Source organism: Zingiber officinale, chromosome 4A (assembly GCF_018446385.1).
Source record: "Zingiber officinale cultivar Zhangliang chromosome 4A, Zo_v1.1, whole genome shotgun sequence".
In the NCBI taxonomy this organism is placed as follows: domain Eukaryota; kingdom Viridiplantae; phylum Streptophyta; class Magnoliopsida; order Zingiberales; family Zingiberaceae; genus Zingiber; species Zingiber officinale.
Genome location: NC_055992.1, coordinates 2,299,652 through 2,371,740, shown reverse-complemented (window position 1 = coordinate 2,371,740; position 72,089 = coordinate 2,299,652). Strand labels below are relative to the sequence as shown.

Here is a 72,089-nt window from a genome sequence, read left to right as displayed (position 1 = left end):
TATTTCTGGGCAGAAGCTGTCAATACATCTTACTATGTATAAAATAGGATAATAATAAACAAGAAACATAATAAAACCTCATTTAAAGTTTACTATAATAAATTGCCTAATATTAAATATTTTAATGTATTTGGATGTCCTGTGTACATATTAAATACAAAATAATACTTAGAAATTTTACCTCAAAAGTAAAAAAAATAGAGTCTTTGTAGGTTACTCCCTAAACAGTAGAGGATATAAAGTTTACAATAAAACCACTCTAAGAATTGAGAAAATAACCAATGTAAAGTTCGATGAAATTCCCAAAGAATCTGATTCAACTCAACCTCAATATTAACCAATTGATTTTGCTAGAGCTAGCACTAATCTAGGGGGAGCAAGTGAAACCCCAATAAATGAATATGAAGTTAAACAAAATCAACCACAAGAAAATGAACAAACACAAAATAAGCCTAAAACAATAAGAGTAAGTTCAGATCACCCAATTGACCAAATAATAGGTGATCCAGAACTAAGAGTTCAAACTAGATCCTCATTTAGAAACTTAAGCCAAATATCCTTAATTTCTAAGGTTGAACCTAAAACAGTAGAAGAATCCTTGGTTGATCCAGACTAAATTATTGCCATGTAGGAAGAACTAGACCAATTTGAAAGAAACCGATCTAGGGCTTAGTTTCTGTAACGACCCAATTTTCCCTATTTCAAGTTCTAAAAGTCCTTATTAATACTTAGAAATGCTATAAAAATATTCTAGAGATTTTTAGAAATTTTTACGTAATTTTTGAAAGTCGTTTGATATTTTTACAAAACGAAGGAAATTTTGACAAAAATAATGTTCAAGCCGAGATTCGAATCGGAAACCTCGGACCGAACCAAACCTTAACCGAATCTAGTTAGCCAATTGTTCCGCAAGTGTTTCGTGAACAATTAGAGAGCGGAATAAATTTAAGTAGTAATAGATGATAGAAATACCGAGAGTTATAAAAGGGATAAGTTAGGGGAATTTGGAGAGATTATTTTCCCTAAACCTAATTCCCCTCCCCTTCTCCCTTGCGGCGGCAGTCTCCTCTCTCGGGCGAAAATGGGCGACGGCGCTAGGGCTTCACTTCGACGGCCGGCGAGAGGCTCTTTCCGATGGGCTTCCACAAATCCGCGACCACCTAGTCAAGGAGAACACGCGGATAGGAAGGGATCGTCGAGATCTTCACCTCCTCCGAACCCTAGAACCATTCCGGCGGTTGTAAGTGCAAGAACAAGTGGTAAGTACTACTCACCTGTGGTAGGAGTAGCTTCGAGCTTTAGGTTTTCGTTTCCTTGCTCACGGAATTTGCGGTGCCGAATAGATGATGCTAGGGTTTGCTTTTCATTCTTTCTTTCAGTTGCTGCTTAGATATTTTGCCATGTATTCTAAGTTTTCGGTTAGACCTTGTAGCTAATTTCCCAAGTGGCAGAGATAACTTGTACTTAAGCAGGAAGTTTCGGTTGCCTTTGAGTATTCGGGTTTTCCTTTCCTTGCTTACAGAACCTGTCGAATAGAGATTTCATTGCTAGGGATTTAGTTGGTTTTGGGTTCCTTCCTTGCTCTGTTTGTCAAGCCGAACAACCATACCTAATTTCATGAGAATTTTGAGTTTTGTGATTGATATGCTTCAATTGTGATAATCCGAACAGTCCTCTAATTCTAGCACGTAGTTCATGTTTTAAGCATGCTTTAGCACTTCAGTGTTATATCCTTGTGCATTTACCTACTACCCATAAATTCCAACAAGTTTAGTTTTCTGTTGGGCCATGTAAACGGGTATAAACAACCCTTGATCTTTAGCATTTCAATCTTAGGTAATCCTAGTTAATTAGTAGGCATGATCAGCAGGTTATCTAAGTGGCAATATTAGTTTTTGGTGCTATTCTTGAATACGAATAGCCCTATTTCTTTCCAGCATTACCATTCTGAATTCTTTTCTTATTTTGGTTAGCATGAACAGCCATATTACAAGGATTTGGGATTTGTTTGTCTTGCTACCTTATCTAGCATCCCAGTATTTAGTTCCTTGCAGTTTTGTAATCTTCCTGTACTACCATAAGCATGAATAGCATTTTCCTTGCTACTCAAAGAGCAGGAACAACCCTTTATTTAGTTAGAATGAGTTTAGCATTTTCCTTGCTACTCAAAAAGGCAAGAACAACCTTAACTTAAAGTATGTAGTGTTAGTTTCTTGGTTTCTTGAACATGAACAACTATTAAGCTTATCTTGTAGTTTGATTAGCTTTGCTTTATTTTTATAGCATGCTCAGTTAGTTGCAATTTTCTATTTGTTAGATATACTTACAGTGTTCTAGTAAGCTCTATTAGGGGATTATGAGAAGTTATGAGTAGAGAAAAGACCAAGGTCTAGTTAGAAAAGATAACAAGTAATTTAAAGTAAGAGGCTAGTACCCGACTTCCAAGGTTGTCGTTAAACAAATCCAAGTGACCAATTCTAAGGTCTTGGCCCTGGTAAGACCAAGGTCTTTACCCTCATAGGACTGAAGGCTCGATACCTCAGTCTCTATTAAGGAGCGCGCATTTGGTACTAAGCATGGGCCCAAGAAAGAGAAGAAGAAAGTTAAATATTAATTTCAAGTATAAGGCTATAAGTAAATGAAACAAGTATCACCTATGTTTAGAACCAGCAAAGTTTAGCTCTTATAATTCTAAGCATACAGTATTAGTTTTCATTTGTTTTCCTTATGAGTTTATTGAGTATGATTAGCTTTATTTCCAGCATGCAGATTTATTCTTGTATATCATGAGTATGCAGATTATTTTAGTGTTTTGCTAATAGATGAGCATGAGTAGGTTTTTTTTTTAGCATTCCAGTTTTAGCATCCTTTGTATCTTATGCACTTTCGAGTTTTTGTGAGATAGTTTAGTACTTACTAAGCAATTCGCTTATAGATTTATTTTCCTCCTACTGTAGATAAAGGAAAAGCTAAAGTATAAAGAGGAAGGCGACAAGGAGGATGCGTGATGGATGTGTGTGATGTTTGGATCTATGGAAGCTTGGGACCTTGCTAAAGGATTTAAATAGGATTCTTGCTAAGAATTTGTTGAGAGTTTATTAGGAGTCTTTCTTTAAATTGCTAGAGAAATTAGAGGTTGCACATGCTATTTTGTATTGCTGGATTTGATTTAGTTTTGTTTCTAATAGCATTGCAAATTTAGTTTGCTTGTTTATTTTATAAGCATGAGCAGTTTGTGATTGCTGTTACGTGAGCATGCGCAGATTTTACTATGCCATTAGTAGAGCACGAGCAATTTTATTTGTTGTTATGTGAGCATGTGCAGAATTCATCTTTACTGTCAGTAAAAGCATCCTTTTCTTATACTTTGCTTAATTGGAAATAATTCAACATGTGTAGATTTAGTGATGCATGCTTTGGTATATCATGTGTAGATGCTTGATAGCAGCAGCAACCTTTTTATAGCTTGGCTTAGTTGGAAATGATATAGGATGTGTAGATTTATCAAGTTATTGTTCTTGTATATTATGTAACAACTCTTTGTATATTATGTATATAAGGTTACGTGGAATTCCAGTTGGTTAGCTACTTAAGTACTTCACCATGCTCGTTTATGGATTTCATGATATGCGATACTTGCCGAAAAAAAACATAACAGTGGGAAAAGCTTCATGTCTAAGCTTAGGAAATATTATTTCTGGATACCTGCTTGATTATAGTTAGTTTTGTTAGTAGAAGGTTATGCTAAACAGTAGCCAGTACTCACAGATTTAACATGTTTCAGTTGTTAAAAAAAAAGAAAAAAAAGGTTAGTAGTTAAGTAACGTTCACCTTTACAGAGTAGTAAGAAAGGCTGGTCGTAACAGTTTCTCTACCCAAGAATAAGAAATACATAGAGACTAAGTGGGTATTTAGGAATAAGTTAATTGAAAAAGGGGAAATTATCAGGAATAAAGGTAGACTAGTAGCTAAAGGGTTTAGTTAAGTAGAGAGACTTGACTATGATGAAACCTATGTCCCAGTAGCTAGATTTGAGTCCATTAAAATACTATTAAGCTATGCAACCCATAAAAGATTTAAGCTCTACCAAATGGGCATTAAATCAACCTTCTTAAATGGACTAATAAAAAAAGAGATATATGTAGGGCAACTACCTGGATTTAAAAACCTAGAACACCCTGATTATGTTTTCAAATTAAAAAAGACGCTATATAATCTAAAACAAGCACCTAGAGCTTGGTATGAGTGATTATTCACCCATCTGATTTCAAAAGAATTCAAACAAGGTCGAATTGATCCAACCTTTTGTAAAAATCTATAAATATAATATTTTTATCACTTAAGTTTATGTCGATGATATAATCTTTGGATTTACAAACTCGGATTTTCTACAAGAGTTATTGACCTAATGGAATAAGAATTTGAAATGAGCTTAGTAGGTAAGTTAACATTCTTTTTAGGCTTACAAATTAAACAAACTAATGAAGGTAATTATATCTATCAGGAAAAATATATAAAAGAATAACTTTAAAAATTTAGAATGGTTATGCTAAAGAAATAAAAATATCAATGACAATAAATGAAAATATAGATAGTGATTCTAATGGAACATCAGTAGACTTAAAGTATTATAGAAGTGTCATAAGTAATCTGCTATAACTAACTACAAGCCGACTTGACATACTATTTGCAGTATGTGTGCTAGATATCAAATCTATGCTAAGGAGTCCCAACTCAAACTTGTTAAACAAATTTTGAGATATCTAAAAGATACACAAAATATAGGAATGTGGTACCCTAGGAAAATTAATTTTGACCTTTTAGCATATTCTGACTCAGACTATGCTGGCTCTAAACTAGATAGAAAAAGTACAAGTGATGGATGTCAATTATTTGGATCATCACTTGTTCGCTAGTTTAGTAGAAAACAACATTGTGTTGCTTTATCTACAACTGAGACAGAATATATAACTATGGATGAGTGTGTAGCACAATTATTATGAATGATGCACACATTATAAGACTTTAACTTAAATTATAAACATACAAAAATTTGTATTGATAACATAAGTTCAATAAACTTAACTAAAAATCCAATACATCAATCAAGAACCAAACATATAGAAGTTAAACACTATTTTGTATGAGATCATGTAGCCAAAGGCAATATTGAACTCAACTATGTTGAGTCAAAATCGAATTTAGTTGACATATTTACTAATTGTTATCAGAATTCAAATTTAGCAACTTACGATAAAAATTAGGAATGTGTATGATAGACTAGGAATACTATTTTTAAAATAAATTTTTAAATAATTTACAAATTCTAGGAAAAATTCTTTATTTATATTTTCTAAAAAATTCCCATTTTGTTAGCATTTCAAAATTAATTTTGGCCTTAAACTAGATCAAATCTATAGAAAGCATATTTCTATAGATCTAGGTATTGAACATCTCACAAACACAATAGATATACTTTGATTGTGTATTCACAAACTTAAAACGGCGTGAGATGCATAGGCCTATTATTTGGACTTCAGATGCTTATATCAGTGCATTAACATAAGTCTGGGTGAAAAATACTCAAATTACAAAGATTAGATAAAGTAATCTATTTTAGTTAAATACTAATACGATACATTTACTTAACTTAATTAACCAAATGAACATTGTTATCTTCTGATAGTTAGTTAGTAACTAATGGTTAAATACTTAAGGTCAAATTTTTAGAAGAATATTTTTAAAATATATCAAGTTTAGGGGGAGGATAATTAAAAATGATTTTTTTAAAAAAATATTTCCTTTCCTAATACTTGTTGTAAAAATCGCTTTCAATTTTTTTTTTACTTTCAAAATTATTGTTAGGAATACTTACTTTTCAAAATTCTTATACTTTTTCAAACTATTTGTTTTAAAAAATAAAAGTATTTTAAAAATTATATTAACGTATGTTGAAAATTATATTGAAAGATATTTAAAAATAATATTTGGGAAAAATTTAACAAATATTATATTATCTTTTCACTTTGAGAGATACCTTAGAAAAACATTTTAAATACTTTTGTTTGAAAACTATTTTGTAAACATTTCTAAAATTCTTTTACTTGAGATTTTTTTTTTAAACTACTTTCAAAAATATTTTGAAATGATAATTTGTAATGTAATTTTGATTAGTTTTGAAATCTATCTTGAAACTTAGTTTACAAATTTAGTTTTACAAATAGTTTATGTTGCAAAAAGAATTTTTAAAATGATGCAAATCCTTTGAACAGTCAAATATTACTATTAAAATACTTTTAAAAATTTACTAAATTCTCCCTCCAATAGACCTGCAAGTTTTTTTTTCTCTACACAAATTATTACTTGCTTGTGTATTTGCAATTTGGTACACCTATCTACATTATTTTTGATAAATGTTAAAGGGGGAGGGTAAGGGTTAAGTAAGAAAAAAATAAACTAAATCTTCGACTTGAAAAACCTTAATCCTATAATGATCAAGAAAATAGTATATCTTTCTTAAGTGTTTTTTTTCTCTCTTGAATAAGTTATTATTACTTTTTTTGCATATCTTTTCCTAACTATAAATCAGGTTGTTATTGCATCAAAAAGGAAAAGATTGTTGGTGCAATTTGTACTAACGACATAACTCAGATTTTGATAAATGACAAATGAGCTAAATTAGGTGTTGTTGTAAGCTAACCTTGTTATCGAGTGTGCAGGGTTGACTAACTTGACGGGTCAAGAGGACCTGATACCAGGCAGGAAGTCCAATCGGGGTGTTCGATTCTTGAGTGGCGAAGTCTGGATGTGTAATTCTAATAGGAGATCAGAATGTGTGATTCCCTAGTGACGAAGTCCAGATATGTAATTCCGGCAGAAAAACATGGTGGGTCAGATTAACGTCAAGGAGGTAACTTGACACACGGTAAGTAAAGGTAAGTCACTAGAGGAGAGTGACTAAGTGAGGACGCATCCCGATTAAGGGGATAGTAGGCGTCGGTCCAATTTAGGTTCATTTCAGAAACCTAAATTTAAACCCTGACTAGATCCTAGTCTGGAAGACAGGGTCTAAGTCATAAATTAATTATATTATTATGCTAATTTTATTTTACAGGTTAGATTATCGTTGTGTTGGACTAACCTAACTTGTAGGGCAAAAAGAGTAAAAAGGCCTCGGGTGAACAACGCTCGAGGCGCCTTCAAGCATTGAAAGGTGCCTTTAAGCATTGGATGACACCTTCGTACTATTCACGGAAGGCTCCTTCCACTACAACAAAAACCTTCATAGACATCGGTTTTCCATCAGTGTCTATTTCATTTTTGACCGATGTCTATGAAGCCGATGTTAAAAATCTATCATTTTAGACATCGGGTAAAAACCGGTGTAGTATCTCTTAACGACACCGGTCTTCGAATCGGTTATTAACCTGTGTAGTATCACTTAACGACACCGTTTCATCAACGGTGTAAAACCGATGTAATATTGTATGTTAATAACACCAGTTTTGGCAGCGGTAAATGACTGATGTAATATTAGTTAATAACATCGGTTTTGCAGCGGTGGAAAACCGATGTAATATGTATATTTTTTAACATCACACATTTGATTTCCGAAACAATGAAAAACTGACAATAAAAAAAATACACAAATATTCATAAATTATACAAATATTCTTCATTCAATAATATCCATAAAATACATAAATATTCACAAATTATATAAATAATCTTCTTACAACAATATCCATAAAATACCCAAATATTCTTTTTACATCAAAAGCTAGCTAATAGATATCAAAATCCAGGTAGAACATATATTCTTTTAACACATCAAGGTAGAACCGCACTTCAAATGTAATCTAGCATGCATTCAACCCACTCGAACCGCACTTCATCAATTTCAACTCTGGAGTACTTGAAATTTGTAAACTGTAAAAACACATAAATCCACTATATGTCAAATAACTAAAACAAATGTGTACATGTATCAAATAAAATAGAATACTGAGTTTTTAAAGGCTGCTGTGGAAGATAACGAATATAACATAGAATGTAAAACTTTCATATATGACACTTATATATGCTGCTTAGAATATAACATAGATAATTTGCTCCTTCTAATTCAAGTGTACAGATTGATAAGAACCGACACCATCATACAACAACTTACTAGGCATGATAATGGTTGAACAAAGAAATATGACTACACAACAAATCCAGTGAATGAAGCATAGAAGAACAAAGCTACCTCTGATGAAGAGATATACTATTTATTGTACTACCTCTGATGCCATCTTGGTATCCTGAATATCCTGCACAAAGCCCCCTATTTTCTGTGATTTCTGCTACCAACCACAGCAGCAAGGAATGCGGCAAGAAGGCAGCTGCCTCCTTAGTTCAGCACCCAAAACAGCAATCCTCTAGTTAGAGCTTCCATTTTGGTCCATTCAATCCTCTAGTAAGTAGAAACTATTTTCCCTTTGGTTTATGATGGATTTGGAGTGTCTTGACCTAAGATATAATCCTCTTGTATCCCTCTATATTAAAGGCCAACATACATGGAAAATTCAGCATGTTCTTCTGAAGTCATAACAGGGTACGTAGGTAAACTTTACTTGTAGTTTTTATTCATTTGCTTATTGTAGGAGATACCCACAGGCATATTGACACTCACTCTTACTTCTAGTTGAACTTGAAATTCATTGGTATAGCTAAATATGGTAATGGGTACCCTTTAGGTTTGATTAAATTCGAGTATCAATGTGTTAGGTTAAATTCGAGTATCAATGTGTTATCTTAATAGGTTAGGTTAAATTCGAGTATCAATGTGTTAGATATTTAGTGGAAGTTGAGCAGGTTCAAAAAATGTAATCAATACTTTAATCCTAAGGTTACCATTTAAGATAGCTTATCCAGCCACTCTACTCACTGCAGCTCCTAATCTCTAATTCCTTTCTTCTTAGGCAATCATTTAGTCTCCAACTAGTATCTGCTTTGTAACAAAAGCATAGCATCCGGTTTGTATCAAAAAAATCATTGTAACAAAAGCATAGCATCCGGTTTGTATCAAAAAAATCATAGCAAGCACCAGGGGAAAAGCATAGAAAGTATCAAAATCACCAGGGGAAAAGCATCCGGTTGTTCACAAAAAAATCATTGTAACATAGAAACACATCAAGCACCAGGGGAAAAGCATAGCAGCAGCAAGATCTCAAAAGCTAAGAGACGTTCATAATCAATCAAAATCAATGAGTTTGTATCAATTATGATACTAAAACAGTGTTGGAAAATGAAACAAATTATCTTTAGGGCTTATATGCAAAATGGAAAATATTGTATTATTACCATTGCTAGAAGTGAATCCTTGTGGTCAACTCCAAAATTTTCAATTATATCTTTCATATATCGCATGATATAAAAACCACATTGCTCCGCATCCGGTTGTTGAGGAGCCTATGTTAGAAAAGAAATATTGGAATAACTCCGTCAAGGATAGTGAAACAGTTGCTAATCAAAAGGGCATACCTTGACAACTACCCATGTTGGTTGTTTTTTCCCTTTCCTTCCAGCCTCCGCATTATACATTTTCAAGGCCCTACATGCATATAACCCGTGGGAATTGTATTGCCACATCAAAATAATTGAATGTTTCAACAAAGGTAAGAAAAGAAGTCAAAAAACTTACATGTTGACAACATATTTCCAATCTTGATCACGAATGCGGTGACTAAGAGGATCCAACAAAAAAATAATCTCCTTCTCAACATTGATGATAGTCAAAATCCAGTGAAAACTACACAAAGAAATATAATTAGTGTATATATGCATCTTGCAAGTTCTCAAAACATGCAAGTGAGAGTGATATATAATGTTATTCTTACTCACCCAACGTTGCATGGCACAACAACCAATTGACCAGATGAGGTACCAATTAGCCTACTGCTTAAGTAACAAGCCCTTTTATTCAACTGTTCTTGGATGAAATCTCTATTCTGATTTCTTGATGGTACATATTCCACAAGCACTGGATCCACCAATCTGAAATCCTGCAGCAACATCTTTTCCTGCATCTTTCTATATAGATGCCTACAATTGGAAAATATCCCAAAAATGATGAAATCTAAATTAATGAAACACATAAATAAAGTCCAATTCAATTGAAAGCTTACCACATATACACAACTATGCAAGTGTCTGTGATTGACTTCAATTCACAAAAGGGAAATATGTCATCGCAATTAACATGGATTGTGCGCTGCATGCCAAATACATCAGGAACTAATTCCAAAATCACATTCTCTGTTTCATCAAGACGCTGAAAATAACTGTATAAGATGTGTAAGGGTCTTGGCACATTGGACGATTGTAACTTAGACTTCTCTTGTCTGTTGTCAACTTGTTTCTTCCTGGTCTTCTACATATGTAGATGCAACCATATATATATTAGATATGTGACATACTTTAAATGTACACAAAATTTAGACAACACTTTATCACATTTACCTCATCCCGCATGCTGATTAAGTGCACAGGCCAAGCCACATGGCCACCTACAGCATCCCCAATACTCTGACATGCAGACGGGATTGCAACAGGCAGTGGTGCTGATTGATCAATTGCTTTATCAATGGCAATCCTCATGCAATTCACGGATAATGGAACATCATCAATAAAGTTGCCAGGTCCATTAACAGAGACAATTGTCCCATATGCAACAGTCTTGGTGTTAGGCTGCAATAACAACATCACTGCTTTTCCCTATAAGATAAGCAATTCATGAATCTTCAACAGATAGTGCTTTACAAGATTCATTAGATACTAACGATGGGATAATAATATCAACGTGAAATATATATTTAACCTGTAAAGCTGAATCCTTCTCAATAACTTTCACATCATCATCATCATGTTCTTCTAGGCCTTCATTTGAGAGGCGCCTATGACGTTCAACTTCAGGTTTTATATCGAGGAGGCATTGTGGTTTAACTGAGCAGCTACCCTTCTCCTCACTCTCAAATTCTCGACCAGAAAGTTTCAACACCATTGCTTCCAATTTTTCTATTCTGTCACCTTGGTCAGAAAGCATAGCTTTTGCCTCCTTAAACTCTTTCTGTTGCCTTTCATAGGCAGCCTTATCAATTTGCACCTTCCCTCTAGCAAGCTTGAAGAAGGATGATGGAGTGACATTTGCTCCTATGCCTCTCACACGTCCACCATGTTCGTTAGAATTCAAGGCCTTCGTGAGAATATCCTCAAATGGTTTGGTAAAGGGCATCTTACCATCCTTCTTTTGGACAATATAATCATCCTGTCATGCATCCAAATACAATAACTTTAAATATATACATATATCATATATGTACAAAATAAGCAATTTATGTATACTTTTGCTTACAATCTTATTCACTGTTTGCTTCAACTCATCGCCAACAAATTCCCCAGCTTTGTTGAGCCGCCCTTTCTTCCAGAGGATGGCTCTGTTTATCTCTTCGTCATCACATAAAACACTGGACTGTAAGCAAAAAACCACATGAAGTCAACGTACTCAACACCAACTATGACAACCATAAGTAGAATTTAATGTTAACTAAATACTTACTATTTCTTCAGACAAACCCGCATATCCTTTTCGAGAAAGACGATGAGGGTATAAGTTTGCCTTGCTTCTTTGACTTTGTACTTCACTTTTTTTCTACAAAGTGATAGATGAATTATAACCACATATATCAACTAGAGTTAAAAAAGACCACCTTAAACAACTTACTATAAAGTCTTCAGACATCCGATTAATCACAAAACTACTCCAATCTTCACGTGAAATGCAATGCCCTTGAGGTACCTTATTGAGAAGCTTCGGATTATTTCTATTTGGCTGGATGAATGTCTTGGTGAGGTGAGTTTTATACTGACGCCACTTGGGGTTTGCAGAGATCAAACACCCATTCCTCCATTTTGAGTCTAGTTGGTATGTCAACTACACAAACAAATATCTTAAGTATATAAATAAAAGAACAGAAAAAAATGCATCACATAAGAAAGTATCATGTTACTTACATTGACGGATTCTCATATCATGTTCTTAACTTCATTCGGCACTTGCTTCCAAGAGTTGTAATTAATATTAACTTTTTCCCGAGCAAGCACACCAATAAAACTTTGCAATTCAGAAGCCTTTTGGCCAACTGGATGTCCATACTCATTAAATTTGACACTTTGTTTGACTCCCTGAATCCTTTGAACAACAAGCTTATTCATTTGTGTACGACCTCTTTTTGATCTTGTTGTTTGGGTCGTCCCGTCTGATCCTATGTCCTGGCTATCCTCAGCACCCTCTTTTTGATCTTGTTCTTTGTCTTTTGCATTTGTGTGTGAATACTTATCATCATCACGTGCTAAATGGGTCTTTTTTCTAGTGTTCATTGTGTCGAAAACCTAATCATAACAGTGAGAATTTGAAATAGAGCAGAGCATATCATTCAAAATCACAACAAAGTAAACATTCGTGCCTTGTCCATTTTGTTGTACTAATGAATCTAAAATCAGAAAAGAATTAGCCTAGACCAGAAAAGGATACGAATAAATTTCATAAACCAGAAACTAACTACTTCATCATTATACCAATAAATTTTAAACCAGAAACCAACTACTTCATCATTATACCAATAAATTTCTAAACCAGAAACCATGACATATCAGTGAAAAGAATTAGCCTAGACATAAAAGAAACTTGATAGTTCAAGGATTACATAAAACCAACTTAGCAACAGGAACTAACAACTCCTCAATTTATCAAACAAAAATGATAAAATCAACTCAAGGTAGTGTTTGAGGAAATTCATCAAACACATTGCATGCATCAATCAATTAATACTTGCAAACAAGAGATCAAGAAGATGAAACTGTCGAAGATGAGGAAGAAATTCAGTAGCGATGATGTATAAAGGAAAAATTACCAGAATGTGAAGAAGGACTCGAGTGGTGGCAGTGAATGCTGGACCGGAGATGGATGAAGCAAAAACTAATGGAATGTGAAGAAGGCCTCCTCTTCTCAACCAAATGGAGGAGTTGGAGGAGATGCGGTGTGGTTGGACGGAGAAGCAAGTTCGTCGTGTCTTGATCCTGATCGGGAGAGGATCTAGGAAGGGGGAAGAGGGAGATGAGGTTGAGAGAGATGGTCGGAGGTTTAGGTTTAGGCTGAGAGAGATGGTCAGATGGTCGGAGGTTTTAGGTTTAGGTTTATCGCGAGAGAGATGGTCGCGCGGAGGAAGGGGCGCGATATAGATTTAGGTTTGGAGGGAACTTCACAGTGTTGCAGATTTTGGCTTGTGGGAATATTAAAATATTTTATTTTGGTTTATTAACATCGTATTTTAAAAACCGCTGTTAAAATCGGTGTCTATTAACGAAAAAAAGGGCGCTCATAGACATCGCCTAAAAAACCAATGTCTATGAGCTAAAATCTGCACTCATAGACACCGGTTTTTAGAAAAACCGGTGTTAAATACTCAAAGACATCGGTTTTAGCTTAAAACCATTGTTGTTCCACTGATGTCTATGAGAAATTTTGTTGTAGTGTTCGATGCTATGGAAGGTATCTTCCAAGGGATAAAATTCATACTTCATTGTAGATAATGAGCAGCGAACGCAGGATAGGATTTGGCCTATGGAAGGCACCTTTAAGGCAATGGAAGGCGTCTTCCACACCTTTTAAATGGGTATCTTGAGGATCATTCAAAACATAACTTTCATACAAGCCTCTACATGTCCAATCGGCTTTCCAACTTCTACAGCTTGCTGTTGCTGCCCTATTACGACTCTACTACGCCCAACTGCCATCGAGAAGCCTTCCAAACACTGAGCTTGAGCCGACCAACTACAAATAGTGTTTGCTAACAAAGTTAATTACTCTACTTAATTTCTCCAAATGGGAAGCGTAGCGTGTTCACTTCTCCAACTATTTTTGTACTCGATTCCCTTATGCCAAAAGAGGTTTTTAGTGGATTATCTGTCGATAGATCCGTGAGACTTGAGTCTTGGAGTAGGAGTTGCCAAAGGCTCCAAAACAAGTAAAAAATGAGCGTTTGCTCTTTTGCTTACTTTTCAATTTCAATTTCTTACTTAGTTTTCTACTGCACACTTTGATTTCAAAATCAAAAAATAACTTTTTAAAAACCACGTGATTCACCCCCCCCCCCTTCACGTGCGTCTCAATCCAACAAATTGTACGGGCGAGTAAGAGGAAAGCGGCTGCAACCAAAAATTTTAAGGAACTCATAATCAGGAGACCATTGTAATAACATCTCAAAAGGAGAATGATAATCCAATATGGCAGTGGGAAGTATATTGATTAAGCATGCTGCAGTAAGAAATGCTTCATCCCAACAAAGGAAGGGCATAGAGACATGAGCTAGCATAGCAAGACCGGTCTCAGTGATGTGATGAATTTTACATTCAGCAACACCATTCTGTTCAATAGTGTGTGGACATGATAAGCGGTGTTGAATACCTTGTAGTTCGGGGAGATTATAGACACTACGAAAATCTCTCTCTCTCTCTCTCCCCCCCCCCCCCAATCTATTTGTATTGCTTTAATCGTCCTTGTAAATTAATTTTCAATAAAAATTCAAAATCAAAGAAAAGTTAAGAATACATTGGATTTGCATTTAAGAGAGAATATCCAAGTATAGAAACTAAAATCATCCACAAAATACACAAAGTAGCGATACATATTAGTAGAGAAATTAGGGGATGGTCCCCAAATATTAGAATATATCAAATCCAGATGTCCTGCAGTTCGAGATTGAAATAGCGAAAAAGCTAGTTTATGGGCCTTTCTAAATTGACATGCATCACAGAAAGAAATAATCTTATTGCCTAAAGTAGGTAGACCATAATGAGAGATAAGACGAGCAATTGTAGCGGATGACGAATGCCCTAAATGATGATGCCACGTGCTAACAGAAGAGCACTCTCCAAGACAAGTAAATCACCGAGTAGCGAGCTCACCAATCCGGGCTAGACGATAAAGACCATCTTTAAGGGTACCTCGAAGTAATTCCACCTTTGTATCCTGATCCTCAATAACACAAAAGGTCGGATGAAATTCAAAAAATACACTATTGTCAGCTGTAAAATGAGCAACACTGAGTAAATTCTTAGTGATGGCAGACACATGTAATATATTTTGAAGCTGCGATAATCTAGCAGGGCTAAAAATAGATGAGTCACCAATGTTTGATATGGGAAGAGTTGTACCATTGTCAACCATAATTTGTTCCATGCCTTGACAACGAGAGTGAACTTGTAAGTTCTCTAAATCAGCTGTAAGATGGTCAGTGGCACCTGAATTAGGGTACCAAGCATGATCAAAGACTGTGCCAGGTTCGGCTATTATAGCTGATGGTGGTGGTGGAATCTTAAAATTATAGTCAAAGTGGTATTGACACGATGCTGTAGAATGATCCTTCCCATCACAGATTTGACACTGGTATGATGTATGATAGTTAGTACATAGTTGACACTTGGGTCGCCTATTTTCATTATACCGACCTCTGCGATATGAACGTCCCCTACGTTGCTAATTATGGGTCGAGAATCCATGTGCAGATATACAAGGAGCTAGGTTGGGGTTCTCTGAATATTGGGCTTGATACTGGTCGGGTGACCTGTAAGAGTTGGGAGCCCCCGAAGGGTTCGAAGAAGGGGGGCATCCAACAGAGGGTCCCTTGTAGTTGCGCCTATCTGGAGCGGCTATCATTTTCTCCAACGATGTCCATAAGTGTCTTGAGGTGGTGCAAGGGGGGCCAATGACTTGACCCAAGACTTCCTCTGGCAGTGTTGATAGAAGCCAACTAAGAAGACATTGGTCTTGCTGCTCCCAGATTGTATATTCGAGATTGGCTTTGATCTCCTCTACACTTGCTTCATTTCGAGTTACTATCGTCTCGGATGGGGTTACAGACTCTCCAGAAACGAATTGAAATAAGCAATGATTTTCTGGCACAAGTAGTACCTAGGATTTTCAAAGGGTGTAGTTCTTCTAGTTTAATTTTGTCGATATTTGGGTAGTGAATGACGTCATTAGTTGTAGATTTCCAGCCATAGGATCGTCGTTGGAATTTTACTTATGGCTCTGATATCAAGAAGAAGAAAAACAAATGGATAGAAGGATATATTGTATTAATTCTTATCGTACAACCACTATTGTTGATACATTATTTAAAGAGAAAATAATGACAAGTAAAGATAATTAATTTGTAAAATTATGATAAATACAAATAAATATAGATCCTTAATTTATGGGATTAAAAATTCTTAAAATCATGGGAAGTATATCGCTTAACAAAAATGAATGAATTTGAGTAATTTAGATGATAATTTAAAAAGATAAAATGATATTTTAATTTAAAAATAAAATATAGTTGGTTAGAAATTATAAATGAGAAATTAAAAGGTTTAAGTGTCTTTTGTATAGTTAAAAGACGACATCTTATAAAGAGGTAGTGTGTCTCCTAGGAAAGGATGCGATCTACATCATCCAATTTAAAGTGGATGGATGAGATCTAATTGAACCAAGAGATTCTTATATCCCTTCATTTAGTATAAATAAAGTCCTCACATTCTCATTTCACTCACTTAATTCCTTCCAAGCAAAGTAAGCATTACATTCCATACTTACATTAGAGAGTTTGAGAAGCATATTTTAGTTCGAATGTCTTGCGATTTGCAGTGCTGCTATCGTAAGATAAAGTCGTTGTATCTTGGGAGACGATTGTCATGTTCCGTGAGCACCGTGTGCAGGGTAAATTCGTCTTAAAGAGATAGAGTCTAACTCTAGCCTCGACTTCGCTAAAATGGTGGTATACCGTCATTTTACCCGTGCTCAGATTGCACCAAAACAATGATCCCAACATAATTTTGGTAGAAATTTAGAACAATAAAAATTTTAATAGCTGATTGGAAATTAGAAGGAACTTTTTTTTATTTACTATCTAAATTTGGATGAACATGAAAAGAAACGGACTAAAAAAATAAATAATAATCAGTTATAAAAAATTAAAATTTGGAAGGTATTGAAGGTCTCATATTTAAATTTATCTAATGATATTATTAAAATTATAACACTAATATTCTTTATAAATCCTTTTTAAAAAATCCCAGAGCAAGAGGAGCTAGTTGAAGAGATTGACAATAGATTACATGAGCTTAATTGTTAATTTTTTATTGGTAGCAGAGAATAATTAAAAAAAATCTTAAAAAGAAAAGAATATTTAATATTTTAATTTACTTTTTAAAAAATTATTGTTCCTCCATAGTAGCTAAAGAGATGTGATAATTTTACCATAATGAGATAAGAGATAAATTCTAAGTGTATAGATATTCTTGTGAAAAAAAAAATTATCCCGTCCTCTAACCACTTGATCATCGAGTAAAGGGACAGACTTGGAAATATTGAAATGAATATAATTATCATTTTGTGATAACAATAAATTTTATAATGCAGTAATTATTAATCCAAATACCATCTTTATTGCATCAAATAATGAGAACAACAAAACTAAAGTAAGAGACACCGAATCCCAACTAAGACATATTATAGAGATTTTACGGATCACAGTGGTCATTTGGATAGAATTTTATAACTACTTTTCATTCTCATTTACCATGTGATGATTGATAAAAGTTTTTTAATGAGATCATATCATCACCTCCCTAAATTAATCAATTCAAAAAATTTAAATATCCACCTCAGCTATCCTTATTAAAAATTTTACTTTAAATTTTAAATAAAATAGTTAAAAAAATTTTACAATAATTACCCTATCTATTTTCTAAATTTAAATTTAATAAATAATAATTTTCTAAATTTAGTAAATCAAATTTCTACCCTAAACTTAAAATAATATTTAATTTCAATCTCCCTCCTTCCACTCATTTTTTTTAAATCCTCTCCTCACACTTATTTCATAAATATAATAATAAAAATAAAAGAAAGAGAAGAAAATAATAAAAAATAATAAAAATAATAAAAAAATTAGAATAGTTGATAATACGGTGCATGATTGTGGGGTCAATGAGATGATGTAGTTAGGAGTCAAGATCACAGGATGGTCAGAAGTCAAGCTTACGTGGAGGTCAGAAGTCCAGCCTCCGTGGCTGGTCAGAAGTCAAGCTTATGTGGCTGGTCAGGAGTCAAGATTACGCGGGGGTCAGAAATCAAGCTTACGTGGCCAGGGTCAAAGTCTCAGCTGATGGAGCGGTCAAAGAGAGGATCACAAGTCGAACAAGAACCAGCTTCGATAGCGATTAAGAACTGGACCCACAGGTCAGGTACGACTGAGGAATAAGCCCACAAACCCCGCAAAGGTTGGGCAAAGAAGGTCTCCGAGGTAGGTCAGGATATAGACCTGGCGTACAGGTCGGGATGTACCAGCCATGGATAACAGTAGATAAATGCAGGTCAGAAAACAGACCTGACGTACAGGTCGGGAAGAAGGCCTCCGAAGTAGATCAGGATATAGACCTGGCGTACAGGTCAGAACGTACCAGCCATGGATAACAATAGATAAATGCAGGTCGGGAAACAGACCTGGCGTACAGGTCGGAACGTACCAATCATGGATAACGGTAGACAACTGCAGGTCGGGAAACAGACCTGGCGTACATGTCGGGACATACCAACCATGGATAATAGTAGATGAAGGCAGGTCGGGCAACAGACTGGTCGTGCAGGTCGGAATGTACCAGCCATGGATAATAGTAGATGAAGGCAGGTCGGGAAACAGACCTGGCGTACAGACTGGGACGTACCAGCCATGGATAACAGTAGATGAGTGCAGGTCGGGAAACAGACCTGGCGTACAGGTCGGAACGTACCAGCCATGGATAACAGTAGACAACTGCAGGTCGGGAAACAGACCTGGAGTACAGGTCGGGACGTACCAGCCATGGATAATAGTAGATGAAGGCAGAGAATAATCAGGGTGTCAAGGAATATGCTAACAGTCGGGGCTCATTCCCCTTTGGTTTTGTCGCCAGCTTATCAGGAGAAGCCACGTGTCACTCATCGCCAGACAAAGCCTGACAGCCGACATTCCCTGACACCTACCAGGTCCCAGAAACATCCGTTGCAGTATAAAAATGGATGTTTTGTCCCTTATGCAGGGATGCTCACTCGTCATTCCTCACTAGCTTTTACTTTTCGTCTTTTCTCTGTGTTTTCTGGGGAAAAAGTACATGACTTGAACATCGGAGGGCCTGACCCGGGGACTTTTTCCCTAGTTTCTTGTCTCTAACGACTCGTGGGCTCGTCTGAGTGTACGCAGAGCCGCAGTGTCATCGTCCTGGTCATCTTCCTTCGTCAGCCGCCCGTGCAAACCTTTCAAGGGGGTATTAGGTAGATCCGACGCCTCGGCGACTTTTCATCAACTTCCAGTACACCAAGGTCCATCTTCATCCGACTCAGCTTCCGGACGGGATCAGTTGATATAGTACCGAATGAAAAAATGATTATCTAAATTTAATCAAATAAATTATTTATTTTAAATTTTAAATATTGTAATATGAAAATTAACGTGAGTTCTTATAAGGTGAAACAAGTCCACGGATCAGTATATGATTTGCTTCCATGCAAGAACGACATTAAGTCAAAAACATTCGATGCCGGTCGTTAGAGTCGCACCTTCCTGTCGTAAATCCAACTGAAGGGAATGGTAGGAGCTTGTTTAGCCTTCGCTTGTGCTCTTTCTTCAAGTCTTCTTATTCTGGAAGCCAAAGTACACACAAATTCCTGGGCCCTGTTCCCTTCACCAGAAAGACCAGCTAGATCGCGTATCTTCCACCTGTCAAGGAGGAACTCGAGTATGTCTGCGTAGTCCTTCGCGGTGTACACACCCAACCGCTGAGCAACTGCTGAATAGTGCTCAAAGAGGTTACTGTCTCGACCATCGTTCATCAGATGGGCAGGCATTGTGATCTTCTTCTTCATCATGTCTGCAAATCCCAGCACAGTGCCTTGGGGATCTATCTCAAACAGTTTCTCGACTATCTTAGCGTATGCAGTCTCGTGGCGCTTCTCGTCGGACGCAATTATTCCACATATCTGAGCCAATTTGAGGTCCCCGTGTTCCTTGGCATGCCTCGCGGTGTTCCCATGGGATATGAAGGTGGCTCTCTCTTGAAATGAAGTGTATATGAAGCCCAGGTACGGATTATTCTCAGTGCCAGGATCCTGAAAATCAAGCAAGCTTAAGTACCAAAATATGTGGAAAAAAAAAAAGATGATTCGTTCGCCTCAAGTGTCCCTATCAATCCGTCTCTAGGTTAACACAAAGGAGGTAAATCACAGGTAACTACTAACCATTAGTACAAATGATCAAGACATGGGAGAGATTATGCTCGATCACGTCGAGTTTCAATCCCAAGACCTCATGTGACAATACCCTATGTCTTAACCATCGCACCGTCCCGAGGGGACAGCTTAAGTACCAAAATATGTACTATTAATTAATATCAAGTAGAGATATAGATTACGTACCATTCCTGATCCAATCAGATACTGAATTGTTTTCTCAATCTGCCTCATGTCCACTCTTCCAGATAGATATAGGTACTTGTTGAGAAGGTCACCGTGTCTATTTTCTTCAGCGGTCCAAGCCCTTGTCCAAATGGCCCAAGAAGTAGGGCTCGCACCCGTCTCATCTCGAACGCCATCATAAGTGTTGAGCATTGTTTGATATGTAGGAACGGCTTCCTCGGTGATCATGTCTCCGACCAAGCAAACAAGATAATCATCAGGAATCTCCTTGCAGCGTTCTCTCAGTTCACTGACTTCCTCGTAAAATCCCTCGGAAGAAGGATCGGGCAGCAAGTCTTGTGGCTGCCAACACTTTTCGACAGGCTTCAAATGCACCAAGATATTAGTTTCCGCCCAATCCTGTAATGACTTGAAAATCTCAATCTTCTGGGGCGGCAACGAGTGAGTGACTTGAAGATGCAAATCGCGAGGTGCGAAGGGTTTGTTTGGAGTCTCAACTCTGAAACACACGTACGGAACGATTAAAAATATATATAAATAAAATAGAATGAGTAGCTAAATCCACCCTCAACTTAGTTTCCTGAAAGATTGCCATGAGAATATAAAATACAACTTAAGCCGCAAGTCAATACAAAATGATTGCTAAAATGAACAACTTAATGCTTGTAGAAGTATATGCCAATAAGCATGCTAACAATAAAACATAACATCAAACTGTTGGGCCCAATATCCATGATCTGTCGTTCATGTGTAGCATATATATTACAAGATCAACTAAATAAGTCCTAAGGAGTAAACGAGCTCACTCGGTGACGGCGGAGGATCCGATGGGGGAGGCCGTGAAGACTCTGCCAATCGATCTAGCATTCCGACAGCCTTCCCGGCGAGAGAAGAAGAGCGTTTGCGGATAAAAACCCACAAGAGAAGCCATCGCAGGCCTTCTTCCTTCCTTCTCTCTGCTCGCCCTGCTTCCACGTTAGCCAGCATATATATATAAAGGCGGTGACAATTACCTCTCTACCCTTAGACGATGATTTCAAATAGCAACCAAAATTAAAACTTCAATTTCTTCAACCGCACATGCCGTTTTTATTATTTATTTATTTGTTTATTTATTAGTCGCTTGAAAATTTTCACCTAACATATGTTTAAATCGAAATTAGAATTGTCATTTGGAAAAAAAAAATCACCACCTAATTACTGTTTGAAACACCCCGACACGATCAATTTTTATATTAACGAAATCAGGTAACCGTTTTCAATTGTACCCTTATTTTATGAGATGATGCCTCATGCCTAACCAACGGTTATATAATTAATAGTGGAGTTTCATTAATCGGTAAATTAAAACATCGATTTATGGAACCGCTCATGCAGTTACATACTCAACTTTTATATTAACGAAATCATGTAACCTTTTTCAATTATATTCTTAGCATTCATATTGATCATGTTCGAGTGTTGAATCGATAAATGCTGAGTACGTGGTACTTTCGGTGATGATATATAGACCTTCGACTGTTGTGAACCTCCGGCGAGAACCTGCAAGCATAAAATCGAGCCAGGAAGGGGTTCCCGGCAACGGCCCTTCGACACTCAAGTCAACTCCAGCGGAAAGAGAGAATGACAAGAATGAGAACTGTAGCTACGGTGATGTAGAATGCATACCTCAGTCGAAGCCTGGGGGTCCTTATATAGGACTACCGGGGGATGCGTGCACGCATCCCAAAGCGTACACGCTTCTCAAAGCATACCTGAAGTTACCATGTCAGAAAAGCGTGTCTGACACCATACCACAACTGTCCGAGCATATCCCTGACAGGACAATGAAAACTTCCACCGTACGATTCTCTGTACGACCCAGCCGCCGACCATGCTGCCCGTCGGCGGCAACTGTCTCGAGGTCGATGTCACCCACTGCCCCTTTTGTCCTCTTCTACGTTGTTTGTCTGTCACCGAGCCGAACGGGACGGCCGCTCATGCCTCCCAGCATCCGGTCAAGGGAGCGTGTCGAGCTGAGCGGGAAGGCCACTCGATCACACACTCGGAGGAGCAACACTGCTCTGCTTGGCGCTCAGCCGGGCGGACAGACCGCTCGGCAGACCAACTCCTCTTCTGAGCGTCGGTAACCCGACCTGCGGTTCGGTTAGGCTGCATACTGGTTCGGCTGCTATCTCGACTGCTAGGCTAAGTCTTGTCTCCTATCGGCAGGAACCATTAGCGGCCCCCCTGGACTTTGACTGCCCGACCCACGTGTCGTTGACCTCTACCACTGTGGGCCCCCCATCCTTATCACCAGATCACTTGTCTTCCCCTCAAGTATAGTCGAAGGAGGCAATAGGTCCGATTGACTGGACTGTTAGTTCAGTGGAATGATGGCCGCTCAGCCACTGATGTAAATGTTTTTCTGCACGGGCCTAATGAAAGCGCCCTACGGCCGTTCGGCAAATTACCTGATAGAACTTGTTTCATTTCTTTCCGCTAGTTGTCGGGTCGGTTGTAAGTCGATCCATGCTGACGTTTTTAGAATCCCCTCAAAATTCGTGCAAATCCTCGCCATTAAGGCTGAGCATGCGTCCCTGAACACGTAATGGCGCTCATTAAATACGATCCTATGACCGGGTGCCACGTGGCGCTGTCGCCATCATCATGCAGCGGTGGCGTCACTTCCGACGGGACCCTCGGCTGTTTGAAATGAACGGTCAGATGGAGGCTTCGGGTCCCGTGACCTGAATCCGACGGCTAGGCAGCATCGGGCCCATCCTTGTAAAGCCTTCATCGCTATCCCCCACCGCACTTTTGCGTTCGTGCGTTCAGAGGCTTTCGTTCGCGCTTTGTGCTCTGGCGAACCAGTTTCTCAGCGTCCTGGCAATCTCTCGCTTCCTCTCTCAGCCATCCTTTCCTGTAAGGACTCCCTGCCCTTTATCTTCTTCTTTGTGCTTTCTTTAGTATTCTAGCGATATCTGTGTTCGTTCGGTACTGTTCCGACCCTCTCTTTCATCAATCTTTTTGTTTTTCTCTGGTTCTCATTTTCTCTACTGTTCCGGCGATGGCGAGCACCTCATAACCGTCTAATCCCTCTCCTGGCCTCTGGTATACGACCATGGAGAGCCGGTTCGATGAGGGTGACGCGACGAACTTCGTCCACGACTTCGAACTCCCTTCTGCCCATAGATTAATATTAGCTACCTCATCCGATCGGCCACACGACCCGCCGCCTGACACTACTTGTTTCTTCTGAGACCAATTTGTAGCTGGTCTGTGTTTTCCTCTTCATCCGTTTATCCTTGAAGTGTGTAACTATTTCCGCCTCCCGCTCGGCCAACTCGTCCCAAACTCATTCAGGTTGTTGTGTGAGTAGTTGTCCTCTTTAGGCTATACGACATTCCCTTAGTCCCTAAGATTTTCTATTATTTCTACTATCCCAAATAGTCCGAGTGGGGCACCTTCCTCTTCCAGTTGCGGATTGGCCTTGTTTTCTTCGACAAAATATCGACCTCGAATAAACATTGGAAGGAGTACTTCTTTTACCTTCGTCTTCCCGAGCTGTCAGCTTTCCGAACCAAATGGAAGACCGTCGTGCCGACCTCGCTTGACCTTGGTAAATACAAGAGACAGCCGACCTACCTCCAAGCCAACCAACTGGTTGGGCAGAAATTCAACATCCATAAGCTGCTTTGTGAGGGTGTGCTGTACATATTCGGATTGAGTCCGATCCGAACGAAGCTTCCGAGCAGCATGGGTATGCGTTTTCCTCGCCCCCTTTCCTTTTGGTCTAACTAATTTATTCTTCTTTTATTCAGTCGGCATCATGTGGCGCGCCAAGGCCACTGATCGGATGAAGTTGAGGGCCGCCGAGATAGAGGCGGCGACAGCTAAGGAGATGGCCGACCGGGGCATTGCGCCGGTCGGCTCACACGAGGGTGAGAGCGAAGAAGATCCACCCCGCCGTCGGAGAGTCGGCCGTTCGGGAACTTGCAATCGAAGCGGTCGGCGATGCTACCTCGTCTGTTGGACATCCTACGCCATAGGACGTTGGGCACTCGGCCGACGACGCTCCGCTGGTGACACGCAAACGGCGCCGGATGGATCCTCCTGCCCATTCGGCTATATCTGTGGAACCAGTGTCAGAGCAGGAAGGCACTCCTTCTGCAGCAGTCGACCTAGCCCCCGTTGCGGTCTAGGCAATTTCCTCAGATCGAACTCTCTCACAACTCGATCTGCTAGTGGCTTCCCTCAAAGGCAGCCCGTCAGTTCTCCGCCCCTAGCCCATCGTCGGCTTAGGCGCTCGGGCATAATCTCTGCTCCGCTCGGCGAGTCGTCCGGTCGCTCAACTTCAGCCCAGTCTAATCCGAGCGGCCGTCGAGTGATTAAGGTTGTCCTACATCTCCCAACAGAAGAATTCCTTCTAGCGGTTGATCGGCCAACTGCCCCTGAACATCAAATCACCATCCACGGACCACTTGCCAAAATATGGGAGGATGCGAGAGCCCGCGTTGCCCTAATGACTCCCGGTCAGCTCGGTGACAACCACTTGCAACAGGCTACCGGGGTATGCCCTTCCAACTCCTATATGATTATTTTGCTTGGTTCTTGATATTATTTCATCTGAGCGTAAACCTGGGTGGAGAACATTGCGGTCAGCAACCTCCTGGCGGCGCTAGAGGAAGAGTTGAAGAAACTCCAGATTTCTAGAGGGGCGCCAGCTCAGGGGCCCTCGTACGCCATGTTTCGGACCGAGATGAACAAAACAGAAAAACTGCTGGAGGTCGAGCGACACAAATCTTCTGGCCTGGAAACCAAGGTAGCTGGGCTCGAAGCTCAGGTTAAGTCTCACGACCAGGAGATCAAGCTGGCAACTAACAGGAAGAATATATAGGGTCGTTTCTGATCTAGAGGCAATGAATGCGCAGGCCCGAGCGCTGGAGCAACGCGTTCAAGAATTGACTGGCCTGCTATCCGCTGAGCGAGAAAGCTGATCGGCAGACCAAGTTAAATTTTAAGGAGATAAGAAGGATCTCCAGGACGCCCTCGAAGCTGCTCGAGCTGGTCTCAAGGAGTACCAAGACGGCGAATTAGGTCGCTTCGCGGTGATGAGGCAAAACTATGTTCGTTCGGAAGAATTTGGCAATAAGCTCAGCGATCGGCTTGTCCTGGCCTTTGAGGAAGCCATCCATGCTATGACTGCCTATCTGAAGGCCAAGGGCCATCTTCCGGAGACGACGTTCGTCCCCCCCAGAGACCTGGCCGGACTGTTGGAAACCATCTCCGAGCCAATCTTCGATGTTCTGGAGTGAGGAGTGCCTTTAAATTTTGAAGTGGCATCTGTATACTCGTCGTTCGGCGAGTTAGTATAATCCAAATTTATCCGAATTTTATCCGACTTTTTGTCTACGTATTGGCCATGCGACGAGTCAACATAACCTTTTCATTTTGTTCTTGTTTACTTCTCAAAACACACTCTTTCCGAGCGACACTCGGCGGTGTTCGAGCCGGAGGGTTTATAGTCACCGGTCCGACTCTGGGATTTAACGTTGCCGCTCAACAGTCTTCGGGCAGGGGGGGTTTATAGTCGCCGGCCCGACTCTAGGATTTAACGTCGCCGCTCAATGGTCTTCGGGCCGGGGGATTTATAGTCACCGGTCCGACTCTGGGATTTAACATCGCCGCTAGAACGACTGTGATTTTGCAAAAACCCTTCTGTTTTTTACTTCCTGGACAAAGGGTGACAAATATATGTCGTGTTTTACATTGGCGCACCTTTTATCCAACTCGGTATGGCTGGAGGTGGCTCGCACTCCAGGGTCGCTCTAGCTTCCGTCCATTTTCATCCTCGAGGTAATAGGCGCCTGAACGGAGCTTTCCTATAATCTTGAACAGTCCAACCCAAGGAGCTCCCATCTTGGTCACTTCGTCGACCAACTTGACTTTCTTCCAGACGAGGTCACCGACCTAAAAAGATCTGGGCATTATCCGCTTATTGTAGTTTTGCTTCATCCTCTGCCGGTAAGCCATCAACTGGACAACGGCATTGGCTCGCTCTACGTTGTAGCAATAGGTGTCGTCCGCCGTAATGAAGCTCACTTTCTCTTGGTCTTCCCGGGCGAGCGGCACTTGGTGGTACCCTTGATAAGCATCCAACATGCATATCAGCTCGCATCCAGCGGTCGAGTCCACCATTTGGTCAATTCAGGGCAGAGGGTAGAAGTCCTTTGGGCATGCCTTATTTAGATCACGAAAATCGATGCAGACCCGCCATTTGTTGCCAGACTTGGAGACCAATACCACATTCGCTAACCAACTCGGGAGATGTACCTCACATATGTGGCCGACCTCCAAGAGCTTCTCGACTTCCGCCCGTATGATGATGTTCTGCTCGGCACTATAGTCTCGCTTCCTTTGCTTGACGGGACGAGCGTCCGGCCAGACATGGAGCTCGTGCTGCGCAACGCTTGGCGAGATCCCTGGCAGCTCGTGCGTTGACTACGCGAAGACGTCGTGATTCTACTGGAGGCATTTGACCAACTCTTCCTTCCGTTCTTCTTCCAGATCGGACGCAATGAATGTGGTGGCCTCTGGTCGGCCTTCCCGAATATGTACTTCCTCCTTTTCTTCATAAACCAAAGTAGGGGGCTTTTCAGTTATAGCGTTTACCTCAAGGCGTGGTGCTTTCCGAGCGGACTTTGCTTAGGCTCGGACCATCTCCACATAGCATCGCCGGGCCGCCAGCTGAACTCCCCGGACTTCTCCCACTCGATCTTCTACGGGGAATTTGATTTTTGGCAAAAGTTTGAGACGACCGCCTGGAACTCATTGAGGGTCGGTCGTCCCAATATTACATTGTAAGCAGAGGGGCATCGACCACAATGAAGTTAGTGATCCGCGTCCTCCGTAGCGGCTCTTCTCCTAGCGAGATAGCCAACCTGGTCTGCCCAATTGGAGGACTTCATTGCCAGTGAACCCATATAACAGGGTCGTCATGGGCAATAGCTCGGCTCGATCAATTTGAAGCTGGTCAAACGCCTTCTTGAAGATAATGTTTACCGAGCTGCTTGTATCAATAAATTTGCGGTGAATAGTGTAGTTAGCTATTACCGCTCGGATGATGAGGGCGTCATCGTAGGGTACTTCAACTCCCTCAAGGTTCCTGGGACCAAAGCTGATCTCGGGTCTGGATGCCCGTTCATGGCTGCAACCAACCAACCGCGTGGATCCTGAGTTGCCGGGCGTGCGACTTTCTGGCCCGATTCAAGTCACCGCCCGTCGGTCCACCGGCGATGATGTTAATCTCGCCCCGAGCTGCTTTGCTTCTATTTTCCTCCTCCCGAGCGGATGGTCTCGTTTGCTCCTGTGAGGCTCGGGGGTTGGCCCTTGGATGGTGACGATGCTGCTAATGGTGATGCTGCTCGGGTGAACGTCTGGTCATTCACCGTTCGGTGTTCTGATGATGAGCTTGCCTGTCCAGTGAAGGTGACCGACGGCGATAGTTCCTTGGCTCAGGTTGGCTAACCAGGGGGAGAATTCGGCAGTCTCGAGTGTTGTGAGTGGTTGATTGATGGATTCTGCAAAACAGGGGCGTCCATACCTTGCCTTTTTGTCTAGGCCGCTCGGCCGCAATGTGCTGAACGGCGGGCGACCTGGAATCTTGAGGTGGCCTTATTCCCTCGGCACGTCGTCCTCTCGGCGGTTGCTGGCTGGTGTGTGGTCTTCGTTCAGTCGAGGTCAAAGGCTCGCGTGGTGCTTCCTTCTTTCGGGTCACCTGTGCTTCCTCCACGTTAATATACTCACTTGCTTTTTTCAGCATGTGGTCGTAGTCACGAGGCGGCTTTCTGATGAGCGAGCGAAAGAAGTCCCCGTCGACTAAGCCTTGTGTGAAAGCATGCATCATTGTCTCGGATGAGACCGCAGGGATGTCCATAGCTGCTTGGTTGAAGTGTTGGATGTAGGCTCGGAGTGTTTCTCTTGGCCCCTGCTTCATGGAAAAGAGGCTGACGCCGGTCTTCTGATAGCGTCGACTGCTGGCAAAGTGATGAAGGAATGCCATTCGGAAGTCTCTGAAGCTCTGAATTGATCCGTCCGGCAACCTCCGGAACCAACGTTGTGCCGAACCGGACAATGTAGTGAGGAAGACTCTGCATTTGATTCCGTCGGTGTATTGATGGATAGTAGCAACATTATCGAACTTACCGAGATGGTCATCCGGATCGGTTGTACAGTTATACCCTCCGATCGATATGGGAGCGTAATGCTTTGGGAGAGGGTCTTGTAAGATAGCCTCGGAGAACTGGCGATTGACCCGCTCGGGGGATGACTCAGCCCGCGGCGCCTTCTCCTTCCTGGCGTCCCGCACGGGCGCTTCATCGGACGATCCCTGGTTGGCTAGGGCCAGCTCCGACGGAGTCTGGAACATTGCCCGATGAAACGGAATAGGGGCGGGCGGCGCATCTCTCGATGTGCCAATCTGCCCCTTATTCTGTTCCCAAGTAGAGTATTGCTCCGGTCGGTCCTCCATCGCCGCTCGGCCACCAAAAACCGAGGTGGCCTGTTGCGCTATCCGCTCTGCTTGGGCCTTCTGTTGTTGCTTGACCATCTTCGCAGCTCGCGCTTAGATGAGTGCGTTGGGCTCCTCGGAAGAGAGCGTCACCATGAGTTGGCGTCCAGCTTCTTCCATCTTCTCGGCTCGGATTCAGGTGTGTTCCCATAGACGGCGCCAATTTGATCCTGTCCGAGTGTTGAGTCTATGAATGTTGGGTACGTGGCGCTCCCGGTGATGACGTATAGACCTTCGACTGCTGTGAACCTCCGGCGAAAACCTGCAAGTACAAAATCGAGCCGGGAAGGGGTTCCCGGCAACGACCCTCCGACGCTCAAGTCAACTCCAGCGGAAAGAGAGAATGACGAGAATGAGAACTGTAGCTACAATGATGTAGAATGCATACCTCCATCGAAGCCTGGGGGTCCTTATATAGGGCTCCCGGGGGATGCATGAACACATCCCAAAGTGTGCACGTATCCCAAAGTATGCACGCTCCTCAAAGCATACCTGAAGTGGTCGTGTCAGAAAAGCGTGTCTGATGCCATACCGCAACTGTCCGAGCATATCCCTGACAGGACAGTGGAAACTTCCACCGTACGATTCTCTGTACGACCCGGCCGCCGACCATGCTGCCCGTCGGCAGCAGCTGTCTTGAGGTCGATGTCACCCATTGCCCCTTTGTCCTCTTCTGCATTGTTTGTTTGTCACCGGGCCGAATGGGACGCCCGCTCAAGCCTCCCAGCATCCGGTCAAGGGAGCATGCCGGGTCGAGCGGAAAGGCCGCTCGGTCGCACACTCAGACGAGCAACACTACTCGGCTTGGCGCTCAGCCGGGCGGACAGACCGCTCGGCAGACCAACTCCTCTTCTGAGCGTCGGCAACCCGGCCTACGGTTTGGTTAGGTTACATACTGGTTCGGCTGCTATCTCAACTGCTAGTCCAAGTCTTGGCTCCTATCGGCAGGAACCATTGGCAGACCCCCTGGACTTTAACTGCCCGACCCACGTGTCATTAACCTCTACCACTGTGAGCCCCCCATCCTTATCACCGGATCACATATCAACTACCATATTTAAAAATTTTAGCTAAAATTTTTTTTACATTAGTTTGTTTATCCATTTCCTAAATTTAGATTTGATAAATGATAATTCTCTAAATTTAGGATGATAAAAATTTTAAGATAATTAATTTAGTGTGTAATAAAAAGTGATTGTTTAAATTTAATAAAGTGAATTATTTATCTTAAATTTTAGATATAGTGATAAGAAAATTGATGTGAATGTTCTTATTTTATGAGATGATGGCTAACCAACTGTGAGTTCATTAATCCATTTCTAAATTTATTAAGTTTCATTTGTAATTAGTAGTTGATTGTCCATAATGACTACTAAAATCATTACACAACTCTCAAAGCTTAAAGGAATGTCAATTTTAAAAATTCATAATTCTAGTATGGAATCTATGTTTAAAGCATAGTTATACCTTTTTATTTTATTTTATTTTTACCCTTTTTATATTTAGGTATGTCAATCATTATGCATTATGTTTTATTATGTTTAAAGGCATAGTTACAATTTTTTACTTAAAATCAAAATCCTTACATTTGTATGACTGGCATATTTGCTCATTAGTAACACCAAATAGTTTCGAGAAGTCTCCTACTTTAGATTGAATTTGAAAATTCTTGAGTATTATTGGTTTATTAGTAAATTTTGATCAAAACTAATTAATATATAGTCTTAGGAACCTTAAGCCGCTTCAAATTAAGATCATTAAGTGTAATCATGCCCTCATACTTAGATTCCACGATCTAAATTGAGAGATGTAGATTTTTAAAATTTTCACAATATTATGATAATTTTACACAAACTCATTAAAAAATGACTAAGACTTTATACTTACTAATACCACCAAAGGGTTCCTAGAATTTTCCTAATTCAAACCATATCAAGATTTTGAAATTCTGAATATTGTGCAACTATCTATGAGTTTTGGTTAAAACTCATTAATAACTTTAGAAACCTCGCAATCACTTTAAACCATGAACATTATACTCTTGGGAATTTCTCCTTGGTGTAATCATATCCCCTCAGACCTGATTCACAATCTAAATCGAGCCAAATTATTTTAAGATTATGAAAATTTTAAAAACTCATATCTCTAAATTAATTCAGACTGTGGAATTTAAATCTAAAAGAATGGTTAAAATCAAAAGGCTTTCAAGAATGTAATGGTTTTGATTTAAAGTAATTTTGAGACCTTAAGACTACCCCCATATTTAGCTAATCTTTGCACTTAATATTTCATTCATCAAGTGAAGGAATGCCCGTCTACAAAGTTTTTTCATCAACAATTTAACATACAATTTCCAAGTTTTCTTGTTCATACTTTTAGCAAATACTTTGGTGCAACTTAGAACAAATGATATATTATTTTTTTTAGTTTTGAAGTTACATTTAAGAACATTTTTGAATAATCCTTTTAAATAGAACTAAGTTTTGTGTGCTTAAACAATAATACACCTTATAATTATTTAAATTCTATTTTTAAAATTTTGTAATGCATTTTAATATTTAATGATATAGTTAAATTTTAATTAAGTGAAAAAATAAATTTGTAGTGAATGATTATTAAAAAAAATAAGGACTCTAAATACTCGTAAGGTTCAAGTCTTCATCAAAATTTAAGTTTTGATAAAGAATTGACTATTGAGAATTAAGAGGTATTTTAGTAACAAAGATCCTGATAATTATAAAAATATTTTCAGGAAAAAAAATCAAAGAGAGATTTATTTTTCTTGGACCATAATTACCTCATGAAAATAGAAAGCATGTCTAGAAACTTGAACATAAACTTTTCTTTTGGCATTACAATTAATTGGCCCATGTAACTGTTTTAATTACTGATAACTTATTGTACGGGGAAATACATTATTATATCCCTCTTGGTTTTGAGTTTTTCCACTTATGTCCCTAAGATATTTTCATTTCCATTTATATCCCTTCTAAATCATTTTTGTTCCCACTTATGTCCCTACCGTTAACTCGTCCGTGAAAATGAAACGAAAGTGCACGTACTTATAAAAATCCTAAATTAAAGTACACTATTATGTCCCTCTTTTTTCTTTTATATCCCTCTTCTTTTATTTTTATTCTTGATAATATCTTCTCCATTAATTAATGCTACGTCAATATCAGACGGAACGACTGGAAATTCTAACTCAAAACCCTCGATGATTCGTGGAGCGTCCGACAGTCAAAGGAGGCTGAGTACTTTATCAACCGCAATCAGCCCTGCTTTGTCGGGCTCCTCGATCTCCTCCGCACTGGCGAACTCTACATCCCGCCCAACACTCCCGATAAGTTATTCTTTCGTGAGGCCCTCTTTTATGGCCTCCTCGACAAGGTCCGCATCGGCCGGTGGGGCGCCTTCAACGGGAATTGCCTCCAACTTGCCAGCTCCGTCTCCGGTTGCACTCATGGTGACGGGACAGCCATCCGTGCTGACCCTAACGGCCAAAGATGTGTCTCCCACGATAGTATGGTCCACGTCTATGATTGGATGCTAGAAGCTCACTCACCCATCATCCTCGACTTCCAGTGGGTCAACGACGTTGGCTACATCGACGCCTGCAACATCATGATCACCGCCTGAGAGCGGCTGGGCAAGGGGGGCAGCGGCATGAGCATTTTCTCGATCTCCACTCGCGAGTTCCGTCACCATTTAATTTCTGCGTCACCCACTATAACCAAGTCAAGGGCTTCACTACTGGCGCGCTTAGCTTCAGCAACGCCGACCGGAAGATCTTCGTCACCTGTAAAGAGCACTACAACGAATACGACATCGGGGGTGTGGGACCAAGATACCGATAAACAGGTTGACTTCTCAATGCTGGCAAGTGTCTGATGGTGGTGACATTGTTCCTGCGAAGAGACACCAACTTCATCGGCCTCTTAGACTTCAAAGCCAAGGGTGTGGTGTGGTGTGGTCGTGGTCGGACACCAACGCATTGGTTTTGGCCTTCCTAGCCGAGAAGCGCGTCCTCCACACCACCTTCGTTGAAGAGCCCGTTCCATTTGTGTTGTCAACAAATACAACGACCTGTGCTTCATCGACTTGAGGAGCCAGGCCGACGGTGTGCGGTGGAGTTCAAGGAGCAGGCTCACTAATCGGAAAGCTCCCAACGAAAAGAGTTGCTACCCCAAACCTCTGACGCATGACGACCAACTCTTCTCCATGAACAGTGGCATGTCAGTCTGCTGCGAGCCAGTGGGTGCTAAAACGTATGACAACGGAGAATAAAGTCATGTGCATGTCACGTGTCATTTCCATTTGATATTGACATAGCAATTAACAGCGAGGATATTATCAGGAACAAAAATAAAAGAAGAGAGATATAAATGCAAATGAAAATATTTTAGGAACATAAATGTAAAAACTCAGAAAAAAGAGGGATATAATAGTGTACTTTAATTTAGGATTTTTATAAGCACGTGCACTTCCGTTTCATTTTCACGGACAAGTTAACGGTAGGGACATAAGTGGGAACAAAAACGATTTAAGAGGGATATAAATGGAAACGAAAACATCTTAAGGACATAAGTACATAAGTGGAAAAACTTAAGGACATAAGTACATAAGTGGAAAAACTCAAAAATAAAAGGGGCATAATAATGTATTTCCCCCTCATTGTACTTATTGTGCAAAAAGGCGAGTCCCGCCACCCAGCGGCCCCCTAGGCCTGGCCCCACAGGGATCCTAGGAGGAGGTAAATCAGCGGTGAATGCTGGCCCGGGTAAAGCGTGGTGTCTCCGGAATTTAACACGGCCGGCCCAGATTATTCATCCAGTGCGCGTCCGTGGACCTTCGACCCTACGACTCATTGTACAAGAATACCACGCCTTAACCGGTTGATCCAGCCCCCTCATTGTACTTATTGAATTGAGTTATTGTTGAGTATGTCAGAGAAACTCTTCTCACCCTTTTAGGTATTTGACGGTCAATTATAAGTTGCATAAATACAAAGGACAAGTTAATTTAATTAAGTCCTCCCACACTCCAAGAGTAAAACTCTTCTCACCCTTTTAGGTATTTGACGGTCAATTATAAGTTGCATAAATACAAAGGACAAGTTAATTTAATTAAGTCCTCCCACACTCCAAGAGTAAAGAAAGAGAAATAAATGATTTAATTTTAATCAACTTATCAAAACAATGGGCTCACTCATTTAAATACAAAGCATCAAAAAAGTTGTTGCATAAATAAATTTCGGATGAATTCTTTAAATCATAAATATAATAGCATTCTAATCAGGATATCTAAAAGTTTATAATGATTAAAATTTTAATGGTTTAAATTTATAAATTAGTTATAAGGCTAAATTTGTATCGAAATAAAATTATTTTGTAAATAAAATACAAATGGTTTAGTTAGGCGCTAAATTATAACTTTGCACATAAAAAATCAACGTAAATAAATATGAATTGTTTTACAAATAAATTTTATAGATACAAGGAGGAAGGAAGTCTAATAAATTATACAAAGAATATTTTAGAAGCTTATGAATTTTCTGGATGATCGCTGTCAACGAATAAAGTTTTTGAAACTATAGATTTAGTACATTGCATTGAAACCGTCACTTACCGGTTATTTCAGTAGGACTCCGTATCTTTTGAAAGAGGATAAATTATAAAAAATATTTATCCTAACATAGCAGTTGGAGATCAAACACTGTAATATTTTTACATCCACTAAAAATTAATTTTAAAATCTATTGTAACAATGAGTTTTTATACCCGTCAACCCATTGAGGCAAAAATTTAATTTCTATATATATAAATCTTCAAATCCAATTACGATATCTAAACCCTAGAGATAAAATCTTAAAAAAAAATAATTTAAAAATTATAATACAATTGGGATGCATGAACCCTAAAATAAAATCTTAAAAATATTTTAATTAATTTTTTTAATTCAAAATTTAAAAATAATAATAATAAATAATGACATACGATATCTATTATTATTTCGATTTTGAATTTTAAAAATTTAATATTTCCTTATATATAAATCTCTAATCCATGAATATTTCCCCTAAACATATTACAATACTCCATAAATATTAAAATTTATTTCATTTTTATTTTTACTAAATATTATAATCCAATTGAAAAATCTGAACTTAAGGTGAAATCTTTTTTAAAAAAAAATGACCTACAAATTATGACATAATTGAGAAGCATGAACCTATAAATAAAATTTTTAAAAAATATTTTAATTATTTTTTTAATTCAAAATTTAAAAAAAAATAAAAAGAAAAAAATATATATATAATTTTAATGAATAGTTAATCACAAATTAATTTATTGTAAAATTATTTTTATGCACAATAGAATTTGTCACAAAGGCAAGTGCACCTTCAAAACCAATATCTAAATATTGTAAAATTATAAATATCCTATCAGAATATTGATATTCTTATATGCACAATAGAATTTATTTTAATAAAAATTAGATTACAAACTGAATCAAAAATTAATCTATAATTTAAAATTAATATTGAACTGTTTTAATTTTCTAGACAAATGTATTTGTATTTTCTATTTCAAAAATGTTAATTTATCAGACGTCAATTTTCTTGTAAAATTTTCAGTGCGTTAATATTATCAACCCCACAAATTAAACATAAGCGTAAGCAAAATATCTTAATGTCTAAAAATTTTCATATGAATAAAAAAGTTATAATAATAAAACAAATATATATATATATATATGGATAATTATTTAATTTGTAGAAGATTAATGACCATTCTCGGTATGGACCAAAAGATAAAAATAATTAATACAAGAAATAGAAAAAATATATATATTAAGGCTGAGGTCTAGTGATAAAAGACAGTAAGCCAACTATCACTGAGAGAACAAGAAAACCTGCAAAACTTAGAATACTCCCTATATAACTACAATTGAAATCAAACAAAATGTTAGCCGGAGAGACTATTTGTCACTGGTTACTACCAGCAGCCATGTTATCCATTTATGATACGTTATTTTACAAATTTTATTTTTGAAAAAGAATAACTATACAGGAAGCAAAACAAGAAACTAGTGCCAACTCAATCATACTGAGCTCACTAAAGAATTGCATTGTCTGGTCGAAAGCTACTGTGGGATACTTTAATCTGCCAACAAAATCAAAGTAAATGGTATTTGCAACCTTCATGCGTCAACTTATCATATGAACCAACCCGTTAACTTTCATAGGCCGAATGTGCTGGTGATATTTACACCGGAGACGCTGATTTTTCAAAATCTTGGATTTGGGGGAGTAGCTGTATGCAACGAACCTAGATAGTTGTTAGCTGAATAGAAAGATGAAGGAATTACGCGTGTCTTGGGCAGTTCAGTTGGATCGTGATCAGCAGTATAGGCCTTGGCAGTTTCAGCTTCTAATGGGAGCTCTTCCAATGTCTGGTCAATAAAAAATATACAAACAAATCAAAATAGAGCATGGTCAAAATTAAGTGGGAGGTCAATAAAAATATGGATATAAAAAACTTCACTGACCTTACGCGCCTGTTGCAAGGCCTTCAGTTTTTCGCGAAGACGTTTTCTTTCAGCGGCAACACCATCAGGTTCCTTCAGCATCTCATCGAACATATTTTCCCTAATTAACGAATTATCATGTAAGGCTTGATTCTTAGCAAGCTAAGCAGGAAGACAAAAAACAAAAAAGAAAAAGAAAAAGCATATACATCCCATATAGATAGAACCTGTAAAAAGGATGACTGATTAAAAAAGAATGATAAAGCTGATACCTGTAAAGTTTTCTGATTAAAACATTATGCAGTTCCCGTTTAGTATGATTAACCTACGAAAATGCAGGAAGCATACAAGTCATAAGATACAGATATCGAATTGTCCAAATAAGGACAAAAAGAATAATCTCACAAAATTTTGGATTCTGCTTCCAACCTGAATTGTAGGACTACTAATTAATTAAACGTTGCAGTGTTTAATCCTCATTAAAATCAATCGATTAAATACATACAAAACATAAATTAAAGATAATGGAAATAAATCAAACGGAACATACATAAAAAAAAATTTAAAAAAAATCTTAGAAGAGAATAAAGGAATACTAATCATCAGATATAAATATCAGTAACAAAAAAGCCATAAATCATAACTAAATGAGGCAAGTCAAATTCACCTTCCAGAGTTGTCAATTTTCACTATAAAAATTGGTTATAATATTAACTTCAATGTATAGTCTAGAGGAGTCGCTAGAGTAGACAAATTGGTTTAACTCATGAAAAACAATTAGAAGGAAATACTTATCTTTTTTCACGCTAATAGAAATACTATACAAACTTACTAATCAATAAATCTCCATGGTATATGCAATTTGATTTTATAATGTGCTAATTTATGAGATTTTAGTTAGCAAATTTCTAAAAATGAATTGCAGCGATGATCATTGCATCTCCAAGTTTTAAAATGACGATGGCAATGATCAATAAAAAAAAGGTATTCATCACAGACAAGGTAATGGTTAAAATGAAGAGCCTGAGTGCTATGCGACTGTCTTCTGCTCTCTAGGCTAATTACAAAATATTGGAGTGGCATGATCAGCATCGCAATACTAGTCAGTGTCAGCAAGTAAAAGAACATAAATGTTAATGTAACAGAAAGTTGAGATGGACACACAATAGGTAAACTAAAAGAAATTTCATTATCCATGAGCATTCAATAAAAAAAAGAAACTAAATTATGATGGTATGGACATAGCTTAAAAAATAAAGACTATAGGACAGACTAAATGCTAACTGATAAAGTCCAGAGTTAAACAATTTAGATTAATAATAGATGAATTTATCAAGAGAGACCAAGTGAAACACTTGCCAACATAACTAAAGAAAATTTACATGATCCAAGTGTTTCTAATGATATTGACTACATAAAGATTAATGGCATGATCAGATGCTTTTAACCATACAAAGTGTTTGATGCAAGATAAGAACTATAAATTTGATCCTTGTAGTTTACGAACATGATGACTTCTTATATTCATGGTGTATATATGGCACAAAGTACTCGCAGTCAGCAAAATTTCCCTAGTTGCTGAAATGTAACAGCAAACTACAACTAAATATCATGCCAAGATAATCTTATTTAAATCAGATTATATAGATCCTTAAAATAGTAATTTTGAAATAAAGAGGACAGTCTGATAGAATTTAATCTTCTAAGACAAATGAAAATAAAGTTCTGACTATCAGAAGATGACATCTTTACCAAGAAGTGCATAATGGCCTTGGGCACTGAATCCTCAACATTTTTCCTAACAATGTCAAAGTATGACTTCAGGAGCAACTTTGTAATAGCTATCTCCAAAGCCTCCTGTTCAGTTGGACTTTCTGATGGCTTCAAGGTTAATGGTGGCTGCAAAAGGAGAAACATTGAATTTAACCATTGCATATAACCAACTTTGTATGTGAAGCATCAACCGTGCATTATTAATGTAGATGGTACCTCTCTCAGTTGGATCATAGAAAATGAATGCTCCCAAGTTTGTAAGGGTGCATCATATGACTTATTGATTGTACTTTCTTTTGCAGATGTACGGTCCTCACTGGCACCAAAAATGGATGAAATGGCCCAGATTGATCCACTTGTATTTCCTATCAAAAAATTTAAAGCAGCATAGAGTTATAGCATTTCTCACATTTACCCACCAAACAAAAACAGTCAAAGTGGAAGCACTCATGTAGCAGCAGGATAGCTCATCATCATCATCAAACTGTGTTACAACAAAGTATTTGGGATAGCATTGGATCTTATCAGGAATAATATCAACTTTTCTTTCTGGAAAATATAACTGTTTCCTTAAGAAATTACTTTTTGTATAAAAAATAACATAAAATTGGCACCATTCCTAAATAACACAATATCAATACTTGGTGTAATCACATTCGAGTTATGAATGGAAAATATCCTCACCGGAAGAACCTGGTCGATCTGAGTCTGCAACAGGTCGAACACTCTAATAAAAACAGCAAATAAGAGAGGGCAAAAGAAGTATATCAAATTGCACATATCAGCTTATTTGCATAAACTGCTGAAGACAAATTCACATCAATAACAACAAAAAGAAAGAGAAAATATTGTAACTTACCTGCAAGTGATCAGGAACAGCTCCATTTGCAACAGATCTTGCAAAGATACCTCGTGATTTTGTAACTTTTTCGGCTGCTAGAAATTTATCTGAATCGGCTGTATCCTAATACAGGATAGGCACTTGGTTCAAAATTAAATAGCAAAAATGAAAGTTCAGACTAAGAAATAATTTGACAAAAAGGTAGCTAAAGTTAACAACCAGGACCAAGCTAGGAGGTCAATATTTATGCTCCAACTTGAAAAGTGTTAAAGCTATCCGAGTTAATAATTTAGTTACACATGGGATATTTCATTATTAAGTGTTATAATAAGCATTTGTGTACAGCATAGTTATTCTATTAATCCATTCAGCAAAATATCATCCCTCATTTGTTGTCTTACTAAATAAAAAAAATATTTAATTAATTTCTAACATGAAAATAAAACAATTTAAATAAAATGCTTCATGTCCTATTCTTCTCTCAAAAACTATCATGAAATAACTCTTCAACTTAATCTCATAAGTAGAACAACAATGTATGTAATCTTTATTCATATAAATTGTTGCCTCGGGGCTATGGTGTAGCGGAAGGACGCCAAGTTGTCACTCAGGCATCCGTAGTTCGATCCCCATTACGACAAATTTGCAAGGATTTTTCCTCCAAATGGGACACGCAACCACGGGATATTGGGCTTTTGGACCACCCGCTACAAGTACTTCCCGATTTATCCTAGAGGCCGGTGGAAAACTTTCTTGGGCTGGACCAATCGCCACAAATTCGGTGTTACTTGGTTCATTATTTTTTTTACTCATATAAATTGTTAACAACTATATTTCCACTATTCCTTAAGCATCTTCTTAATTCTCAAAATTTTGTTAAATAACTTCTGAACTCTTCCAAATTCATATAAAAAGATCTTATAGACCTACACTTTCACCTATTTCTATAAAACTTTAATTTGATTCGATCCAATACTGTGAACTTATGTTTCCTAAATTTTACCATGATTTTCAACATCTAAAACTAGATTTCCTGTATAAATAATATATAAAAGAAGTCTTTCCATCATTTTGTTAGATCAATATATTTTTATTTTTTATGCATCTAATATTGCCAAAATATTTTACCATATATAACAATTAGATATCCTATACATATCCTTCTTTGCATTATTAGTTCGAACAATATTATAGAACTTATCACGTGTCTAAAGATATTCGAAAACTTGGTAATATTTATTTCCAAAAATGAACTGAAACAAGTACATTGGAAATTTGTATAAACCAGCTCAAAAATCAGAAAATGAACCAGTGTAGGCATATAATAGATGAAATCTTTACTCTTTTTAGCCTCCTTGTAGAGAACATAAATGTAGTAAAACAATTAAATGATAAGTAACAGTAATATGTATGAATACAATATTTTGCAAGTTTAAAGATACTGTATACCGATATATCAACTTTGTCAACTTTCTCACTTGCTTAGACTATATTTAAAATGCATGATCTGTTAAGTCTATCAAAACAGTTGCAACAAAGTCTTGAAATTATGTTTTTGGAAGAGAAAAAAATATAATGCTGTGTGTATCAACAAATCACAATACAAAGGCAGTGCAGAAACTCAAAGCTAGAGCCTAAGCAAGCATACATATGCAATATTATTTTTAAAAACCAAATTTGAAGCATAATTATTCCAATTATAGCAAGAAAACAATAAAAATCCAATACTTTGTTACAACGATTACAATATGGAGTCGTGCCGTGCTGCATGGGTGGAATTTACCATTCTGCTCGCCGACCGACACCAAAACTCTTCGGCACCCACACAGGCTCTCCGCGAGGTGGCAACGGCATTGTGGAGACCTTGCGGACAAGCATGGCATCTCACAAAGGCCTCACAACCAGCAAGGCAACAGTGACGCCTCCGTGAGGTTGTGACGGCCTTTCCTGGCCGCAAGGCCTCTACGAGCTTGCAGCAGCCTCGCCTAGTGGTAGGCTCTCCGCCATGCGATAGCGGCCTCGCGGATAGATTGCAGCCAGACCTAGTTGCGATCTCGTGGTAGTTATGCCACAATGGCAGACCAATGCTGGAAGCAGCGTCTCATGAGTCCCCTGTTTTTCCCCCCCCCCCTTTTCTCCTTTTTATCCCTTGTTTCCATCACTAAGATTTTTTTTTTCATTCCTTTTCCTTCTTTATGTTATTTTGTAAGCAAAATATAACAATACAGAACCAAAATTTAAAAGAAAATTAAATATAATATGATTTCTAACCGTATATAATATACTACTACGATTGAACAAAATTATTCTATATATAAATTTGGTTCAATTTTAAACTAACCAAAATAAATATAAAATCAATTCAATTTAAGCCTACTTGGTCATCATCGCCATGTCTACTACTTGGTAGACTCCACCTAATGCTAAATCAACTTTTACTCAACCCTAATTTTTAAAATATTAATTTAATTTAACTTAATTAATTATTTTAAATAAATAATAAATTTTAAGATAAAATTTGATATCTACAAGTTTTTTGTGTGTTTTCTTTATGATATCAATAGAGATCGAGAGAAATAGAGTTAGCATGTGATACAAAAACTAAGTTTGACAAGATCGTATCAAGCTTCTCCTTCTTCTCCTTCATGTGTTCCTCAACTTTCTAAATTGCTTTGTCAACCTACACCCAAACTCTAACACAACTCAAAATTTTAAATCTTGCTTTGTTATCAACATAAATATTAGAAAAACACAAAACTTTCCCTCCACTTATTTGATAATTAAAAATTGGAGATTCGAGAGCAAGATACAAGACAAAAATTTCTGTTCAAATACCCTGGACTTTTGAGGGAACACTACTTTTTCCACATAGTTCAACATCCTTGGAATAGGCACTAGTTGCACATAGTACAACTAAATTAGAAATAAACAATTTAAAAAACAAAAAATAAAAATAACCACTAAAGTTCTGTCTATTTCTAATTAAAATATGCTGAATATCTTTTTTTTATTTTATGGAAGTAAATGCACCTTGGGTTTGGGCAATGATGGAACTAGCCTGGATGATTTGACTTGCTGTTGAGCAGATTCCACTGCTTTGCTTCCACCAATAAAATTTGGATGCGAAGTATTTATATAATCCATCTACAAAACATTGTGTAAACCAATGCATCAAATAAATATTTTATTTGGTAAAATATTGCTGAAGGAAATACTAGGAAAACAATAAAATACAAAATATAAAAGCATTAAGATCAAACCACACGATAATAAAATAAGTCCTAAGCATTGCTAGCTGTAGACCTGTGCCTTGCACAATGACTTAAAATTTAATATAAATCAATAATTTAATAATTTAATATAAGTCAATAATTTAATAATTAAATTCTCATGAATATTTATTTAAACTCTTATTATGAGTTAAAGAAAACAATCACTATAATAATAAAGTACACAAAAACAAATTAATTGATAAAATAATTTGAATTAATATTGAAAGATTATATAAGATCTAACAATTAAATTATAAAGTCAAAAATTATCTACATTTCTCAAATTAATAAAATATAAAGCTCAAAATTTGAATAATCAAATGATAATAAATCCACGAACACATTGTAAAACTTTTATAATTAAAATTGTATTAAATTTAAAAACCAATATGAATAACTAATTAACTATGCAATGTATCCATATATAATATATAAACTAATAGCTAAATTAACTGCAATATATGAGATTATTTATCATACATAAAACTAATAAGAATGTCAATGATATATCTTAATTAAATTAGTTTGGCAGGATTTATTTAAGACTCGAATCAATAGAGACATGACTCATGCATCTATTGCAGACATTTTTACATGGCTTAATTAGGTTTTCCCTTATAATGAGGAGGCAACGTATGATCAAAGGAGGTGGCAAAAGAAATCACATTTCGATTTAAATTTGTTGGCAACAAAATGGAATGCTAAGTGTTGCACATTTCTTTTATCTATCAGACAGACAGAGACGGATGTTTTATGAATCTTCTTTCAAAGATGTCCAATACATCTTTCATTGTTAAAAAAAACAAATATTGCAGAAAGAGCAAATAAAATTTCCAAAACTTAACGCATTTAGTTTCTGGATTTTTGCAATTAAATAAAGAAGCACAAAACCACCACACCATGACTTCTAATGTACTTTTCCAAAGAAAAAGCAAGTTATGAAAAGAAAATAAAACAAAGAAAAAAAGAGATTTGGGTAATGCTAGTTGTGCCTATTCCTTATTCACTAAAGAAAGAAAAAATAGAAAATCACAAACCATCAAACTGCCTTTGTCCCAATTATTTCAACCCATCAAACTGTCCTTGTAGCTCGCGAATAAAATGTTTCTATTTGGAGCCAAGTCAACTAGGCATTCGATTGATTGAGCTTAGTCAACTAATAGTGGATTCTAGGCAATTGATGACTCAACAAGAACACCAAAATGAGTCATTGATCTAACACGCTGGAGCAGCAACAGTCAGATAACTGTTGGATAACCTAGGTTCAAAAGTAATTAGATGTTGCCATGATAATTGATAAAATAAGAAGAAAAATTAAGATGACATGAAAATGTTGTAAAAATGATCAAAACATTACAAAGTTAACAAGTTGAATAGATTAAAGTAAGATGCAAGAGAAGAGGGATATGATGGCTTTATTTAACACTTGAAAATATAGTATTGCATATAGATATAGATATCCCTGTAATTGATCCTAGATTGTTGGAATTAATGAATGGTTATTGTTGTTATCCGAAGATCTTCACATAGAAGGATAATGAATAACCCTTCCCATAGTGTTCCAGAATATAGGTGGAATTTTGTTTTTGATGAGCCATGGCAGATTGAAGTTTACTTTTGACTTCTCAGTTTCACAATTAAAACAATATGCATTTTCATGTTAGTGTTTTCCAGCAAAAAGGATGAATATTTTGGTACAATGTTTCGAAGAACTTTGATTCTCCTACACAGGTCACACCAATGATACAGAAGCAGAATCAATGCAGTAGATGTAAACACTAAGTTGTACAATCATTTATCTAAAGCAGATAGCAATAAGTATTCTTTAGCTTGCACAAAGAAGAAAAGAAAATAAAGATCTACCTCCATTCCAATGATGTGAGATATCATTATTTCTGCAGGTTGAAGGCCTTCTCGTAAGAAGCTAGTGATCTCCTCATCCATGCGCTTTCGGAGGACAGGATAACGGTGTAGCTCACTGGTTAAGCAACGGTAACTAATCTACAAAGGAAAAATAGTCAAAACGACAAGGCTGCTAAGAACATATAAGAGAACACACACATATAAGATATTGATTCAGGATTAATGAATGTATGCCTTTATTAGTTCGTCATAAACGAACTTCGCACACTGAAGGCCAGGATCTAACAGTCGGCTTATCTGCCTTCGCACTAGAACTTCAAAAGGTGCCTGAGATTAAAAAAATAAAGGTCCATAAGTCAAACTCATAGATTAGGAAGTCTAAAATGTCTAACAATTGGTACCTCTGGAACAAACAAAGCAGTTCTTGGACCACTTGCATTTTGAATAGCCAAGCGAATATCTTCATCAGTTATGTCCTCACAGGGATCAACCTCCTACCCATGTGCAGATTACATGGAGTTAGAAAAATTGTACAGACTATATATATATATATATATAGAAATCTGATACGCTGTACACCCTCTGTGAGTGGGCAACTGAGTGAGTTGGGGCGCTCGGAAGTGAACACTCAGTTGCCCACGCGCGTCACGCACAGCGGTTGTGCAGCATATCAAATCTATATATATATAAAAAAGAAACAGACTAAAATTCCACCCAAGCCCACCAAATTCTTACATAACAGTAACGTAAAAAAAAGAGAGCCAGATTAGTTTTAAAAGGAGGAAAAGAACCTCGAGGCACTTCACAAAGATTGACTGGAGAATGTAATGAATTCGTGCTCCACCAGAAAGTTCATCTGTTGACAGTTCATTTTTTCCATCCACCATTGAAGAAAAAACTGCAGTACAGGGAATGATAATAGTTTAGAGAACTTAATCTTACAAGCAAAAATGATGATCACAACACAGTAGAATATCAAAGAAACAAAAACACACACAAGGTGACAATCAGTATAGCAAAATACTGCAAGATTACAACAAGGTATACTGACAAGGCCTAGTATACACAGAAAATAGAGCAACATGATCACGAAAATCACTTGAGAATGTTGAGCTCAATTAGTTCTGCTTTCCAATATTAAAACAAGTAAGTTCAATGTGATTACAGTCAACGTTTCAGTTTTAGTACCAGAAATCAACAATTTTAAAAGTGCATGCAGGTGATATTAGTACCTACTGAATCCATAAATGTATATATTACAATATTGAATTAAAAAAAACATTTTTGTAACAAAATTTATAAGCTTACATCCTGAACCAAAACAATCCACATAGCATAAGACACGCATTGTAATGCATGTTAATTAACCTAAGCAAGTCAAACAATATGGCTTTTGTTTGTTAATTGTTTAAAACTAGCTTTATCAAATCAGAAATAAGTAGAGAATTAACAGGCCAGGAAGTTTGATCTTCTAGATTTTGAAATGAGCTTTGTAATCCAGGACAGTCTGCCAGATCTGTTCTATTCTGTTCTTTGTTTTCTGCAAATCTGAGACTGCAACAGATTTCTTCTTCAACCTATCATCTCCACAGATCTTTTTCCAGATTGCTTTCTTCCCAGATTCCAGGTTTCCAGATTACCCACAGATTTTCTTTTACAGCAAGTTTATTGTTGCTTGCATTTTTTTTCTATCCACAAATTCTATGATCTTCAACAGATTTCTCTCATATACTTCTAGGTTTCAGCAACTTAACTGAATGACAAGAATCGATCTAACAAAAATTCCCAAGGATGTTTTTTTTTTGGCAACAGGTCTCCTACAACTGATATATCAATTTATCTACAATTCCTTAAGTGGTATATCTCTATGGGTGCATTATGTCAATCTGTGTCACCACTGGTTTGGAAGATAATTCTATTGTTTGCACGATGCAGAGTACTGGATGAAACTCTTGGGTTCTAGATTTCAAAGTCCCTGAGCATATATCTGCTTATATTTCTCTTCTCTGGTCTTTCACCAACATCTTCATCCTATTCATGCCACTAGCAAAATGTGTCACTTTCATCTGTTAAGTGTGTATATCAAGTCACTCCTATTTGATCTTTACCACTTTCTTTTATCTTCTAGAAGCCAATATTTTCTTTCAATTTACTATTTGTAAGCAAACTCACTAAACAACTATAGTTCTCAGTATTTTTTTCTTAGTAATTCTGGTTCTATTCAAGATTCATGGGCTGGAAGGGTGTGATCGGTGTAAGGCAGGATTCTCAAAGACATACCAGTTGAACAATAGTGAACACTAGTTGTCAATATAGTTCCATGGGTGTAAATGTAATATCACAATAAAACAAATAGATATTTGCAAGGTTTTGAAAATTGATCTATATTGGTCTGCGTGGGTAAATCTAATCATTCCATCCATTGACTGACACGCAATACAAATTCAATGCCCTTGATATGAAAAGACAAGGACTCTACAATGGAGCTTACACAAGCAATCGCAACAAAGCTTTCATGAGCGATCACAGGAGCCAAGCTTCTACGAACAGAGGGCTACAATTCTATTGTTTTATGATGAGCCTTCCATTAGGGTTGTTTCACGACAAAGCTTCAGTAATGGGACTCTACAACAGGTACGTCGAGACAAGGATCTATACTTTGACAAAAGGGATTCCTTTCTTTTGATCCTCCTCTCCCTTTACACCCCTCAAAATTCCTTCCTCCTTAGTGTCTTTGGCACCATGTGTCAATCCATCTGGTATGTGATACCAGCACCATACATTCCATCAAGGAACAAATCCTAGCTCAAAATGATATTTCAAACTTTGCATAAATGAGGGAAGGTACTACCTATGTTTTTCCATGTAAATTATCAATTGAACCAATCAAATAAATTGAGTGGCTTCCACCTGGCAGTTCTATAATCCTTCAGTATTTGTACAAATCATAACAAAACTGAATTCTCATTCTTAATATCATATGGCTTATCAGAAGTTTGGACTATAATGATGTCACAAATGATTGATGAAGAAAAGTTGTGACAATTCATTTGCCTAAACAAGAATACCTCATTGATAGAGGAATCAATAAGTGGTATGTATTTTATTCAGCACGTATTTTATTCAAAATATAGAGTACCAAAAAGAATCAATAAGGGCAGGATAGCTTGAAGATATGAACATTATAAAAATCTAAATGTCAAATTGAATCCATGCTTACCCTCACAAAATTTGGCAAGAGTGTTAAGTATTTTAACTCCCTTTCCAGCCTGATGCATAAGAAAAATAGGTAAGCAATACAAAATTACAAACAAAGATGTGAAAAGCGATTACAAGTTTAACTCATACTTATGAGTAAGCTTTAAATATTGTAAGACCTGAAGTTTGAGTAAAATTACAATAAATTCCACAGAGAATCATGTAGAATATAATAAGGAATTGTATCTTATTCAATCAACAAGTATGAATACACAACCTTCAAAATCAGAAACAGAGCGAAAAAGCAAATAAACTTGAATGAAAAAAAGATTAGTGCAAACAGTCAAAATTGATACACTGCCTTCAGCCATATCAATTAAACATAACAAATTTGGCTTATGAAGAGTTCCACATCCGCATAAGTTTTCATCAATGGTAGGCATAATAATTAAATACATAGCATAATAATAATGACATTAGTTGCATAGAGATTTGCTTTTACACCATATCTTGTGTGAAATTAATAAATATAGCCAGATGGCTTTCCAATGTGTGAATGAAGATAAAAACTATAAAAATGAGAAGAATATAGTGTATTTTATCATAAACAAATCAACAAGATATGAAGGTTGATTGAATATGGAAGTATAATATTCAAGACCTATGTTGCAACAGGTTACACAATCTTCTGTTGCAATCACATACATGAATTTACACAAGTGCTACAATTGGCCATCAAATTGATTTGATGGCTTCTGATAGTATGTTGAATAGAACAAGCTCTCACAGAGTCCATTGGTAACAGAGTTAAACTTTGACAATCAAGATGGATTGCGCATAGCCTCCAGAATTTGAACAAGCTTAAGAGAAGTGTTAAATTAGCCAAGGCATGCACTTCAAGCAACAACGACAACCCATGCATAAAGAATTCAATATTACCACAGTAATCTCTAAATATCTTGGCCAGTGAAGGAAAATTGGAAGTATAAAAATAACCATGCCAAATTATAAGTGATATAACCCTACATACAATCAACAACCAACCACCAATCATAGAGGAAAGGATAGGGGTAGCAACGAGTAAACCAGCCGTGAATTTTTTATTACCACATTCATACCCACTTGGCCACTTGATACATCCAAAAACACCCCCGGCACTATGGATACTTATTAATGTACCCATAACCCATCCCATCACTACCCATAGGCACCAAACCTAACCCAAATAAACATATTGATAATGATAACATTAAAAATAATAACAAATTGAACTCTAAAACATAACTAATTCAATCTTTCATAATTAAAATGTCTAAATTTATTTAAGTCAATCTCTCATATTGGCATGCCCAAGCAAATCATATTATCAATCAAATTTAAATTAAACAAGGTAAATCTTGCAAATATATAAATAAATGTATCTCTATGGGAGTACCCATAACCAATTATGCAATTCAAATACCAATAAATGTATCCTTCTGCAATCTTCATTTGGACCAAAGGAGTTGTAGAGCTCACCTCCTCAGCCAGATCCATGACCCACCTTTCTGAGCTCATGCTTCCGGTTACCAAATCATTGTGATTCCTTCTCTATTGCCTTAGATCTTCTGGAAATCAAATCATTGTGATTCCTTCTCCAGATTTTCATCAACTATATATAAAACTACATCTTTCTTGCTATTGTTTATGACTACATTTTTCTCAATACACCTTATCTTTTTGTGGTTGATTCTCTCTTTTATACTTTGTGCCCTTGTCTTCAACTTATTTGCTTCAAAACTTCATTGTTTCTTGATACTCCTTCCACTGTAATGCATGTTTCTTCTGTCTCTTCTCCTTCTTTATGCTTTTCTTCAACAATTTTAGAATATCATGTTCCGACAAGCTTGCTGATGACTGCATACAGTAAGGGGATTTTTTTGGGAGAATATCTACCCCTTTCTGGATCTTATTTCCCTCTTCTAACCTCCCCACCTTTTTCCAATTTCGGCTTCTTAGAAAGCTCTCTTTATCATTCTATTTTCATTCACTTCAGCCTCTCCTCTGTCAAATCAGAGCAGCACTAATTTCTTCCAATGTTCAACATAAATGCCTCCTCCGTACTTTTGAGCTTCTTTTAGATGTGTTACTCACCCTCTTAGTAGGCATTTAGGACCCTCACTGTTTCTCTTCTCCTCTTTCATCATTCGACCATGCATTGCCAACATTATCACATGGAAAAACACACTCAAATGACTTGCACCTCTATATCACACAAGTATTGTTTTTCAATTTCATCATGTTATTGCCTTAATTTGTGTTTTTCTTGTGAGGATTATTTTTAGTTTATGTAACAAGTTGAATATAGATACATCTATGTTTCAGCTTGAGGAGTGAGTTATTAATAGTTATTGATATTAGGGTTTAGTCCCTAGTCCTATATTTGCACACCATGTAATAGTTTTCTAATGACAACATCAATACAACTGGATTTTTTTCCTATTAACAATATCTAAGCTTCCATATCAATAATAGATGGTGTCATATTTCAATGTCAGAGAATATAGCATCAACATTAAGTCACAAATTCTTAACACTGAAATCGGTTGAACGAGGACCACAAAACAGGCCATGCACACCTTTGATTCTTCAAATTCACCATATGTGGCATGCTCCTTGGCAACTGCTACCAACTGAGTATTTATATGAGACTTCAATGTTGGAAGGACAGCCATGATATGTTGTTCTAAAATCTGCAGCATAATTAGATTCACAGACAGCCATAAGTTTAACAGTAAGTATAGTTAAACCAATTTGTTTATCTTTTGCAATCAGATGGAGCCTCATAACATTAAAATTCAGCAGTTACCCAATTCAATTTCTTAGCCAGCTGAGTAACTCCGCAACAATGAGAAAGGCCATGATATGCCTACAGCAGAAAATTGAAGCAGTTACTATAATTTTGTTTTGTGTGTGTGTGTGTGCGGGTGGGTGAGGGGATGAATGAAGAAGAAATCATCTGAGTTTTGCAAGGAAGTGTACTGGATGGTTGCGGAAGAAAGCCTCTTCAGAAGCCAATGCATCCCTAATGCTACGGTTGACATTGATGTCCTACATTACAAGAGCAAAGTATTTAGATCGTGTGCTGCACTTAGGAACCCAGAGGTAGCTTCTTTGATATGAGAAAGTAGCCTCTCTGCTTCTATTTGTAAGTCAGCACCATACGACAACATAAATGAAGTACCTCTTGACTACGATTGACAACTCCAATATAACCAAGTCGCAGAGGAATCACATTGCCAAGTAAGAAATTGCGTGCATCAGTACCTCTATCCATTATATCCAGCTGTAACCACAAGAACAAACTAGTGATATTAGACCAGTGCAAGTGGGCCACCATAGCCACAAACTAAAATTTATGAGCAACCACAAACAAGACCTTTGTGATGACTCCAATTGTGCGAGAACCTGCCAGCAATTAATGATTTGCATATCAGTCAATCCAATTTAAGATAAAATCTATTTGATCTATTGCTACTCAATCACAAACAGGACGGAATAAAAAAATAATGACATATTTGACAATCATACCATCTGGATCAGCATTTCTTGCAATTTGAAGTGCATCAGAATTTGCCAAATCTGCATTTGCTGGTGATACAGCTAGTATAATACAAGTCTCATATTTGATATATGACATTATCATTGTTCTAATTCTAGTTTCAATGTCACTTGGTTGATCACCTACTGGCACTTTAGTAATTCCAGGCAAATCGACAAGAGCGATATTCAAAACATTGGGAGAGAAAATCTTCAAACGAATCTGTTTATCAGAAATAGACTTTCTCATTCCGGCTTCTCTATCAGTTTCTGCCTGCCAGAGAGAATAGGTAGACCGTTAGTAAGAACTCTAGAAGAGACCAAAATAGTTTATACTTAAATCTTAATCATTCAAGCTTGTAATTTACTTGATCATCAAGAACTCAGCAACCACAAATCACAGAATAGATCATTGTGTTCTGAAAGATAGAGAGTTTACACAAGTCTTTTTAGCTCTTGAAAAATTTTATATTACAAAATTTTCAAATATCAGGATACCTAAAGAAGTAAAATACTCAAAATCTCAGGTAGGGTAATTTTGTTCATCCCTTGCTTCTTATTAAATCAGGTTCTTTTTATTCATCTCAATTAAATGCCTAAGGTATGCGAATGTGCATACTTGCAGTTTCAGTGAAAGAGAACCAATAGAAAACAAGACCGGAAGACCCGCAGTACTAGAAAACGGTTTATGTACATCACAGTGGCACTACAATGCAGCATAGGTTCAATGCCTATGTTTCAACAAGTTGCTCGTCAGTACAAAAGTGTGATAAAATTTCATTCCTTTCAAAAACGGGGAAAAAAAAAGAATTATTGCTTAGGTAAAAGTAATATTAAACAATCATCAAACACAAACCTGCACATGGAATTGATTGAAAGTTTGGTAATACATGTTCCTGAATCCAATACTTGAAATATTGAATTGGTTGAGGAGTCTCATTCAAAAGAAAGATATAGAGGAGAAAGTGGTGATCATCTTCATTCACTAAGGAAAGCCCTCTGTCTGGGTGAAGCCATGAGATTGCTACCGGTTATATGAATTGACATTGTTTAGAAACTAGTCAGGACGAAGAACCCAACCAATTGGTTTTTGATTTCGCAATGTTCGAAGCAATGGTGGTTCCATATTGATAAACATTTTATAGAAAAAAATATGCACGAGATATGGAACTAACTTCTCTTTGGAAAGGTCTTGTAGGTCATACTAAGAAAGGAAATGAAAGGGGTCGAAGGAGACTTTGGGAGGAAGTCATTCCCCCACTCCTTAGGACCATTACCATCTGAAGAAGCAATGATCCCTTTGGGAAACTGATTCAACTGAAGCCCCAAAGGGATGCCTTTAGGCAGAAAATTAGGAATCATCCCCCTTGAGGAAGCCCCGCCCATCCTTGACTAATATTAAGTTGACTAGGTTTGGTTCAATTGGTAGACGAGTAGGAGTAGTATAGCTATTCCAATTAACAGTACCCATCTAACTATTTTTTTTTAATTAATAATATTTTTATCTTGTAAAATGCTCTTTTTTATGTCAGAACCTATTGAGTCACTTGAATATGAGATTTCAGTCAACTACTCAAGACCAATATCAAAATGTGCTCAACATCTATATCATTCTATACATGTACAAAAAATCAACAAATATGCAATTCTAATATATGTCTAAAATATCTTCTTGAAGACAAAGGGTAGAAACAAATTGAAATTTTGAAATTTTGCCCAAGGTTAAATATGTACATTATTCCCCATGTCTCAAAGCCTTATGTTGGATGAAGCATCTATCATTGTTTTAAAAAAGCATCCTAGAAAACCACCAAGGCAGTTTCAGACTAGGGGCCGCTTCGCCTAGATGGTAGGCACTCCTAATAAGGGCCCCTGAGGTGGGTTTAGGGTAGAATTTAATTTTTTTAAAAAAAAAAAAAAAAAGAGGGAAAAAAACTGATGGGTTATTGGGTATTAGCAAATAACCCTAACTATCATAATTTTCCGCCTAACACCTTTTCTACAGATGCCATCTATAGAATAATCAAGAAAAACATTAGGATATAGTTCCAAAAGACATGCTTTAGGCAGCACCTAATATTCTGGTTCTCTTCCTTTTTTTTCTAAAATCCCCTACTCATGATGACAACATCCATAACAGTAGCGTTCCGTGTAACAAACTAACAATTAACTAACATGTAAAAATGCATAAGGTTGAAGTTGTCAAGCCAAAAGGCAGTAGTTAACTAGAGAAGCGCAATTTTGAAATTCCCAAGGATTTTTTTAAACGATCAGAAGGAGAACCCAATCTCACTGGTACAAATAACAAAAACGAAACATCCAAAAAAACAATAACAACACTAAACAACATCAAAAGCCACAATCACCTGGATTTCACGACGGATCTCCGAGAAATCATAGAACCGCTTGCCTGGCAAGTGGAGAAACTCCCCCCACTCCTCCCTTCCCTCAACCGCAGAGGCCGAAGATGACTCCAGGCGCACCAACTGCAGGACCAGAGGCCGCCGGGTGCAGATGTCGGTGCCCCGCGGTAGGAAATCCCGACCGACGAGGGCCTCGAGCACGCTGGACTTCCCACTGCTCTGGCTCCCGACCACCGCCACCTGTGGGAGATTTATGCTGAAGGAGCTCCCCAGATGAGCGAAAATGTCCTGGAGCCTATTCATAATCGGGATCAGGCCGTGCCCTACCGGCGCGACTGCTACGGCCTTCGATGCATCCCCAGCCGGGAGGCCATCCTCCGCCATTGAATTGGCTCTCGTCGCCGATACGAAATGTCTCAGGCAGATAGAAGAGGTGCCCCGGAAACCCTAATTCGTTTGCGCGAGGCGGAGCAGAGTCCAGAACGTCCCGGAGAAAGCACAGGCAGCGAAGAGACGCCGACAGATTATTCCCCCCAATCCCAGTTTATTTATATAAGATGGGGAATGACTTTACTGGACTTTTCCATTCAGCTTTTCCTGGGAATCAAATTAGGGGTAGTTTCGGTATTACGTGTTTCTTGGAGAAGGGTCAAATGCCTTTAAATAACTACGATTTAAAAAAAAAAAAAAAAACCGTGCGATGCTAAGGAATCTTATTCCATCTGGACGGTCGATTTTGTAACCTCAGAAATAAGAAATATGCGGACCCATCTTATTGCGTTTTGGTATATTACTCTAGTACGAGCGTTCCCTTTTCTGCTGTACATCTCAAAGAATAGGAGTTCAGCAAGAAGGAAAAAAAGAAAACAAAAGGAGAAAAAGAATAACACAGTGCTGACAATCTAGACATTAAATTTCTCGATGATGGTTGGTTAATTATATGTTCTACTTGCGCTTCCACTCTGCTCTGCCACGCACTATCTCTGCTTTATCCTCCTGCAGACGAAGCAAGTGTGTGCTGCGCAGTTCGCCACTGTATGAACTCGTTGTATTCACAGGGATCTCCACGCCTTCGTTAAGGCTTGTGAGGGACTCGAGGAGATTCGACTGTCGACATTCTCTGCGGTACTCGAGAGTCATGCTGGTGAGACGATAGTCTTCCAGTACATTCATGGGAACGCTCTGCAATTGGCAGGAAGCAGTAGTCCTATTCAAATTCCTCGGAGCAGTAGTCAATAAAGAGAATACATAATTACCTCCATGATCCATCCTATGTATTTCACATTGTTTACGTGTTGATTGACGTCCATGTCGCTCCACCTTGGCTAAATCATGTGAAAGAAACATGTTTGATTAGTTCTCTGCAGTTACTTGACACTGAACAAGCAAGAAAGTTCACACTTACTGCTAAACCTGACTTGATGTTCTCTGCAGTGTCTTCAGTCAATTTCTCGATCTTTTCATTGTCACAGCTGCCATTGAAAAACACTCTCCTTTCCAGATAGAACGGTTTCACCTCTTCCCTCACCTGCTCCGGTAACTTAGACAACCTTCTTGTTTCTCTGTTCATCATCACCCAGTTGCTGCATGTGTAGCAGAAAGAGAAAATTGATCGGGTAAGAGAGGTTCCTGACGTACGTGGTGAAGCTGAAAGATTCATCTACCTCGTAGCTCTTGTTATGATCTTTCGAGTGCTGCAGTCTCGTATCATCCAGTCTCTGCGCATGCCATTCTTCCCAGATGCTGCTACCCAGGTGTCAATCTCGACCACATCTCCCCTGAAACAGTCATTAATTAATGGCTTCATCGGTAGCGATATATAAAATGCACTAGGGAGGTGTCTGGATATACCAGCGGCTGTACTTCTCGACTTGAATGTTGATTCTCGTAACGACCCATATCAGTTTCCTAAGGCTCATCTGATGTGTCGCACCGAATCCATCACTGGCTAGGCCGGAACTCATGACATGATTCAGTGCCGTCTCCTGTTCTTGTTAATCCGGCACAGAATATTTAGTTACGGTGAAGCAATTAAAGAACAAGAGATAGTTATACAGAGGTAGAAGGCAATGACCTGTAGGAGATTCAGAAGGGTCTCCATGGTTGCAGTTTCGTCAGGTCCAATCTCGTAAGACCTGATCACAAAGGTCTGTCTGTAAACAAATCTGTCCTCCACAAACCTCCCAAGCCTGTAAGCATGCATGGAGACTTCACCACCATCATCGACCTGGCGCACTGCAGTTCCGTTACCGGCAGACGAAGAAGCCTCGCTGCCATGCACCACTCCATTCACCTTCCTGCCGTTGACTCTGTCCACGCTCGCCTGTTTACTACCATTGCCGCCACTTGCCTGCACACGAAATTCCTTGAGCTTTCCCTTCCTCGCCCAGCAAATGGCACTAGCTCCCGCAGTCAGAGGCTCTTGCTTGATCCTGAATGGCCATGGCCTACGAAGGTGAAATAATCTGGTGCTACCGCTGGAAGCCATGGGCATTGCGACCGCCTCGCCGTATAACTTCATTGCTGAAGTGCCTTAAGAATGGAAAGAGGACCAGCTTCGGAGCGAGAAGATTGCAAGAAAAAGGTGCAGCTCAACCACTAAGAAGAGGGCGATTGTGATCTTTAAGGAGGTTGGGAATGGGATGTGTACTTGGTTGGCAGCAGCTCGCCTGCTCTCTCCTGCCATGCATTCCAGCTAGTTTTCCACTGATCTGACGTACCAAACGTATCTTACTTTGAATAACTCAAATTTCTTAAAAACAAGTCTAGCACAAATGATTATACTCTAAGTTTCTTAAAATTTAATTCATTTTTTTTATAATCCCGCTATTACATTTAATCCCCAAGATTACCTATCCACCCCAATAAATAAAAGTTTACCACCGGATAAATCAAGTACATATAAATTCTTCTGATGGAAGATCCAGTAACATAAGTAATTCCGATTCTCCATATTGCTAATACTCGTTGCCAGTCTGTTCCACCGTTTATATACTATCACACTTATGCTAATAAATTTTTAAAATCTAATTCATTAGAGATAAAAAAAAATAATATCATCTATTCCAAATGATCTAGTATCATTGGTCTTACGGCCAAATACAGTCACATAAATTATGGAGGATATTTTATCTTAACATAGCAGCCCTATGTATGAGAGAGGTTAGACACCCAACGAGATATTTTGTATCCGTTGAAAATTAACTCTACGATTTATTGGAGCAAACACTCATACATGTACGTGAACCTGTGGAGACCTTAAAATTTAATTCATTGAAGCAAAATATGATAACGTTCACCCCAAGCAACCTAGTATCATCGGCCTCCCGACTAGATATAGATAGATAAATCACAGAGAGCATTTTGTCCTAACACAATGGTTCGAGACATTTTGCAGTTTAAAAATTGACTTCAAGATCTATTTGCCCAACCTCTCATGTAATTACATGTCAATTCATGGGCCATTTAAATCTAATTAATGAAAAAAATGATAATGCTAATTAGTTTCATTGACTATCCATGAAATGACTGATCCGGTCCTACGAAAATTTTCGACCGACCACCAGGATAAATCTAAATGTGCACACGACAACCAACAGAAGCTCAAGCCCAAGATGGTATCTGAGCGATAATTTAAATATCCTACCGCGACACTATAACCCAGGGACAAAAATCTAATTCATGTGGCAAAAGGCGAATCGGTCAACACGGAAGAGGTAAATTAGATCTCATGTGACAACACCCCATGTCTTAATCATCGCACCACCCCGAAAAAACGATAAAAATCTAATTCATGAATCATAAGGAGATTCATCATCGTAGTTTAGTGGTATCTTATTTTAGCCTTAGAAGTCATTATTCTTGCACATTTTAATATGATAGACATTATTTTGAGTGTAAAATAGTTAAAACGAACTATTCTTTAAAATACCAATTCTTCTTTTATCATAATTAGTTTTCCATTTGAACTAAAATAATGTATTTTTAAACTAATATTTTAACTAAGATATTAAATAATGTCTGTACTTAAGCTAAGCTCAATAAAAAAAACTTAAACAAATTTAATAAGATAATAAATAAAAGATGTGCATTGAAAAGTCCATCGAACGGAAATGGCAGATTTGTTTCACAGAAGAAGGAAACTGACAAACCTAAAATGAAGTGGCATTATAATTACTATTCTCACCGAGAATTCAATGAAGCTCATAATAATAATGAATCTATACAAGAAAGTAGCTCAAATTGTTAAGTTGTTAGATCACTTTTACAACTACCCAAATGCATAGCCAGCAGTGGAGCAGAGCTTAATAAAGGAAGCTTTGATTCCTTCCATTCCCTGCAGTGGAGAGAGTTTAATACCGTAAGCCTTGATCCCTTCCATTCCCTGCAAGCAATAATTTACAGTTGACGTGAATCAATCTCAGCAAGTTCCAAGCGATAGTTTGCAGGAGACTGAGCTTGTCTTGAGATGATTTCAGTATTAATTGGACAAGCTGAAACAAAGAAAAACCCAGGGCTTTAGTATTGAATACAGGAAAGTAACAGAATAAAATTTATATATGGTAGGAAATGAATATACCAGCGGATCCACCGAGTCAATCACTTCCTCATTGTAAGATGTAAATATGTCAACAGATGCCAGAATTGCAGTTTGCAGACAGCACTTCTTGAACTTTTCAGTGACTTCACAATCAATAGAATCACAGATCCTCGATCATATAAGGTTAGGAAAAAGAAGATAGTAAAGAAGATGACTACTGTCACTTGAGAAATGTCTACTAACTTAATTACACAAAAGAAAATCACTGTAGTCTAATAATACTTGTAAAAAAAAATTGAGTAAATGACTCACAAGACCTCAAGCAGCTTTTCCTCATGATACATAGACAATTGGCGCACATTATTAAGGGCTTCACAACCCAGTCCTTGGAGTCTAGCATAGCTAAAAGAGTCTACATTGATACGGTGCATAATAATAGAGTTCGATAAAGTTGGACAATCAGAAGTCAAGGGGGTATGACAATCAGAAGTCAAGAAGATATGACAGTCAAAGGGTATGAAAGCGAGAGGTAGGACTATGAGACGACGTCGGCAACATGATTCCCAAGTGGGTTCTCATGGATCAGGATTCCAGATCTGAGACACCTTGGTTTAAAACCTGATAGACAGTCGGGATGATACCTGACTCGGAGCTGACTGGTCGGGCTCTCATGGTCTAGTCGTATCTAGGCTAGTTCTCTTAGAAGATAACTCACAATCAGCCAACTTCCGGTTAGCTCTTGGATGATCTTTCCACAGCTCCCAACCCCCCGAGGCTTAGGCCAGGTGTTATACTCAACTGATCATCCCGAGCTGCTCTATTCGTACCCGGTCGGGACAGAAGGCGCTACATAACAATCAGGTCAAGGAATCGTAACCGCCTATCAGAGAATAACTGTTGCGTGTCAGAGAAAATTCCAACGGTCTGCGGTCATCTGCGAATAGAAGCTTCCTTCAGTATACAGGAGGATGCCACGTGTCCTCCATCACTCGACAGAGCCAGATACCCGACATTCTCTGATATCGGTCAGCCTCCAGAAGTATGCACTGTCATATAAAAAAGAAGGTCCTCTCCCTTGTGCAAGTACGCTCTCTCACACATTCACACTTGTCTTCTACTTTCTTTCTCCTTCGTACACTATTCTTTTGGGGAAAAGTACCTTACTTGAACGTCGGAGGATCTGCTCTGAGGACTTTTTTCCTATTTTCTGGCTTCTAACGTCTGTGTACTTGTCTGAGTATGCGCAGAGCTCAGGTACCGTCATCTTAATCATCATCGTCCATCAGCACCATGTGGGAGTTTATTTTTGAAAGTGCGAATGAGAAAGGTATCTTAGTTGCCCCTCCGTCAATGTCAGCAACAGCTCATCCGATCTTCATCTGACTCAGATTCCGAACAGGATCGCATATAATAATAAAAATAAGAAACCCTGTGCACTTCATTAGGTGTATGATAAATGCACTTAGTAAGAACACAGGAAAAGGATGATAACATGCATCAAAGCTGGCATTGACATCAGGTAAATCAACCAGATTTTCTGATTCTATTTACTCTACTTATGAATTTCCCATCTCTGTTCCATTGCTCACCACAAGATCACCATAAATAGATGGAATAGGAAAGCAGGAAGGATTTTTCTTCTGTAACTCAGACTCATTGTCAGTGATATTCTCATTAAATGACTTTGTTAAATTTCCTTTGCCATCAATTTGCTTATACAATCCCAAAGATATATTTATATTGTGATCCCTGAGAGCTTTTGTTGACATTACACCTACTAAATCAGAAAAAAAAGATGACAAGATGAAGATGACAATCAAATATGGTATTGATTGAATAATGTGGAATCATTGGAATATATACATCTATTAAAATCTGTGTCTAATGTAGGCCTGTAGAGGCATTATCAGCTACGGACTTCATTGGGCATACCACTAAATATGTATAATCATAACTGAATTTATTGAAACAACAATGAGACAAGTTTAAATTCCCAACATTATGGATAGACATGATTTTGAATTGCATATAGGAATTAGCATGCTATTATGAATGTATATGTTTATGTAGCTGCCCAGGGTGAAATGCACTTGCTGTGGAAAAGAAATGAGTTTGGCTACTAAAAATTTTAGTAACAATAAGGTTTTGCAATAGAGTAATTTCATGTACTCTATTCTAGAAAATATAATTAATATTTCAAACAGAGGTTGGGATTAACAAGTCAAAGCATGTAATTATTAAGTTAAATCAATAAATTAACCAAAAATTAAGGAACTGCATGACAATCAACTTGAACATATCAAATTCAAGCAGGTTTTCTAGACAATCTAAAAAGAATTTTCTATTATACATTAAAAAAAACCCAAGAAAGTGATTCTCAGTGAATTATAAGCAAAGAGAGACAAAAACAACAATATCCTAAATTTTTACTCCCAACTCCAAAACGCGAACAACAAATTGACTAGAGCCAACTGAAAATTATGATACTCATGCATAAGATGGTCAAATACAATCTCTAGAACACAAATATATATATATGAACAAACAAATTTGCATTTATTGAAATTTGTATGTTTATTTATATCTGTATTCATGTCCTACAAATACAGATATTTATGGCTCATTGACAGCGTTTCAACAAACTTTTATGACAGGGAAATGGAAAAACTGCATCTACTTAAATATAATGATGAAAATGTTTTAACATTGTCTATAGTTCTAGACAAGCACGGTAAAGTAAAATCCAATTTTTTGCCTGCTAGTCCTAGACTCCTAATCACACTGAATATTTACTGGCAAAGGTTCGTCAAACATCCTTTAGATACATAGGAAATAAAATATCACATTCAGACCATAGAACAATGTGAATAATCGCATTCATAGTATCCAACAACTAAGCCCACTTTTCCTAGCTTTGCATACACTACAAGCAAGATGGACCGTATATATTTCACTCATGACACTATCAGCAGGACCAAAAGTGATCATTAAAAAATTTAAACCAAAATATGAATCTTCCTTTCGAGATCTGAAACTACGGTAGCACCAGCAACACTACAAATTTAGTGAGCAAACGGCCACACCAAACGATTATCAATCAAAAGAGATCCCAAGAGTAGAGATGAAACCCAAGAGTAGCGACGAGACAGCCTCCGTTCTCCCACCGGGTTCACAGTCCACCGCAACGAAAACGACACAAGCAAAGATTTAAGGGTGTGTTTGGTTCAAGTTATCATGTATAACCTTGATTATGTAATTATTTGGTAATCACATAACTAAAGTTATAGAGAATAATGCTCGGTCAAAGGGACAATCAAAAATCAAAAGGACGTGACAATCGGAAGTTAAGAAAAGAGAATGGTTAGGCACCCTATCTCATGCTGCATAACTCTCGGTCGGTCAATGACAGGACAGGTATCCAGCTCTGAGATACAAGATCGAGTATTTCCTGGCTTGTCACCGACCGATCAATTCTTACTCGCTCGGGCTTTGCTTGGGTTAGTTAACAGGATTCGGCTCATTTTCCTTACCTAATGCCCCGACATGACAGCTTGGTCGAGTAGTCTCCCGAGCGGGCCGCAACTAAATCTGAGCAGGTACAGACAACACTAAAGGACAACAGTGTCATAGAATCGTAACTATCCGTCAGAGAATAACTGTCATCAGCCCGGGAATATTCCAGTAGTCAGTCATTCTCAGGGAATGAAACCTTCTTTCAATCAATAAGAGGGTACCACGTGTCCTCCATCACTCGACAGGCCCTGACACCCGACATTCTCTGACATCGGTCAGGCTCCAGAGGTACGCAGTGTCGTATAAAAAGAGAGGTCATCTCCCTTGAGCAGGTACGCTCACTTGCACATTTACACTTATCTTCTACAGTTCTTTTTTCCTTCGTACACTATCCTTCGGAGGACAAAGTACCTGACTTGAACGTCGGAGGACCTGCGTCGGGGACTTTTTCCCTAGTTTCCGGTCTCTAACGTTCCGTGTGTTTGTTTGAGTGTGTGCAGAGCCTAAGTACCGCTGATTTCGTCATCGTCGTCATTCAGTTCCACGTGGGGGTCTATTTTCTAGTGCACATATGCTAGGTGTGTCCGAGTCGCTTCTCCGTCAACACCGACGACATCTCAGTCGGCCTTCGTCTGACTCAGATTCCGGACAAGATCAATTTGACGTCGTTTGTGGGAATTTCCTTCACCTGTTCTAGAACGTGACGATGGAGGAGACCGGAATAATCAACATCACCGTGAAAGTAGGAGAGTACGAGTTGTTCAAGGAGGCCAATAGGTGAGCGGCTTCTAAAAAACACACCGCTGCTTCACACCCACACGAGATGCCCGCAATTTCCAAGGACTTAACCCGCGTCTCGGATAGGAGGTCTAAAAGAAACACAGCCCGAGGATTTCCCTCAGGTCTTCTATCGCGAGCCCTGCCCAGACTACTATAACAAGGACCCGGACTGTTATAATAAGAGAGAGCAACCGCAAGCCTCCATGGTCGAGAGTTCCCCGTCCAGAAATTCAAAGAAGAGGAAGACCATAGTCCTCCGGGAATAACCAAAGGAGATGCTCGAAGAGCAGGTGCCCTTCTCTCTAAGAGTACTTGAGGAAAAGCTACCAAAGGGGTACAAGCCCCAGTTATTGGAGAATATGATGGTAGCAAAGATCTAGAAGATCATCTCCAAAAATTTCGGAATGTTGCGTTGTTGCATCAATACAATAATGCCATCAAGTGCCGAGTATTCTTAAACACTTTATCTGGCTCGGTACAAAATGGTTCGATGGATTACTGAACGGATCCATCACCTCTTTTTGAGATTTCAAGACTGTTTTCCTACGTCATTTCGCTAGTAGCAGGAAGTATCAGAAGACAGACCACTATCTCTTCACCCTCAAGCAAGGGTCCGCAGAACCCTTGAAAAGCTAAATCAAATGCTTCAATTCGGTAGCCTAAGACGTCCCATCCGCTACCTCAGAGATCTTGATGAGCGCCTTCTCCCATGGTATGGTGAAGGAGGAGTTCTTCCGGGCTCTTATCCAGGAGTCAGTAAAGAATTTTGATGAGATGCTGGAGAAGGCAGTCGACTATATTAATGTAGAAGAAGCCCAAGTAGCTCGGCGGAAAGCAAACAAGGCGCCTGCTCCTGCTAACAAATCGGAAAAAAGGTCATCCCAACCTCCAGCTCGACCCTTTCCCCACTCCAAGGATGCCCGACTAAGATTTCTGCCTGGTCAAGATTCCAGGGCGACGCAACGGGTAGAAGCTGTCCAAGCCCCCAGATCCGGTCAGTGGGGGCCCCGCTATTGCACACAGGTCCCACACAGATTCAATTGGAGATTGCATCCAGTTCGCCCATGGCTCTCAGTGTGCAACTGAGTTGGGCCTGCCTCCGCCCAAGATCGTGCCCAAGCTTCAGAGGTTGTTGGCCAGCCAGCCTACTGCAGCAGGTCAGTCAGGTAGATCTCTGCCCAAAAATACAAGTCAGGGAAGCCAACAGCTAGGCCAGGGTAAAGAGCAAATGAAATCCCCTAAGGAGGAGAATAGAGGAAATGCCGACATATGAGAGATTGGAATAATCTCCGAAAGACCCACTGATGGGGACTCCGCCCGAGCCTGAAAATCTCATGAATGCCGTTTGGAGATACATATGGTAGGATGCAACCGAAAACAAGCTGCAGGGCCCGTAATCAGTTTCAGGCCGCAAGACTTGGAGGGATTGGAGCTCCCTCATGACGAGACCCTAATAATCAAAACTGTCATCGTCAACAGTCGCGTGGTTAGGGTTTCCGTTGACACCGGAAGCTCTGTCAATGTGCTGTTTAAGAATGCCTTCGAGGGTATGCAGATTGCCACTAGTGAGCTCCAGCCCGTAGCCACTTCATTGAAGGGTTCACTGATAATGAAGTAAGACCAATGGGTCAAATCAAACTAGCCATATATCTAGGTAGTGAGCCCCTGGTGAGGACCCGGAGGAGCACTTTTATAGTAGTGGATTCTTCATCATCCTACAACGTCATCCTAGGAAGACCTGCACTGCATGAGTTCCCAGCGGTAGTCTCCACCTTCCATTAAAAAGATGAAATTTCCTATGGGCGACTCGGTCGGGGAACTCAGGGGTGAGCAACTGGTCGCCGCAAGTGTTATGTCGACATGGTGAAAGTGGAGGCTCGTAAAGCTCAGAAAATCCAGGATAGAAGAATCTATGTCATCCAAGAGGAGCCTTTGCCTATAGCAAAGGAACTCATCCCTTGGGAGGAGGTCCAGCTCTATCCCGAACGTCCAGAGAGCACAACCCGCATATCAAGCGATCTGTCGATCAAGATCAAGACAAATCTGATTAAATGCCTGACACCTAATAGGAACGGCTTCGCCTAGTCCCCCGAGGAGTTACCGGGAGTCAAACCTAAGGTAGCTGAACAAAAGCTACACCTCTTGCCTTATTCCCAGCCAGTCAAGCAGAAAAAGCGAAACTTCTCAACCGAACAAAATAAGATCATCCGAACTGAATTGGACCAGCTCTTAAAAGCAGGACACGTTAAAGAGGTACAGTTCCCATCCTAGCTCTCTAATGTGGTCCTAGTGTCTAAACCTAACAATAAGTGGAGGGTTTGCATTGAATTCAGAAACCTCAACCGAGCTAGCTCTAAGGACTGCTACCTGCTACCAAGGATCGACCAGATAGTGAACTCAACCTCGGGCTGCGAAAGGATTTGCATACTAGATGCTTATCAAAGATACCACCAGATCCCTCTCACCTAGGAGGATATCAGGAGAAAGTTAGATTCATCACAGCCGACGATACTTTCTATTATATAGTTATGTCATTTGGTCTACGCAACGCTGGAGCTACTTATCAGCGGATGATAAATAAGATCTTTCGGGAGCAGATTGGGTGGAACGTAGAGGTCTACGTAGATGACATCCTCATCAAATCCACCTTGGCAATAAATTTGATTTCTGACATAGAAGAAACCTGTGGCATGCTGCGACACTATGCGCTAAAATTAAATCCATTGAAGTGCATGTTTGGAGCTCAAGGGGGAAAATTCCTGGGATACATTGTGACCGAGCAGGGGATTAAGGTCAACTCGGAAAAAGTTCAAGCACTTTAAGACATGCAGGCGCCTCAGAATCTGAAAGAAGCCTAGAAGTTGGTAGACAAAATAACTGCGCTATCCAGGTTCATATCTCGATCAGCAGACTAAGTGCTCCCCTTCTTTAAGGTACTTCGAAGAGCTACTAAGTTTCATGGGATAAAGAATGCAACAAGGCTTTTAAGGAATTGAAACAACATTTGGAGACCTTGCCTTTATTGTTTAAACCTATCGTTGGGGAGCTGCTTTGAGTGTACTTGTCGGCTACCCCTGAGCTCGTGAGGGCAGGATGATACACAACGGCTAGTTATTTCTTCAGTCATCTATTGAAAAGGGTTGAATCTTGATACACGACCCTCGAAAGTTAGTTTACGGATTGGTTCTTATAGCTCGCCGCCTTCTGCCTTATTTATTAGCGCACCCAATCACCATCTTGACCAATAGCACCATGGGGATGACCCTTACCAACATGAAGATAGTCAGTCGTCTCATCAAGTGGGCAACAGAACTGGAATAATATGATATACAGTATCAACCCCAAACAACAATTAAAGCATAAGCCCTGGCAGTTTTTCTGACGGAGATCCAGTAACCTGACTCTGAAGAAACATGGAAGGTATATGTGGATGAATCGTCCACTCAACAAGGGAGTGTTGTGGGGATACTCCTTATATCCCCTCAAGAAGATATTATGCAATTAGTGATCTGGCTAAACTTCAGAGCTACCAACAACGAGGTGAAGTATAAAGCATTATTGGCAGGATTACAGGCAGCTCGGCATGGAAGAGCAACCCAGGTAATCATTTACTCAGATTCTCAACTAGTGGCTCAGCAAGTGGTTGTAACTTTGAAGTCAACAATGAGAAGCTATAGTTATACAGAGAAGCATACAAGAAAATGAAGGAGGGTTTCAAGGAAGTTACAATCACCAAGATTCCCCTAACGGACAACCAGAGAGCGGATAAATTAGCCAAAATGGCCATCTCTTTAACCACCTGGGTTCTGGATAAGTCAATAGCCCAAAGCTTTATGATAGCTCAGATTGGCCTAAAGAATAATTTGGAAGAACCAATCGACTGAAGAACTCCAATAATCATTTATCTTCAACAAGGCGTCTTACTTGCCGGTGCGGAAGAGCTAGATCGATCAGGAAAAGAGCTCATGCGTATACATTGATCGGGGACCAACTGTACAAGAGGGCATTCTCTCGATCACTACTTAAACACTTGGGCCCGGACGAGGCAGATTATGCCTTGCAAGAAGTCCATCAGGAATGCTGCGGAAATCACTTAGGAGGAAGGACGTTGAGCCGCAAAGTCTTCTGGCCGGATATTTTTGGCTCACTCTGCAAAGAGATGCTCAACAGTTAGTAATCACATGCCTCTCTTGTCAAAAGCATCAGAATCTGAACCATCGGCCAACCGAGATTTTGAGAACCTCAATTGGGGTATGGACACCGTGGGACACTTCCCCATGGCTCTCGGGCAGAAATGCTTTTTGCTTATGGCTATGGATTACTTTTCCAAGTGGGTGGAGACAGAGGCCCTGGCTAGGATAACAGAAGGAGCCGTCATCCAGTTCCTATGAAAGAATATCTTGTGTCGATTCGGAATCCCTCACAAGTTGGTCTCAGATAATGATTGATAGTTACAAGGACGCAAGATCCAGGAATGGTGTCGAGGATTTGGCATCACTCAGGCTTCCACTTTCATGGCCTATCCGCAAAGCAATGGGCAGATCAAGGTCACCAACAGGGAGATAGTTCGTGGGTTGAAGGTCAAGCTGGACCGTGTGGAAGGCGATTAGGTCGAAGAGCTCCCCAACATTCTATGGGCATACCATACAACTCCACTAAAGAGTGCCAGACTCACTCCCTTCCATCTCGTTTATAACAACGAAGCTATTGTGCCGATCAAGGTTGGAGTTCCATCCAATCGACGGTTATTGTATGACCCTGAGAATGTTGAACGGCGACTTCTAGAGCTGGATCTCAACAGTGAAACCAGCGAGAGGACAGCTGCCCGGTTAACCGCGTACTGACAAAGGATGCGACAGTTCTATGACATGAAGGTAATTCCTTGCTTCTTTGGATAAGGGGATTTAGTATGGAAAATGATCAAACCGGTCGGAGAGGTAACTAAGTTAGCACCTCAGTGAGACGACCATTATAAGGTCATCAAGAAACTAGCATCTGGTGCCTACTATCTACAAGACGCTCAGGGTAGAAGGTTGGATCGCCCATAGAGTGCTAACTACCTCCAATCCTATAGTGTCTAAGGGCGTTATTATTTGTAACAAGGGTTGTTTGAGAGAAAGATCTAAGGCCTGGGAATGAACAATACAGGCATATAAGCAAAAGACTGGTCGGGTGAGCCTGACCTGGATTAAGCTTTCGACGAGGCACTTCGTAAGTCCTCAAGTCACAAATGTAGAACTTAGTTAAGTCCTACCACAAGTCCTATTACACTCCTTTAGCAAGCCTCAAGCAAAGCTCTTCAACCTTGGCTGATTGTCTCAGCCAGGACGGGCAAAGATGTAGAAAGATCTCTCACATGAAGCTCTTTTGCCTGGTGGCTTAGCGAGCTCTACTTCACTTACGTACACAAATCTAGCCCAAGGAAAGTAGGAAAACCCCTATAGAAAGTAGGAACTAAGAAGCCATAGATAAGTTTTTATACATAGAAAATAATACAAAGTGCTAAGACAAACAGTCATTTAAATTCGGAAAAAATATCATCAGTCATTTATTTAATGATACGATGATGGTCTAAGAAATCCTCTGGGGGGTCGGATAGCGAATACCCTCCCTCTTGTAGTTGTTGGACTGCTCCCATTGCTCCATAGGCCAGTGATCGAACAAAGCGATCTCCTACCTGAGAGTCAAACTCCAGAGAGCGTAGGTACTCTGCCCGATTGGTCAAACGACGTTCCATCTCTCCCGCCTTATAAGTTTCCAAGGCCTAGGCTGAATGAGACAAGGTAGATCGGGTTTGAGACAAGTCTGCCTGTAAGGAGCCCAGCTTTGCAGTTTAAGAATCCAAATCCCTTCTATATTCTATGAGGAGTACGTCCTTAGAATTAAGTTTCTTGGTCAGACGGTCTATTTCTTGCTTGTGCATGAGCTTGAAGTCCTCTAGGGCTGCAGTTTGGTGAGTCAGCTCTAACTGTGCCTTCTCCTTGAGGGTTAGCTCCTCTTGGTACTTAGCCTCAGATGAGTGGTGGAGAGCTTCTAGTCTCATCTTATCATCCTGTAGTTGGCTAGCCTCCAGTAGGGCTTCTCCTAGATTCTATTCCTGGGATGCATTTATCTTTCTTAAGGTTTCCACCTCTACATTCAGTTGGAACACGGTCGAAGACGGGTCAGAAAGTTGATACTCTAGGTCGGCAACACAATCCTTTAAGATCTTATTTGGCGGATGTATATGTGAGAACGTCCGACTCAATCGTAGCGACTCGGCAAAAATCTATTCATATAAACAGGTAGTGAGAATAGGAAGAGAGAAGCAATGAGAGGAAGCGAAGGCTTACGACGGTGGCACTTTCAGAGAACAAGTCCACCGGAGCCAGCAGTGGGAGGATATCCATTTGCTGCATAGTCGCCTTCCAATGAGCCACTAGTTGTCCCCGTAATAGGATAGAGCTAGCATGGGCAGTGGGGTTGCGACGCAATCCCCACTCAGAAGGCATAGTGCCACGGAAATGGGAATGTCGAGACTGGGATGATCTGAGAGCAATCTCGCTTGGGCTAGGTTGAGTGGAAGTAGGCGGTCGAGGGGAAGAAGGACCGGTCGGGCAGATAGGTGTAGATTCCCACTCCAGATTAATCTCTTCTTTAACGACCGAGGTCTTCCCTTGATTGTCTCCTGATCGGACTTCTGGAGGAATAATAGGGTTGCTCGGGAGTTGTGGATCAGGAACAGAAGATGGAGCTGACCGGGGTAGTGAAGTCGTAGCGTGGGTCTCGGCTACCGGGCGGGATCCAACGGGTCTGCGCCTTGGTCAATGCGAGAGTGACTGTTCATCTAAGTTAGACCCCTCTTCCGGAGTCCGGGGGCAACGGGCGGGAGGAACAAGATGAGTCCGCCTCATAGGCTCTGGAACAGAGTGTGCAGGGGGCATCGCCAGAGGGGCGGCAACATGAGAGATAGTAGTGGCAGTCACCCCGGGAGCGGTTAGAGTAGAATGTGGAAGGCCCCCGCCTACCCAAGATTATGCGCCTTTGGCGATTTATTTCCAAAGCGCTTAGGGGGAGGGGCTTGGTCAGAGATGATAGTGCGAGAGTGTCGACTACAGTAAAAGGAGGGTTAGCACGAAGGGCATGAGCAAGTTAGGGTGAAAGTAATACTTACGAAGGGAGTGTGGTAACTCTGAAGGAACGGAACTCAACCTAAATAAATATAGCACATCCTCTGTTAGCAACATGCTCAAATTGAAGCGCCAACCCTCTAGTTGTGACGAGGCCTCCACAAAAGCAAGGTCTTGTTAGAGTGTATACTAAAAGTCTAGATTTTGTAAACATTTATTTTGAAATAAAGAATCATATTAGTCAAAAATATTTACATTTATATGTTAAGTGTAGTTGTTCAATTAATTTATATTATAGATAACATGGTGTGTGGTGGCACACACAGAAGATTATGTTATCAGTTCTTTATAAATTATAAGCAGTAGCTCACGACTAAAATGGATAGGAACAAACCATTAGAATAGTCGTAGTGTAATTTGATATTAGTTTATCTTAACTATAAAATTATACTAGTACACTCTGAGTGTATTGAGCAGGACCATTTAAGATAAGTTCGTTTTGTGCTGACTTAATAAAATAATAAGACTTTAGTTATTATGGAAGTGTGTGCTCTTAATCCTAATATAATAACAAGCACATATATTTAGTATTTATTTATTTAACTTATCAAAGGGTGAGATTTAGCTCGATAAATCAATAAGCTTGATAAGTTGGGAAATTATATTACTTATAGTGTGTGTTGTTGATTATAGAAGGAAACTGTGTCCTAGTAATCTATGTTGATAATGTCCCCAACAGGAACTCATAAGGATTGTCATGTTAAACCCTGCAGGTGGACTTAGTCCGACATGATGATAAGGTTCAGTGGTACTACTCTTGGACTAAGATATTAATTAAAGAGAGTTGTCAATAGCTCATTTAATTAGTGGACATTCGACATCTTAAACACAGGGAGACTAACACACTCATAATAAGAAGGAGCCCAAAATGTAATTTGGAATTGGTACGGTAGTTCAATAATAATTCTTTAGTGGTATGAATTATTATTGATGAAATTAAGTTGGGTGTTCGGGGTGAACACGGGAAGCTTAATTTCATCGGGAGGCCAAAACCAATTCCTCCTCTCGATCCCTATCGTAGCCTCTTATTTATAAAGTATTATACCCACCTTTATACCTATCCTAAGGTGGTCGGCCAAGCAAGCTTGGAATCTAAGCGTAGGTCGGCCAAGCAAATAGGATGAGCCAAGTTGTGTGCCCGGCCCTAGCTTGAACCCAAGCTTAGTGTGGTTGGCCACATTAAATTAAAAGGATTTTATTTTATTTAAAATTTTTCTTATGTGGATTTCATGGTTTTAAAAGAGAATTTAAAATTTAAATCTTTCCTTTTATAGCTTTCTACAAAAGATTAAGAAAAGATTTGATATCTTTCCTTATTTGTAGATTGAAAGGAATATTTTAATTTTGAGAAAAACTTTTCTTTTTTGTAACCATGTTCATGATTTAAAAATAGAGTTTTAAAATTAAATATTTTCTTTTATAAGTTTCTACAAAAGATTAAGAAAATATATAATATCTTTCCTTATTTATAGATTGAAAGGATGATTTTAATTTTAGAGAAAACTTTCATTTTTGGAAATCATTCACATGTTTTAATAGAGAGATTTTAATTTATAAAATTCCTTTTATAACCAACAATGAAGGGAAAATTTATTAGAGAATTTTTAATTTTAAAATTTCTGGAAACAAATTAGGAAGTTTTAATTTTGTGTTAAAACTTTCCTTGTTTGGAGCAATGAGGTGGCCAGCCATGATATTTAGGAAAAGAAAATTGGTTTTAATCAATTAAAATTTTCCTTCTCATGGCAAAGAAAATAAGGAAGTTTTTATTTAAATTTTCCTTATTTGTCAAGACCAAGGATTATAAAAGAGGGTGTAGGGGTGTCTTCATAGGTAATAATTCTATTCTATTTTCCTCCCTTTCTTCCTTGGCCGGCCCTAGACCTTGCTCTTCTCCTCTTCTCTTCTTCTTTAGTGGTCAGATTCATCCCTCTCTTGGAGCTCTTGTTGGTAGCTGGTTCTAGCTAGGAGAAGAAGGAGAGAAAGGAGACTTTGTTTCTAGCATCCCTTGGAGCTTGGTGGTGATGGCCGAAATTCTTCATCTCTTGGAGGAGTGCTTGGTCGAAACTTGCAAGGAGGAAGAAGAAGGGTTTGGGTGTTTCTTATCTCGGTAGATCGTTGCCCACACAACGTCCAAGATAAGAAGAGGAATACGGTAGAAGATCAAGAGATTGTTACTTACAAAGAAAGGTATAACTAGTAATTGTTTTCCGCATCATACTAGTATTTCTTTGTATGAATTCCAAACACAAGAGGCATATTATTCTAGATTTTGAATTTGTGATTCGAGTTTGTATTTTTTTTTTGTTTTTCGAATTTGTGATTCGATTGTTCTTTTTGGTTAAACCTAGAGTTATATAAGGAAATTAAATATTATATTTCATTGAAATGCTTTGTCTAGGAAGTGATGGTTGCTCCCATATCTAAGAAGGCCTAGTGTCTCGCCATGTTTAACCTGGAAGCCGATTTTTGAAATTAATATTTAATTGAATTTATAACATAGGTGGATTTGGATCAATAATGTTAAGCATCATTTGCGATCAAAGTCTAAACCATTAAGAACAGATAAGTTAAATTTGAA

General features: G+C 38.6%; 3 protein-coding genes and 1 pseudogene across 3 annotated transcripts; 1 reads left to right on the top strand and 3 right to left on the bottom strand.

Annotated features, from left to right (window-relative positions):
* Nucleotides 1-19,669: 19,669 nt before the first annotated feature.
* LOC121973050 (stearoyl-[acyl-carrier-protein] 9-desaturase, chloroplastic-like) lies at nt 19,670-21,467 on the bottom strand. The gene is made up of 3 exons (XM_042524650.1): nt 21,343-21,467; nt 20,537-21,035; nt 19,670-20,230 (listed from the first exon to the last, which is right to left on the bottom strand). Exons 1-3 carry the CDS (start codon nt 21,465-21,467, stop codon nt 19,670-19,672), a joined length of 1,185 nt encoding a protein of 394 aa, XP_042380584.1.
* A 6,401-nt stretch (nt 21,468-27,868) lies between these two features.
* On the top strand, nt 27,869-33,374 carry LOC121969101 (annotated as a pseudogene).
* Nucleotides 33,375-36,069: 2,695 nt separating this feature from the next.
* Nucleotides 36,070-54,021, bottom strand: LOC121969238 (dynamin-related protein 3A-like). The gene is made up of 20 exons (XM_042519219.1): nt 53,510-54,021; nt 51,135-51,417; nt 50,983-51,011; nt 50,788-50,889; nt 50,586-50,654; nt 50,413-50,472; nt 50,183-50,296; nt 47,587-47,635; nt 45,158-45,264; nt 44,768-44,860; nt 44,601-44,693; nt 44,367-44,504; nt 42,262-42,375; nt 39,250-39,354; nt 39,075-39,117; nt 38,607-38,755; nt 38,370-38,516; nt 36,890-36,942; nt 36,639-36,738; nt 36,070-36,542 (listed from the first exon to the last, which is right to left on the bottom strand). The coding sequence occupies exons 1-20, from the start codon at nt 53,888-53,890 to the stop codon at nt 36,378-36,380; spliced, it is 2,394 nt and encodes a 797-aa protein (XP_042375153.1). The 5' UTR covers nt 53,891-54,021; the 3' UTR covers nt 36,070-36,377.
* Nucleotides 54,022-54,262: 241 nt separating this feature from the next.
* On the bottom strand, nt 54,263-56,081 carry LOC121973049 (palmitoyl-acyl carrier protein thioesterase, chloroplastic-like). Its single transcript, XM_042524649.1, has 6 exons — nt 55,581-56,081; nt 55,358-55,491; nt 55,171-55,284; nt 54,912-55,089; nt 54,763-54,831; nt 54,263-54,688 (listed from the first exon to the last, which is right to left on the bottom strand). Exons 1-6 carry the CDS (start codon nt 56,025-56,027, stop codon nt 54,452-54,454), a joined length of 1,179 nt encoding a protein of 392 aa, XP_042380583.1. The 5' UTR covers nt 56,028-56,081; the 3' UTR covers nt 54,263-54,451.
* Between the last annotated feature and the right edge of the window lie 16,008 nt (nt 56,082-72,089).

What these genes read in the sequence shown, in the direction of transcription:
- LOC121973049 (XM_042524649.1), bottom strand. Translation starts at nt 56,027, where the DNA reads ATGAAGTTATACGGCGAGGCGGTCGCAATGCCCATGGCTTCCAGCGGT. An exon ending in ATCATAACAAGAGCTACGAG is followed by an intron (nt 55,090 to 55,170) that starts GTAGATGAATCT and finishes CTACACATGCAG; the next exon opens with CAACTGGGTGATGATGAACA. An exon ending in ACATAGGATGGATCATGGAG is followed by an intron (nt 54,689 to 54,762) that starts GTAATTATGTAT and finishes TGCCAATTGCAG; the next exon opens with AGCGTTCCCATGAATGTACT.
- LOC121969238 (XM_042519219.1), bottom strand. Translation starts at nt 53,890, where the DNA reads ATGGCGGAGGATGGCCTCCCGGCTGGGGATGCATCGAAGGCCGTAGCA. An exon ending in TTTATGACGAACTAATAAAG is followed by an intron (nt 44,505 to 44,600) that starts GCATACATTCAT and finishes TTTCCTTTGTAG; the next exon opens with ATTAGTTACCGTTGCTTAAC. An exon ending in AGGCCATTATGCACTTCTTG is followed by an intron (nt 36,943 to 38,369) that starts GTAAAGATGTCA and finishes GCATTTTCGTAG; the next exon opens with GTTAATCATACTAAACGGGA.
- LOC121973050 (XM_042524650.1), bottom strand. Translation starts at nt 21,467, where the DNA reads ATGGCTTCTCTTGTGGGTTTTTATCCGCAAACGCTCTTCTTCTCTCGC. An exon ending in GGATCCTCCGCCGTCACCGA is followed by an intron (nt 21,036 to 21,342) that starts GTGAGCTCGTTT and finishes CGTGTGTTTCAG; the next exon opens with AGTTGAGACTCCAAACAAAC. An exon ending in ATCTGATTGGATCAGGAATG is followed by an intron (nt 20,231 to 20,536) that starts GTACGTAATCTA and finishes CTTGATTTTCAG; the next exon opens with GATCCTGGCACTGAGAATAA.